The 71,789-nt window shown below is 46.4% G+C and overlaps 1 protein-coding gene and 1 long non-coding RNA gene across 8 annotated transcripts; one reads left to right on the forward strand and one right to left on the reverse strand.

The window, feature by feature from the left end:
- Nucleotides 1-1,116: 1,116 nt before the first annotated feature.
- On the reverse strand, nt 1,117-49,691 carry C7H14orf132 (chromosome 7 C14orf132 homolog). 7 transcript variants are annotated; one of them, XM_071099643.1, is made up of 4 exons: nt 47,819-48,228; nt 47,574-47,721; nt 24,144-24,207; nt 6,411-8,537 (listed from the first exon to the last, which is right to left on the reverse strand). In XM_071099643.1, the coding sequence occupies exon 4, from the start codon at nt 8,529-8,531 to the stop codon at nt 8,313-8,315; it is 219 nt and encodes a 72-aa protein (XP_070955744.1). In that variant the 5' UTR covers nt 8,532-8,537; nt 24,144-24,207; nt 47,574-47,721; nt 47,819-48,228; the 3' UTR covers nt 6,411-8,312. The 7 variants fall into 7 exon arrangements, with proteins under 7 accessions (XP_011715371.1, XP_070955744.1, XP_011715374.1 ...); XM_011717069.3 differs by lacking the exons at nt 24,144-24,207; nt 47,574-47,721; nt 47,819-48,228 and adding exons at nt 1,117-1,479; nt 49,508-49,691 and having other exon boundaries at nt 8,286-8,537; XM_011717072.3 differs by lacking the exons at nt 47,574-47,721; nt 47,819-48,228 and adding an exon at nt 49,508-49,647.
- A 425-nt stretch (nt 49,692-50,116) lies between these two features.
- On the forward strand, nt 50,117-60,715 carry LOC105467458 (uncharacterized). Its single transcript, XR_978899.2, has 3 exons — nt 50,117-50,391; nt 59,357-59,518; nt 59,765-60,715. It is a non-coding gene; the product is annotated as an uncharacterized lncRNA (long non-coding RNA).
- Nucleotides 60,716-71,789: the final 11,074 nt, after the last annotated feature.

Raw genomic sequence — 71,789 nt, forward strand, 5'->3', positions numbered from 1 at the left:
GGTTCGAGGGGAAAAATCAAGAGCCCTTTCCCAGTTCTCTTGCTGCCTCCCTGCTCCAGAAACTGCAGCGCTCTCTACTTGAGAACCAGCCCTGCTTCCCTATGGCCAATGGTGGCCTATGGCCCACCATGGCGCCCACCCTGACATTCAAGGCCCCTTCCCGCTGGCTGTATCCCTTCATCCTCAGCAGCCTCAGCTCCACTGCTGCCTTGACCTTCATCCAGCCTGGCCTTCTAGCCCGACCCCCATGCACCCTCTGCTGTGCACCTGCTTCTGCAGATTCCATGCCAAGTTAAGTCTTGCCTCCTCTAGGCAGCCCTCAGTGATCTCTTTAGTTGCTGCCTACAAAGTCCATGCACCTCTTGACATTATGGAACACCTTCTTGCTCTAATCCCTCCCTTGACTCAGTTATCTGTTGGGCTGTTGGCAGGCTGGGAATGGCCAGGCTGTAGTCTCTCCTCATCCAGCAGGCTAGCCTTGCTTGCATTCTCAGGGTTCCAAAGCCAGAACCAAAAAGAGGCTTCTTAAGGCCTAAGCCCAGGACTGACCCAGAATCAGGTTTCAGTCCTGGTTCACCAGTTACATGGCCTTGGGCAAGAAACCTCTGCATGCCTCAGACTCCTCATTTGTAAAATGAGGATTAAGCGAGTTAACATGTGTGGAAAGAGCTCAGAGCTACACCAAACATCTCATAAGTGCTATACAAATGTTTGTTACTGTCAGTGAACTAATAAAGAAAACGATATGGTCCATGTTCCTCGTAGTGTTGAAATGTACTGGGCTGGTCATTCAGGTATCATTCACTCATTCACAGAATAGCGGGTGTTTGCTAGGAGCCAGGCACTATGCTGGGTGGTGGGGATAACGTGTTGAATAAGATAAACTTTGCTCTTAGATGACTCAGATAGTTGGGAAAATTGAATGTAGCTTTGCGATTCGATTTGCTACAGGTGTGATGATGGAGTGGGATCAGGAGGGGATAGGGAACAGGGGACCTGTCCTGCCCCAGTGGGGCAGGAAAAGCATCAGAATGAAGGTGACACTGGGGCTGAGCCTTTTAAAGCTGAGTAGATTGTCTACTTTACATAAAGCACAGATGAGAACCAGACACAGTGTTCATGTTTTCTTCTTTTCTCTCTTCAATTATCATCATAGAAAACGACAACAGCAACAATGCTAACAAAGTGAGAAGATTTCACAGATACATTTTTACATCTTTTAAGGTTAGATATTTTTAATCAAAAGAGCACATCGAAATCCTACATTAGGAAAGAGTCTTCACTGTAGAAAAGCGAGTGATCGCATGGTGAAACCAGGTGCTTGGGTAGCAAAGGTCCAAGAATAGTTAAAATACCTTTTATGAAGTCAATTGCTTACAAGTTGATCATGAAAACATCAGTAAGACACAGAAACATTTCCGATGCTCTCGGCACGAAGAACTGGTATCCGGAGAGCAGCAAGTTACAATAATAAGGTTTCTGCAAAAGATTAAATAGTATAAAGAATATTAGTATGCCTTCAACTGGCGGACATAGGACTGAGCACGTGGAAAAAGGTCAGAAATAAGATGCAGATTTGCTCAAAGGTTGCTACCCAGCACTCCCACGCCCATCCCATTCCTAAGCTCTTCCCCAAGCATGCGCCTCAGAGGCACTGGTGAGGGGCCAGGTCCCTGGAGATCCCAGAGACACAAAGTTAGGGGTGGGGAAAAATCCAGCCCCACACTCCCATCCACTTTGTAGGGTTTTCTGCCTTCAGTCTGGGGGTCCCCACAAATGCCCAAGATGGTGGAAACAGTCACATGGATTTCTAAGAGACCCATATGACATGCTGGGAGTTCCAGATCACTGTCCTCCACTGGCATTATTTGAACTCATGGCAGTGACCATGATCACTGCTGCTGCTCAGAAGAGCTTTGATTTATTCAATGACTCACAAATGGGGAAAAGTGGAAAGCACGCATCGTTTTGGAATCAGAGATAGGATGGTCCAGGGCAGGGTTCCCTGACCTCGGCACTGTTGGCATTTTGGGGCTGGGTAATTCTTATTTGTGGGGGGCTGCCCTGTGCATTGTAGGATGTTCGGTGGCATCCCTGCCCTCCACCCATGAGATGCCAGCAGCAGTCCCCACCAAGCTGTGAGAATCAAAAAGGTCTCCAGACATTGCTGATGGCCCCTAGCCCTTCCTTGAGAACGACCGGCCTCATGAAAGTCACCACTAAGTCTCCTAGTGAAAACTCGATAGTTAGGTGTCCTGGGCTCAAGACCCCTGTCTTCTGAGAAGCTCCACCTGGCAACACTCCCAAGCCTCTCAGAGACTCAGTTTCCTCAGGTTAAAAGGTTGGAAGCTCCCTTCTGCCAGCGTATAGAGCCCTTGTCAGGACCATCTGCACTGTTGGGACAATGCTTCGAACGGCAAACGCGGTAATGGTGTGGTTCTTTAAGAAACTGGCAGAAAGCAAGCCAGTGAGACAGATACAGGGGACACAGGGGTGTTGCTCAGCCACATGGACGGGGCTCGGTGTGGAGTGGGCTCTGGTTCTCCCAATAACCAAGGCCTGCAAATTCCCTGCAAATATGCTGTGCACAACTGTCAGGATTTATTTCCAAGGCAGAATGGGGCTCAAATCTCCTCTTGGGGAGGCAGGGAACCAGCTTGAAAAAGGATCCAGGAGCAGATGACGACCTTACCAGATGTCTGGATGGAGCCATCTGGGCAGGGGTGAGGCGGCCGCCACAGTCAGAAGACCAGCATCCGGAACCCCCCGGGGACCGCACCGCCTGTGCAGCCTCTCCAAGGACCAATGGCCACGTCATTCTCTGCTTTTATTTTCTATCTTGATAATAAACGCATGGCTTCTACAGTGACTCAGAACACACCACACACTTTTATTTCAAAATTTATGGAGTCAATTTTGTGTACTTTTTGGCTCTTCCATTCTGCTTCTGGCAGTAACTGTTTTCTCGCTCCAGGGAGTCTTTTATCGTCTTCAGTCATGATGGGTTGCATTGCTTTGTCCTTTGTCACTTTCCCTCCTCCTCAAAAAGAAACCCAGTAAATGCTCAAGGTCTGATCTCAGAGGGACGCACTGGGAATGTGTGGATGCTGTGATAATTCTGGTTATCCAGATTTTTCAGAGAGGTCCCTTTTCCTGTTTGGAAGTTGTGGACTCTGTCCCTCTGGGTTCTCAGCACTCAGTTCAACCACCGTCTCCTCCATCCCTCTCAGGGAGTGACCATGGTCAGGGGCCTGTGGAATGGGCCAGGGTGGGAGGGGCTGGGGCAGGTGAACATAGAACATTCAGGCTCTGACTGTTCCCTTTGGCTCCCTGAGCAGAGCTCCCTGGGCCTCCCTGTCACAGCAGCTCAGCCCAACCCTGGGACTTGCTCAGGGACAATCACTGGGCATCTGCCAGGATGAAGCAAAGGGGGCCGGTGGCAGCTGCAGTGAGTACAAGCCACCTCGGGGCTCGGGCAGGCAATCCTGGGCAAGCCCTTTGCTTCCCACTGAATGCACAACATGCTGGACCACCGATCCCGGACCCCTGGGCCAGGCGCCCAGACTCTTGTCAGCTCTCCACTAATTCTCCATGTGGCCTCAGCTGCTCTCCCCCCAAAATTAAAGGTCTCGATTAGATGCTCTGTAAAGCCTCTTATCACTGCGAGGTTCTGAAACTGATAAATCCATGTGCACTGCTGCCTGCCCCTTTCCTGGACTTACACTTGAACATGGCAATCTGGCTACAAGCTCTTCAGGACCAAACCTCAACCCCAGTCTCCAAGGCCCCATATCCAGAGATGGTCCATCCCAGGGGGATCACCCTGGTGGGCACGGATGCAGGTGCCTCTAGAGCTGACAGAACTGGGTCTGAATCACAGCTCCTTAGCTGTGAGCAATCGGCTCTGGCCTCAGTTTTCTCCACAGAAAAATGCGACAGTAATTAATGTGCATCTCTCTGCATCCTCATTCCTGCCCCCAGGGGCAATTTGAAAAGTAAATGAGACACAAATAGAGCAACAAAAAGATATGCAAAACTGACACCAGCAAGAATAATAACTGGTAATAATATTACTGCTAATAACAAAGGCAGATCACGCTTCTGAAGAAGGAAAGTGCCATTTGTCTTGCAGGGATCAGGCAGCAGCGCTGACAACAGACAGACTCCACCGAGCCTCTTCAGTCTCCAGGGACCCACTCCAGGATATGCCAGAGTGCTCTGGCCGGCCTCCAAGCCTTCCAGCTGAACTGGGGCTGGAAAAGCGTCTGCTGCCTTTCCAGCGAAGTGCTGCTGCCCCTCCTCCCAGCCTTTCTCCCTCAGATCCTGGGGGATCTGAAAGGAGAGAGAATCATTTCTCTCTTGGGGGTAGAGTGGAGCAGGGAGTCTTATTTGCTTCTTGACCTTGACTTCATGGCAAAGGGGAAGGACAGCATTGTCTTGGAGTAGGAAGAGCTGCGCCATCATCCTGCCTGCCTGGGTCCCTGGAGGCACAAGTCCTCTTAAGACAGGCCTAGCTACAGTAGTGTCTGGCCACTTCTCAAAGACTTCCAGTGGTGGCCGCTCACAACCTCACAAAGCAGCAAGTTGCTCTTTTTTTTTTTTTTTTTTTTTGAGACAGAGTCTCGTTCTGTTGCCCAGACTGGAGTGCAGTGGCACGATCTCAGCTCACTGCAGCCTCTGCCTCCTGGTTCAAACAATTCTCCTGTCTCAGCCTCCTGAGTAACTGGGATTACAGGCATATGCCACCATGTCTGGTTAATTTTTGTATATTTTTTTTTTTTTGTAGAGACGGGGTTTCACCATGTTGGCCAGGCTGATCTTGAACTCCTGTCCCTGCCCGCCTCGGCCTCCCAAAGTGTTGGGATTACAGGCATGAGCCACTGCGCCCAGCCTAAGTTGCTCTTTTGAATCACCTAATTGCTTGTAGAGGAGCAATGGAGGGGCACACAGAAGGGCAAGCACAGAGAACATTCCAGAAAATGCAGGACACTTTCTCTGAGGCACAGCTATTTAACAGGCAACCCCATCAAAGGAGAAGCCAGTACAGAGGTCCCAGCTAGAGACTGAACAAGGGGTGATCCCTCTCCCCTGTCACCTTGCAGAACAAGATGGTCCCAGGACTCTGACTCTGCACTCCTGGCTGCTGTGAGCCTCTTTCTATGTGTGGGTGCTTCTGTTGGGGTCCTGGGTGTTGGCCAGGGAGGGTCCCCTTTCTGCCTGCATCCCAAGAAAACCAGTCTCTGGGAACTTCACCAGAGACTTCCAAGGAGACTTGAGCTCAGTCTTAAAGAAGCGGGCATGCCTTCGGGACTGGTACCCCTGAAATCTGGGCAGAGAGAGAGCACTGGGCAGGAGGTTGAGCATATTCCACTCTGAGGGCGGTCAGGGACCTGTGGAAGCCAGAGCTGGCCCAGGCCACACCATGACGGGCATCTTGAGAAGCAGCCTCTGCAGATTCAGGGCCTGGTGTAAATGTGCCCTGGAGGTGTCATCCAGTCACAGAAGGCAGTACTGTGTGGCAGAAAGAGCCTGGCTTTAGAGCCCAACTTCCCAGGTTCAAATCCTAGCTTGTCACTTTCATGCTGTGTGACCTCAGGAAGGCGACTTCATTCCTCTGAGCCTCTGGTTCCTCATCTGTGCACTGGGGCGATGATGCTGTGTGGTGATTGTAAGGAGTTAGTGTGCATGCAAGTCTAGCAGCACCTGGACACATAATTCAAGCAGTGAGGACCGGCATCTTTCTCCCCTTTCCGAACTACTAAGACGGACCCCCGCTGAGGCAGGAGGGAGAGTGCAGCTCGCTCTGGCCGGAAATCCATCCTTTGCTCCTTAATCAGACACTAACGGGCGCATCTATCTTCATTGTTGTTTGAGAGATGGTGGTAAACAAAGTTGATAAAGAAACCATAGGAGACCAAGATGGAGCAACCCCAAGGAAGTCACTGTAATCTGCAATACAGAGTGGTCGAGGTCTCCAATGCCCTGGACCATCTACCGCTCTGATACTGAAAAGCGAGAGAAGCTTGAAAACTGAATTTAACTGACATTTATGTTAAGGGCTGGAGGCTGAGGGGCCTCCATAGGGAAAACTCCTGCAGCCGGAAGCGCCCAGTTCCTGGGATGCTGGAGTCCTCTTCAGGGCTAGAAGCCATCCTTTTCTCCTGCCATTGCCTTCTCCTCCCGTTGCCGCAGCAAACACAGAACCTCCTCTCTCGACTGCCATCTCCACGGGCCATTTGGAAGCCAGGCAGCTGCCTCCTGCATCTTTACAGGGGTCAGGCCCTCCTGGGGATGTGGGGCCAGAAGGGAAGATCTGAGCGTGTGAGGCAGAGTGACTCCATGAGGACATCACGCAACCCCGCCTTGGCTCTGGGCTTCTCGCCTTGGGTTTTCTCATGGAGACATCCATCTTTTAAAGATCTTGCTTATGGAGCAGACCTGGGGTTTGAGGGAGAGAGACTTGCTGGAGACACAGCCACCCACGCACGCCGTGGCTAACTCCCCAGCCCAGCCTCCACCCTGTCAGTGATTCCAGGAATTCCAGGCAGGTGGTCTGTGTCCCTTCTCCCTTAATGCCAAAGTCAGGTTCTTTGCACTCGTGACCTCCCCTTAAGCTGACGCACTGGCAGATGATAAACGGCGGCAGTGACGGATGTGATCAGTAGGAACTGGCAGCCATGAGCAGGCACTGTCTGGAGCCAAGCTAGGAATCCTATTACCATGGCGGCTTCCAGGGAAGAATGCTGCTTCTGGACACCTAAGATGTCCCTTTGCCTGTCGTCAAGAACGCTCATTTCTCCTGAGACCAGAGTGAAAAGTCCAGCTTTCTTGTAATTGTCCCTAAACCTACACGCGAGCTTCCTAACCAGCTTTTAAAGTTTCTCTACCACAGAGGGTGTTATTGACACAATTTTTCTCTCTTTTTTTTTTTTTTTTTTTTTGCAGTGTACAAAGTGAGGAGAAAGCCTCTCTGGGCCTAGAGGTGAGTGAGCCCCCTTCTGGGACCTTTCTCACTCTATCTGCACAGGGAGGCTGCCTTGGGAAGGTGTGGGGCTGGGGGTCGGTCCTGTGCAATAAGATTTCCTAAGGAAGAAAGAAAAGTGTGCCCTTCTTTCTGGTTTTTACTTGGAAGCTTCCTTGTTTGCCAGGACCCCAGATGCTGATTTTTGAGAATTTAAGGAAGTGGCTTGGGCAGAAGCACTTTCACGCTGCAGGAGAATGCATGGTATCCACACTGAGTGTAAAGGACGGGTGACTGAGCAGCCTGCCAATCTTGCATCCACCTTCAAGACGCCTGGACATTCTCCCCAGGGCAGCTTCTCGGCAACCTCCTCAGGGAAGTGCTTAGTTGGGGCAGAGAGAGCAGTGAGCTGAGCAGTGAGAGAGAGCAGTGAGCTGAAACAGAGAGGACACATCTTCCTGTCCCGACTCCTCCACGAATGTGCCTGGTGACCACAGGCAAATCACCCCCCTCTCTGACCCATGCATTGAATAATTCAGTGGACATGAATCTTGTTCATCTTTAAAATTCCACGATTCCTCAGAGAAGAAAGAGTATCCTCACGTGGGTGGCCTGAAGAGTCCACTGCCTGGCAGATCTAGCTGTTAAAGACATCCTCTCCCATCCTCTCCCCTCCTCTTCTTAAAAAGAAGAGAAAGTCCAGCCAGGAGATAAAAACCACTAACAACACTCCCAGAAACCCCACCCTATGACCAGTAACCTCCCATCCCTGGGTCTCCGGATGCACTTGGGTCTTGGAAGGGACCGGGTGTCTCGTGACAAAGGTGCCATTTCAAAGTCAAATTAGGAACATCCAATGGCCCTACTAGGTGGCCAAGGTACTGAATGTTAAACCAGAATTGGGTCGGGAACACTGAAGTCCTGAGGGTCGCTCCTGCCCCAGCACCCCACACCCTAGGTTCGATAAGTTTGCATAAAAACAAGACACACGAGTGATTATTTACCACCAGCAAGCGACCATCAAACTGTGCCTATGTTTTAAACCTAACTAGCTGTTCCATCTAGTCTCCTGTTCCTGGAATGTAGTTTCAAGGATCCCCAATCTGCCCTCTGAAGGCCTTGCCCCATCATGCCTCTAGGGGTGGGAGGCCCATACTTCCATGTCTTCTGACTCAGCTTGACCACAACGTGGGATATTTGAAATCAGGGCTGCTGGGGGGAAATTCCAGAAGGATGGCTGCTGCCTCTGGTCAAAACTCCTGGTTCTAGAACATGAGAGCAGCCAAAGGCCAACAGCAAGTCAGAGCTACGTGCCAAGCCTCACCCCATGGTGGTGGAGGGTGCGCCGTCCTCAGAAGGTGAAGGCGTACACCACACCCACCACCACGATGTTCCCCAGCGTGGCTATGATGGCAATCCATAGCAAGACGGCGTCGTTGGAGGACCGAGGAGGATCTTCCGGCTGGCCCTGGCCATTGGCAGCTGCGTGGACATTGGCAGAGGAGTTAAACAGGGAGTACTCGGTGCTGAAGTCCTCATTGGGCGAGTCCATGAAAGCTCCTCCCATCATGGGCAGCTGCAAAGAAGGAGAGAGAGAGACAATTATCCAGGGCCATGGGAGCTTGGGTAGATGTGCCCTCCGAAAGGGAAGTGGCCTGGCCAAACAGCCCCACATGAAGCTACAACTTCTACTGCACCTGCAAAACAGGGCTTTGCTTTCATGGTTTTATAATTGATGGTGCATATGGTAATCTATAAAAAATTAGTGTTCACAGCAGCCTGTTGAGGCAGACGTTGTCATGCCCACGCTACTATGAAAGCATCAAGGAACTCACCCAACAGCTAGCTGGTGACTCACTAGGACTCACAGCAACCCCTCCAGCCATTCCCCTCCCCCAATGCCAGGCTCCTCCATGACAATATGGGTTGTAAAATACCTTCATTCCTCTTCTAATTTTAAAAATAATATATGCTTAGCATAGAACACTAAGAAAACACAAAACAGGATAAAAAAACGAGAATCATGATCCCACCACATGATCACTGCTAACATTTTGATGGTTTTTATTTCCAATCTTTTTTCCTCTGTGTGTGTGTGTATGTGTGTGTGTGTGTATGTGAGAGAGAGAGAGAGAGAGAGAGAGAGAGAGAGAGGGTGAGCGAAAACACATTTAAATGTGTTTTTTAATCCATGTTTCAAAATGACCATCAAAATTCCATTTTAACAGTTGTGTATTATTCTATCACGAACATAAGCCAAAATGTAACCACTGCCCTAGAGTTGGAGATTTAGCAATTTCCACTTTTCCTATGAAAAATAATACACTGATCAACATCCTTGTACATCCTTTAGCATGTACATGCATCCTTGTACACACATTGTTATTTATTAGGGCAGACTCCCAGACACACAATTTCTGAGTCGATGAGTATGAACACTGTATACCTTCTGGTGGATAGGAACAAATACCCCAGAAGAGTGACTCTAATTCCCACCGCTTGCGCCGCACACCACTGCACACGGGACGCCAGAATGTTTGTATTCATGGATCAGAACTTCCCATCTCTGTTTTTAAAGGTTCTCTGCTGCTCAGACTTCAGGTGGGAGGTGAGGTGCTCCAAGGGAGGGGGTGATCCTGGACACAGCAGTGAAGAGGAGGTCCCTCCCTGCCCCAGTCCAGGAGGCCCACATCCAGGCTTCCCAGGCCCTCTCCAGAGGCAGAATGTGCATCTGCATTCCCGGGCTGGCACTGACACCTATTTGGCCCATAATCAATGTTTCTTTTGAAGGGAACCTGAGTGAATGAACACGACACAGTGATGCCTGCGTTGGATGCACAGTTACCAAGCACTGCATGAGACAGTATTCTGCGTGGAGCTCCTGCTATGGTCAGGGGCTGTGCTAGAGATATTAAAATACTCTCAATCATTCAACCATCCTGGCGGAGGCTACTACTGCAACCCCATTTTACAGATGGATAAGCAGAGGTCGAGGACATAGCACTAATCTGTGGTGGTGTCAGGGCTGAGCGCCAGGAGTGTCCGACTATGAGCCCAGGCACTCTCTGCTCCGCATGCAGCCCCATGGGCTTCAGGGTCAGGCTCCTGGAACATGAGAGGCACACGGGTGCCTGGGCAGCTGCTGCTCAGAAGCTCTCTGGCCTGCCTTGAGTCTCAGTGGCCTCTTCTTAAAGGATGACCATTACCAGGTCACCAGGTGGCCCTTGAGCGTCTGCTTCTGATGGGCTCCTGCCAGGAGGCACTCGGCACCTATATTCCTAACATGGTGCTGTCCTTGAGGGGATGGAGCAAGGCAGTTGTTGACCTTGACAGTGCAGTGACTAGAAGGGACTGTTATGGGGCTCAGGGCAGGCCAGGCGCAATTTCCGAGTGGGGGCTGCAGGTTACCATGCTGTGTTCACCCCTCGAGGGGTACATTTTTATATAAGTACTTCTTATATGTATAACATATTCTATTAATATATTTAAATTAAATATGATGACCAATGCAGACAAGAATATTACAATAGTTTTTTTAGGCTAAAAATACAATTTTAAGTGGAAATAAAAGAATTGCAGGTCAGATGGGGTGCGGGTGAATCAGACACATGCCAGCCTAATGGGCGGCTTCCCCTTCCCCAGGTGACATCATCAGTGCCTTTGCCCAGCCTGTCCACAACAGAAGGCCTCCCAGGCTAAGGTAAAGTCACCAACATTTGCTGGTGGCCTCTTGGAAAGCAGGCTCAGTGTGGGAAGCTGTGCTTTCTTCCTCTTGGGTGTGACAAGGGGGTTTGTTCTGCCCCCACATCCCCCCATGACCCCTGCCAGATTCCCCGGAATTAACCAGAGTTCCCGTCCCTTCCCACTCATTGCTTCTTGTCTCTCCTCCCTCACCAGGCCCATGCTGCTGGGTGTTTAGACAGATGGCTCCCTGGATTCCACGCATGGGATCTGATCCACTCTTCCACCCCATGGAGCTCTCTGGGCATATATCCCATCTCTCTCCTCTCTTTAGAGCAAATGTGAATGAGATGAGTATTTTCATCCAAATCACTGGGGAAAGAGGGAGGGAATCTGGACAGATCCTTTTGTAGGACTCCCGCCAACCGGGTCATCAGGTGGCCCTTGAGCACCTGCTTCCGATGAGCTCCTGCCAGGCGGCACACGGCACCTGTATTCCAAACACTCCTGCCAAACAGGTCAGGGTGATGCCCTCCAGCCTCTGCACCCCTCACTTCTCTGCCTCCCTGCAGGTATTTATTTAATACCTTTGCATGTCAGTTTCCTGTTGCTGCTGTGACTAATTACCACAAGCACAGTGGCTGAAAACAGCACTAATTTATCATACAGTTTCAGAGACCTCACTAGACTAAAATCGAAGCGTTGGCAGAGCTGCACTCCTTCTGGAGGCACTAGGGGACAATCTGTTTTCTCCTCTTTCCCAGCTTCTAGAGGCCGCCCACATTCCTGGGCTCATGACTGGGCTCATGGCCCCTTCCTCCATCTTCAAAGCCAGCAGTGTAGCATCTTCCAATCTCTCTCTCTCATCTTCCAATCTCTCTTTCTCATCTTCCAGCCTCACTCTTATAAGGGCCCTTGTGATGACACTGAGCTCCCCTGGCTAATCCAGGCCACTCCTACCATCTCAAAATCCTTAACTTAATCACACCTGCAAAGTCCCTTTGGCCATGAACGGTAACCCGTCCACAGGTTCTAGGGGTTAGGATGTGGACATCCTTGGTGGGGGCATCATTCTGCCGACCACACCCCGGACTTCTGTTCCAGAAAGGAGTCAGGATGGTGTGCATAACTGGATGTCCACTTCCCATTAGACAGAGAACTCTTGAAGGCAAGGATATGGTCTACTCATCACAAACTCCCTCAGCCCCATCCTTAACATACAAAAAAAGTGACAAGTAAAAGCATGCGGAATTAATGAATATGAAATCAGCAGGAGGGTTCCCCACAGGCGGTACTTCATAAACCCCAATCCTGGAGCTCCCAGACGTGGGACAGGCCTCATGGGGAGTCCCCTTTGCCCTGCACCTGTGGTGGGAGCTCAGAACTGCCAGAGAGGATGGTCAGTGTTGGATGGATTCTGCTGTCTCGGAGCGTGGGAAACGAGGGTGGGTTCTGGTGTCAGAAAGGCTCGGGGTGAATCCACATACAGTGGGGCTTGGGTGAGTGACTCACCGACTTGCCTCAATTTCCCTTCTGTAAATGATGAAGAGAATGCAGTCCAACCAGCGAGATTGTTGCAAGCAGTGAATAAGATCATGTATAAGAAAGCATGGCCCCAAACAGTTACACAACAATTACCAACCAGTATTCCTTCCCTCTGTCGTCCTTGTAGGAGAGTATTACATGCATCTCTTATCCAGCTGCTTAAGCTGAAGTGAGGAAATCAGGAACACGGCATTTCTAGTCATGTGCTTTTTGTGTGATCAATAACTAGATACTCATTTTTAGTTGTCAGCAGATGGCCGCCCGTGCCCCCACCGTATGCTGAGACAGGCGGCTGAGAGGTGCTCCAAAGCCGGTCAGCCCTGTTGCTCCATCCGTCTCAAGTTTGTTGGTTTTATTTTGTTTTGATATTTTTTTCTTTGTAAAACAGGTTCTAAATGGAAAGTGCTGAGTTAGACATAAAAACAACTTCAACCATCCTGGCTAACACAGTGAAACCCCACCTCTACTAAAAATACAAAAAATTAACCAGGCGTGGTGGTGGGCGCCTGTAGTCCCAGCTACTTTGGAGGCTGAGGCAGGAGAATGGCGTAAACCCAGGAGGCGGAACTTGCAGTGAGCTGAGATCGTGCCACTGCACTCCAGCCTGACTCCAGAGCGAGACTCTGTCTCAAAAAAATAAAAATAAAAATACAAAAATAACTTCAAACAGCAGAATTCCATGACTCGAAAACAAAAAGTCAGTCTCAATTCCAACATTTGGAAGTTACGAAAATTTGATGAGGATCTGGCTTGTGGTCAGCACAAGGGGTGTTGGCTGAGGTCATCCTGGAAGCAGGTGGTGAGAGAATGTCACTCTCAAAGCCTGCCCGACCAGCTCCAGTCTACTTTTAGCCACTTTTAAAGATGGCCTTTTGGTGGCACGCCACTGCTGGAAACGAGCAGCTGGGCTTTCTCACACCAGTGGGCAGGGGTGGCCACCGGCCTTCAGAGAATGGGACTCTTGGATGAGGTTTTGACTCAGATTTGGGGGGTGTGATCCTAACCTTAAACCCTAGAAAAGCTACTGTGCAGAAGAGAGAGTGGCTTAAGGGGGCAGAACTAGAAAACTAGTCTCCTGTTGCTGAGTTAGACGCTGGCAACCAGGACAACACGAGGTGACCTGGGGGGCGATGGTGGCCTTGATTCCCTATCGGAGGAGATGTTCATGTCAAGATTAAAAACAAACAAACAACAACAACAAACAAACATTTGTTGGCCGGGTGCGGTGACTCATGCCTGCAATCCCAGCACTTTGGGAGGCCAAGGTGGGAGGATTGCTTGAGGCTACGAGTTCAAGATCAGTCTGGCTAATGTAGTGAGACTCCATCTCTACAAAATATAAAAAAAATTAGCGGGGTGTGGTGGTGTACACTTATGGTCCCAGCTACTAGGGAGGTTGATGTGGGAGGATCACCTGAGCCCAGGACATCGTGGCTGTAGTGAGGTATGATGGCACCACTGCACTCCAGTCTGGGCACCAGCGAGACCCTGTCTCAAAAAAAGAAAAAGAAAACAGAAACACTTGTTGGCTTGTCGAAGAAAGAAGGCTGTATTTTTCTGCCTACACTTTTCAGAAGGCAGGGATCTTCCACAGTATCACAGTATCCCCAATGCCTAGACTAGAGCAGACACTCAAAAAATATTTGGTGAATGAATGAATCCTAGGACCATCAGTCAAGAATCCTGAGGGCATGTTAAGGTTTAGCCCCAGGGCCAACATTGCCTCCTGGTGTGATCTAGGCCCGCTTCTTAACCTCTCTGAGGCAGAGGGTTCTCAGTTAAAAACAGGGAAAATAATAAAGACAGCTCATAGAAGGGGGCTGCTGGGAGGTTCTTAACACTGGATGAAAAATGCTTTCTAGGGGAAAAAGGCAAGTCACAAAATAAATTCATTCTTGAAATCAAAAACATGCATGCATAATATTACCATGTACTATGCATGGATTTATACAAATGTTAGTAAAAGTACCAACGTGGATTGAGAAGCCAGACTTGCGATCGTGGCTGCCTCTGGGAAAGGGGAAGATGGAACAAAGGAGACCGATTTCATCTGCAGTCGTTTCTTATAAGGAAAGACAAGGCAGACATGATGAAATATTATAAATGGCCTATTCTGGTCAGTGGGTATATGAGTGTCTGCTATAGTTTGGTATTTTTGAACTTCCTAAAATTAAGAGCAGTGCTTCGAGCGTTGGAGTGCACCGCGCGTGATGGTTACAATCGATCGTGGCTGTGGGATTAAGCACTCTCTGAATTCAGAAGGGTGCCCCAGGCTCGGAGTCCCTGCCCTGCAGTGTTGGGGCACCATGTGGCATGTGGTGGCTGAGTGTGATGTGGGGTGTTCCAGGTGGTCCGGGCCATTGTGGACAATGGGATGACACCCCCCCAGGGGCCTCAGAGGGCCTTGCCTTCCCGACAGTCTCCATCCTGCTCCCAGAGCAGAGCTGCTCTAAGGAGTGGGGTGGCCTTTAGGTCTCCACCTGTTCCTGCTAAGGAGGTGACTGTTATATAAATCTCCCCTAAGCGCCACCTCTACAGAGAAAGGAATGGAAAATGCTTTCAGAAGGAAATCTTCAAAGCATGGTTATCAGAGGTGACCTTGGCAGGCCTTTCAGAGGACGGGTAAACACAAAACAACAGAAGTGTAATTGTGATGGCTTGTGATACGGGGGCCACCAGACCCTCCTCCCTTAGATGCAGTCTCAGTGCCCGGCTTGGCCTCGCCGGTCCTGTGGCATCCTGGCCCAGAACAGTTAGAATCTGATGCTCCTGGGCTGTGAATTTTAAAGTTAAATTTGTAGGGCGGTAAAGACAGCCATGTCCCCAGTGGGCTGTGCTGCTCCCATGCTGCTCTGGGTCTGGAGAGCCGAGATCTGGCCCTGCTCCAGCCCTGCCCTGTCTTGGAGCTTTACATACTAGGGAGCAGCTTGGATGGGGTGATATCTAAGGTCAGAAGTCCCTGCCCAATACTAAGAAGGCTGAAATCAGTTATAGACAGGCCTAAAGTGACAGCCTGTGTGGCAAATATTGCCACACAAAGCCTTCAATAAAATTCTCAAACAAAATGTAAGATGCCCAGTTAAATTTGAATTTCAAATAAACAACAACACAATTTTTAGCATAAGTATATCCCACATATTAGCATAAGTGTATCCCACATATTGCATGGCATATACTTATCCTAAATAATTATTTGTTGTTTATCTGACAATGAAATTTAGCTGTGCATCTTTTATTTGCTACATCTGACAACTCAATATGTGGCTAATCTAAAAAATAGCAGCAATTTCAGAATTTGTACAAGAGACCACGCCTTCAGTTTTGTCTCTTCAGAACACACCATCTGTGGCCCAGGCTCTCTGGAGGACCTAGCACATCAGAAAATTCCAGAGAAGCCTCCAGTTAGTGTACAAACATTATAAAGATAATTTCTCTCATCGCTAAATTCTCGCAGGCTCTCTGTGGTCTAAACATAAAGCCCGGATAGATTTGAATACCATCCATCCATCCTTTCGTCATTCATTCAACAAATACCGAAGGCCCACTGGCACCAGGAAGTGATAGACAGACATTAGGCACACCAAGGGTTACTCATGACCTCTGAAGGGCTCAACATTTTAAAAGAATATAGACTTAAACACACAGTCACAAAATAGTGTCGTGTGCACTTTCACAGAGAGAGGAAAAAGGCGATGGGATTTTGATGGGGTGAAGACATTTCGGCTAGAAAGAAGCAACACAGGCCGGGATTCTTTACAAGAGCTGCAGAATCAGGCATGAGACTGAGCTCCCGCGTGATTCCTTTTTAGCTGTATGATGAGGGCAAATGACTAACCATCCCATGCCTCAGCTTCCTTATCTGTAAAATGAAGATAAGAGCAGGAACCACCTCCTAAGGTGCTGTGGGGTGACAGAAACTCACAGCACCTGGCTGTGTGTGTTCCATGCTCGTGAGCTGTCATTGTAAGTTTCATCCTTGCCGTGTGGCCCCGTGACTTCCAAGGCAAAGAGCTGGACCTGCTGTCTCAGGCTCTCTCTAGAGTGGGGTCTCTTTTGATTTTCTCCATTTTCCACTTTTGGGTCTGGTTTACTTTATGTGGATTCCACTGGGAACGTAAGAGAAGAAATGAAAGGCGCATGGCGAGGTACACGCTGATCTCCTCATAATGTCCTCTGATGGGGAGGGCTGAAGCCCCACAGAGCAGGAGGGTCAGCAAAGGATGGAAAGGCGACTGAGTTTTCATTGCCCACTCATGGGCTTTTACAAATCAGCAGGAACTGCTGGGAGGCTGGGCTCTGAATGGCACAGTGGTCTCCTGACCTGGGACGGGCAGGACCGCAGGACTGTGAACAGGCAGTCAGGTCCTCCTGAAGGAATGGGTGGTACCTGAAGGGGCCCCAAGGGAGATGTAAGATCCTGGTGCCAGCCCAGTCTGCCTGCTGGACTAGGCCACTTCTATTGCTGGATCTGTTCCCTGTCTCAACACAAGAACTCCTGCCTGGGATCCACGGGACCATTATGAAACTAGGAGAATATGATAAAATGCTTGCAGTGCCGGCGCAGATAGAGTAAGCCCACTGCAGATTACAACTAAGAACCCCAGGCAGGCTCCAACAAGCAACGGCGAGGCCCCTGACAAGAAAGCCGCAGCAGCTGGCTCGGGGAGGGAAAATAAACCTGGAGAAAGACAGGTGTCATGAGCTTACTGGGGTTTTTGCCTTTTTTATCTCCGAGGATTGAGCACAAAAGCTCTAGAAGAAACCCCCTCTCTCTAGACAGAAGACTGAGAAGCCAGGCTCCTGTGAGCTGGCAGTTTGAGGGAAATCCCTGATTTTTGCTTGTTTTCTCTTTTTTATCTCCTGGCCCTGCCTCACAAGGCAGTGTCAGTTGCTGAGCTGTGTTGCCACGGTCGCGACAGCAGCAGTGACAGTGACCTAAACACAAGAGAAAACCTTCCCACCGGCCAGAGGAACCCGGGGAAGGGCCTCATGTTCTGAAGAGTGTGGGGGGCTCCCTTGATCTCTTCCATTTTCTCTCACTGCTTTGCCTACAGGGTGCCCCGGCGGTGCAGACCGGTGTAGCAGCACAGGAGGATGCAGCGGGCAGAAACACCGGCTTTGCAGCCAGAGGTTTAGACAGAAAGGCTCCTGGGAGCTAGACAGTGTCAGGGGAACCCAGAGGGAGGAAGTTGGAGAACGGAATGCCCTAAGTTTGTTGTGTGAACCTGTACGCATTTTGGGCTCACCCCAAACTGCATGCACAAAAGAGATTCAAAAGAGCACTGTAAAGGCTCTGATAACTACGGTGCAAACCCCTGCCATGTCGAGACTAACCCTTGAGGGGTGCACTTGCAAGACACACCCAAGCGACATGCAACCACTGCTTATAGAAGGTGACAGAGAATTTTCAGACCAGACCCAACCTGCTAAAACAAAGCAATGCTCTAAAACTTTTAACAAGACATAGTATACTAGTTTGCTCTGGCTGCCATACAAAGTACTGCAGACACTGGGTGGCTTAAACAACAGAGATTTACATCCTCACAGTCCTGGAGGTTGGATGTCCAAGATCGAGGCGTAGGTAGGGCTTGTTTATTCTGAGGCCTCTCTCCTTGGCTTGCAGGTGGCCGCCTTCTCCCTGTGTCTTCCCATGGTCTTCCCTCTGTGCATGTCTGTGTCCTAATTTCCCATTCTTATAAGGACTCCAATCATACTGAACTAGGGCATACCCTAGTGACCTCATTTTAACTTTTAAAGACCCTATCTCCAAATACACTCACGTCTAAGGTATTGGGAGTTAGGGCTTCAGCATGGGAATTGCAGGGTTGGGGGAGGGGGCAACAACCCATAGCCGCCAGCATCTCACAACATAATATTCAAAACACCCAGAATCCAATCCAAATTATCACACCTCAGCACTTCTCTCTTGGTATAGGAAGAAATAGGAAATCAACAAGGACACAGAAGACCTGAATGCCACCATCAACCAACAGGATCTAACTGAAGTGTATTGAACCTTCCACCTGATAACAGAATGCACATTCTTCTCATGGGCACGTGAAATAGTCACCAGGACAGATCATATCCTGGGTCACAAAGCAAACCTTCACAAGTTTAAAGGAATCAAAATCCTATGAAATATGTCCTCTGATCATAATGGAATTAAACTAGGAGTCAATAACAGAAAGATATTGGGGAAATCTCCCAAAACTTGGAAGCTAAACCACACACTTCTAAATAATCCATGGGTCAAGAGGGAAGTCTCAAGGGAAACTCGCAAATATTCTGAACTGAATAAAAGTGAAAATACAAGTTATCAGCATGCATTGATGCAACTAAAGCAGTGCTTAGAGAAAAAATTATAGTACTAATTGTTTATATGAGAAAAGAAGAAAGGTCTCAATTCAATAATCTAAACCAATCTTGTCCAACCCACAGCCTACGGGCTGCATGCAGCCTAGGACAGAATGTGGCCCAATACAAATCCATAAACTTTCTTAAAACATTACTAGATTTTCTTGCGTTTTTTTTTTTTCTTTCTCATCAGCTATCACTAGTGCATCAGCTATCACTAGTGTTAGTGTATTTTATGTGTGGACCAAGGCAATTCTTCTTCCAATGTGGCCCAGAGAAGCCAAAATGTTGGACACCCCCGATCTAAACTATACCTTAAGAAATTAGGACGAGGGGAAAGTTGAATTAAACCCAAAGCATACAGAAGGCAGGCAACAATAGAGATAAGAACAAAACTCAATAAAATTGAAAACAGAAACAATAGAGAAAAATCAATGACTCTACAAACAGGTTCTTTTAAAAGATCTATAACAATGATAAATACCTCTCGCCAGGCTGAACAAGAAGGGAGAACACACAAATTATCGATATCAGAAATGGAAAAGGGATATTGCCACAGACATTACTGACAGCAAAAGGACAGACAATAAGGAATTACTGAGATGATTAAAAACAACTACATACCCATAGGTTTGACAATGTAGGTGAGATGAACCAATTCCTTAAAAAACACAAACTACCAAAACTTACTCAAGGAAAAAAGATAAACCACACAGTCCTTTTAGCTATTAAATAAATTAAAATTTTAGTTTAAAATCTCCTGGGAAAAATCATCAAATGATTTTATTGAATAATTTACCAAAAATATGAAGAAGAAAAATACCAGTTGTAGACATTCTGTTCCAAAAAATAAGAGGAGGGAACATTTACCAACTCATTTTATGGAACACTTCCCAAATCGTCTTAATGAGGCAGCATTACTCTGCTAACAAAATCAAAGACATTACAAAAGCAGAAAACTGTGGATCAATATCTCAATTGAACACAGACAAAAAGCAGTCGACGAGATATTGGCAAATTAAATCCAGCAATATATAAACGAGATAATGCAAAGCATTCAAATATTCAGCATTCAAAAAAGATCAATCCATATAATTTATGCCACACTGACAGAACTACGAAGAAACAAAACAGTCATATCAGTAGATGCAGAAAAAACATTTGACAAAAGTAAACATCCACTCATGATTTAAAACCCTTAGTAAAATAGAAATAGAAGGGAACTTCCTGGATCTGACAAAGAACATCTAGAAAACAAAACCAAACAACCTATAGCTAACATCATACCTAATGGTGAAAGAGTGAAAGCTTCCTTCTACGATCTAGGGAATACGAGAGGACGTCTACCCTCACCACTCCCATTCAAAATCACACTGAAAGTTTTTGCTAGTACAATAAAGCAAGAAAAAGAAATAAAAGTCATATATACATAGATGCCTTATATATAAAGAAGACATAAAACTGTCTCTAATTGCAGAAGACATGATTGTCTATACAGAAAATCTCAAGGAATTTCCAAAACATCATATAACTAATAACTGAATTTTGAAAGGTCATAGAACACAAGGTCAATATTAAAAGATCAATTGTATTTCCACACTCAAGCAACAAACAATATGAACTTTAGCCAAAAAGCACTATTTACAACACCACCAAAAAATAAAATATTTAGCCTAGATCTAACAAATACGTGCAGGATCCGAATGCTTCATGAAAGCAGCATACTGATGAAACAGCAAAGAAGATCTAAATAAATGGAGAGAAATACTATGGTCATGAAATCAAAGACTCCATATTGTTAAGATGTGAATTCTCCTCAAATTGATGTAGAACCTCAATGCCATCCCAATGAAGATCCCAGCAGGAATGTTTGTTGATGCCAACAAGCTGATTCAAACATTTATTTGCAAAGGCAAAGGACTAAGCATAATCAAAACAATTTTGAGAAAGAAAACAAATTTGGTGAGCTCATGCTACCGTATTTCAAGACTTATAATAAAGCTACAGTTATCAAGACAGTGTAGTGTTAGCAAAAGGATGGATACATACATTAAATAGAAGCTCCAGAAATGAGATGCACATAATATGGCCAATTAATTTTTGAAAAAATTGCAAAGGCAATTCAATGGAAAAAGGATAGTCTTTTCAACAAATGATACTGGAACAAGTGGACATCAATATGCAACAATATATAGAGAGATAGATATGTGAACTTGGAACCCAATCTTGTACACAAAAATTACAAAACAGCTGCAGCAATAAACAAAACTCATGCCTCATACCAAAAACTCAAAATGAATCTTAGACCTAAATGAAATCATAAAACTATAACACCTTTAGGAAAATAAGTAAGAGAAAAATGCCTGTAACCTTGTGTTAGGCAGAGTTATTAGCTCCAACATCAAAAGCAAAATCCATACAAGAAAACACTGCAAACTGGATCTTATTAAAATTATAAAAGTTTTCTCCATGAAAAACACCATCAAGAGAATGAAAAGACAAGCCACAGGCTGGAAGAAAATATTTACAAATCATCTATCTGACAAAAAAAACCTTGTAAGTAGAAATATATAAAGAACACTGAAACCAGTGTCCCCACATGTGTCCATGTGTTTTCATCGTTCGGCTCCCACTTATAAGTGAGAACATTCAGTGCCTGGTTTTCTGTTTCTGTGTTAGTTTGCTGAGGATAACAGCTTCCAGCTCCAACCTTGTTCCTGCAAAGGACACGATCTCATTCCTTTTTATGCCTGTGTAGTATTCCATGGCATATATGTACCACATTTTCTTTGTCTAGTCTATCATCAATGGGCATTTGGATTGATTGCATGTCTTTGCTATTGTGAATAGTGCTGCAATGAACATATGCATGCATGTATCTTTACAATAGAATAATTTATTATATATTCCTTTGGGTATAGCCCCAACAATGGGATTGCTGGGTTGAATGGTATTTCTGCTTCTAGATCTTTGAGGAAGTGCCACACTGTCTTCCACAATGGTTGAGCTAATTTACACTCCCACCAACAGTATAAAAACATTATTTTTCTTTACAAACTTCCCAGCATCTGTTGTTTCTTGACTTTTTAATAATCACCGTTCTGACTGGTGTGAGATGGTATCTCATTGTGGTTTTTATTTGCATTTCTCTAATGATCAGTGATGTTGAATTTTTTTTCATAGGTTTCTTGGCCACATGAATGTCTTCTTTTGAGAAGTACCTGTTCATGTCCTTTGCCCACTTTTTAATGGGGTTGGAAAACAACCCACTTTTAAAAACAGGTAAAAGATCTGAACAGCTAAATAGGAAATATATCCCTGAACAAGAGATACATACACAGAGGGCAAATAAACACTTGAAAAGGTGCTCATCATCATTAATTAGGGAAATGTAAATTAAAACTACCATGAGATAACACTACACATCTACCACAATGGCTAAACTTAAAAAAAAAAACCAAAAAACCCTCGTGTTACTAATTTCTGATGAGAAAGTAGGGCAACCGGAACTCTTGTACCTTGCTATGGGAAGCAATTACGCAGCCATTTAAAGAAAACAGTTAAGCCAGTTCTTACAAAGTTAAACATATGTTTATCATATGACCCAGAAATCCCACTTCTACGTATTTACCCAAGAGGAATAAAAACTGATGTTCACCAAAAACCTGTGTGCAAATGTTTACAATAGCTTTATTCATAACTGCCCCACACTGGAAACAATGCAAGTGTCTTTCAACTGGTAAATGGGTGAACTGTCTACATTCACCCAATAGAATTCCACTCGACAATAAAAATGAAGAAGTTATTGATGTCCACAATGACATGGGTGAATCTCAAATGCATTAGGTTACCTGAATGAAGCTATATGGGAAAAGCCATTTAGATGGTATCCTGGATGATGCAAAAAACAATGGGGTGGACAACAGCAGAGACAAGGGTGTGTGCAGTAGGGGGTGGTTGGCTGCAAGAGACAGCAGGAGGAGACATTTTGGGGCGATAGAAAGTTCTAAATTTTGATTGTGGTCATGGTCACAGGGTTCTGTGCATCTGTTACCAGTTAGAGAACCATATCATCCCCTCCACCAAAACAATCTTCTGGTATGCATATTAGCAAGTAAATCAAAAGCACACCTGGGAAGGAGACTGCGGCATTTGCTCTTAGCCAGGCGCTGTGGCAAGCCCAGCGTTCGCCATTCCATGCAGTCCTCAGGGCCCCTGGGAGGTGGTGGTGGCCTTCCAACTGCACAGTCTCTCAGCTGAGGCCCCAGCGCCCAGGGTCAGTCTGGACCCCAAACCACATCTGCCTCCATGTCCCAAGCTCTTTCTACAGCGCCAAGATTTTACTGCATGTATGACAAAGGTGCTTGGCAAATCGAGACTCAGTGGACCTCGGCCCACAGCCGAGATCACTGTGGTGTTTCGACAGGCCTGCAGAGGGCCTGCAGAACATGTGACAGCTTTCCTGAGGAAGTGCTCAGAAGGAAGTCTCCAGCAGCGTGGCACGGCTCCCCAGGTCCCAGGCCTTTCCATTCACATCTCCCACCTTAACCCTGATGTCCATTCCGACCTGGGGGCTCTCTTGAGCCCTGCATGATCAGTGTGGAGTCTGAGTCAGAGGCAACTGCAAAGAGAGCTTCTCCCTTCACACCAGGTCTCCCTTCACCTCTCTGTGAGGCCACATTCACATGGCTCTCCCAGGCATGCCCTGGAGCTGAGGCTCAAGGTGGTTGATTTCAGCAAAAGTCCTTTGTGATGAAGGCCCAGGGCTGGACAGGCACAAGGAGACGTCCACCAGCCCTGGCAGAGCACCCTGTGTGCCCCACCTCCCTGCAGCTCTCCACACTCCCCATGGGGCTGGTCTCCTGCTGAGACATCTGGGGCTCTCACTCACCACAAACCAGGGCCCAGCTTCCCAAGGTTGAGTGGCACCATCCCTCAGGGTGGCAACAGGCTGGGTCCACAGGCTGCCACCTGAACCCCTTCAGGAGAGAGGGCTGGGACTATGGCAAGCTGGTCAAAGACTGGGGATCCCCAGGGAGAAGTGTGTGTGTTCATGGCTTAATTGGGGTGACGGTAGTAGCAATGATGGCAATCAGAACACTTGAGTTTATGCCACCAAATCCAGGGAAGGTAGAGAAGAGACAGGGGCTTGCTTGCATTTCACTATAGGAGAAAGACAGCTGGTGATGAAGCCCTGAAGGGAGACATGGGCCACAGAGGGAGAGTGAAAAGACTGTGTCCCCACCCAAATCTCATCTTGAATCGTAGCTCCCCAAATCCCCATGTGTTGTGGAAGGGACCTGGTGGGAGGTAATCGGATTACTGGGAAAGTTACCCCCATGCTGCTGTTCTCGTGATAGTGAGTGAGTTCTCACACAATCTGATGGCTTTATAAAGGGGCTTTCCCTCTTTTGCTCAGCACTTCTCCTTCTCGCCATCATGTGAAGAAAAATGTGTTTGCTTCCCCTTCCGCCATGACTGTAAGTTTCCTGAGGCCTCCCCAGCCATGTGGAACTATGAGTCAATTAAATCTCTTTCCTTTATAAATTATCCAGTCTCAGGTATGTCTTTATTAGCATCATGATAATGGACTAATACAAACCTCATTGGATGTTGCTTCCCCTTCTCAGCACATCACCGAAGGCTCAGAGTGAGCTCAGCTGTCTCTGCAAATGGCAGACAATGATCAATGACCTTCACAGTGCGGCAGTCATTAACTCACAGTGGTTTAGCTGCCTTTCAGAGACCCTACCACCCTAGGGATGAAGAAACTAAGGTGATATGGGTGCACCCCATGAGGATGCAGGGCATGCAGCTACTCCCCTGCACACCTTCCATCGGAATCTTCAGAACTGCCAGTGACTCTGGTGGGGTAATTTCTATCCATGCCTTTAACAAAAGGGGATGCAGAAACTGCCCCTAGAAAGGGTTAAGTGATTTGCCCAAGGTTAGTCCCTCAGCTAGCAAGGAGTAGAAGGGGTCAGTGCAGTGTGTGTGTGTGTGTGTGTGTGTGAGAGAGAGAGAGACAGAGAGAGAGAGAGAGAGAGAGAGAGACTCATGTACACTGGTGAATGAACCTTTGCAATCCAGTTCAAATCAGAATCTGGGTTTCCTGGGACATGCCTCAAGTATCTCCTCCTCCCTGAGGACTTGCATTTCTACAAACCTGACTTCAGTTTTATCTGTCGTGGGCTTCCTCAAGGAGAGAGAAAAGGAGAGATCTTTAGATGGTGCAGAAGAAGAATGAGGCAGCGATAGGTAACCGGCTCCAGAAAAGGCAGGCTAGGCTGAGGTCAGCTCCAGTGATCCAAGGGAAGGATGGCTACCTGGCTCATGACACACTGAGGTAGGCAATCAATTATTTAAAAAGTAAACAACCAGGTAAAGAACGTAGGACTCTAGGCACCTAGACTTAATTACCAAGGAAAAGGGACAATTCCAAGGGGCACAACTTGAGTGCCCTCCACAGTGGAAAACCCTCATTTGTCCACAGAGTTCCTACCTCACAGGCTCTTGGTTTAGCCCTGGCTACAAGTGGAGGTGAGGTCTGGGGGTGCATTTCAGTAAATCTGCCTGGCTTAGTACAAAAGTCAACCCCTCTTCCTGGGGCAGGGCTCTCCGCTGTGGAATATTAAGTGGAAGCAGGACAACAGCATGCTCTGTGAATCTCCTCCCAGGGGTCTTTGGAAGGCCCTGGAAGAAATGCTAACGAGCACAGGTTTGAAGACTTCTCCTTAGTGAGATGTCTGTGCCAAGAGCATCAAAATAAACTTCCAGGCTGTAAAAATAAAGGTTGATTGGTGTTTGCTGGGAAGAAGGGATCTCAAAGTAGAAAGCCATCCTCTCTAAAATAATACATATTGAGGTCCTTTAAAACTTAATAAAAAAGCAGGATTTTGTGGCGTGCAATTCCACATCATCAAGGCCCTCAACACCATTACATGAGTAACTCATGGAGGTCCCTGGTCAGATGTCAGCCTCTGAGTCCTGGGCCCTTGAAGCCAGTGCAGGAGGCTGAAGCCTTCGAAAGCTGCCTGTCTGCCCAGGATGACTGTGCCAGCTCCAGACTGGGCTGCCTGTTGTACAGCTTCATGCACACCCCGTGCCTGCCCTGGCTAATCATGGTGTGTCTCACAGTGAGGTGGAGGTGGTGTCTTCCCACCACACAGGTATTATAACTGAGACTTTGACAGTTTAAATATTTCCAGAGAACCAGAAACTAAATTCAAACTGCCCGAGTATCATGGTATACTCTGCAATATTCCAGGATTATAGAAATCAATAGTCTCTATCAAACCTGTATTAGACCAGGTTCTCCAGAGAAACAGAACCAATATGTATATATATGAACAGAAACAGAACTAATAACATATATATACACACACACACATACATACATATATGAAGAGATTATGAGGAATTGGCTTATGCAATTATGGAGACTGAGAAACCCCACCATCTGTCACCAGCAAGTTGGAGACCCAGGGAAGCTGGTGGCATAATTCAGTCTTAAGTCCAAAGGCCTGAGAACCAGTGGAGCTAGGGTGGTAAAACCCAGTCCAAGAGCAGACCAATGTCTCAGCTGAAGCAGGCAGGCAGGAGACAAAAGGGGCAAATTCCTCTTTCCTTCTCCCTCAGTGGACTGGTTGATGCCACCCACATTGGGGAGGATCATCTGCTTTACTGGGTCCACGGATTCAAACGCTAACCTCAGCCAGAAACACTGTCATGGACACACTCAATCTGGGCATCCCAGGGTGCAGCCAAGTTGACACCTTAAATAAACCATCACAGTCCCCTGGTGCTCAGCACAGTGCCTGGAGCACAGCACGTGCTAAAGGTGACAAGAGCTAATGGGCAGAATTTTCACAGAAGCCAGGTACATAGGCTTTTGCTGATGAATGTGGCCAAGCTTTTCTCCCGGGGGTACTAAGCGGCTGCTGCTCTCTATGTGGTCCGTGTGCTCATCCTGATGGAGGTGGAAATAGAGAGCTCCAAAGAGTCCCTGCTTTGGTCACATCTGGAAGTGAGAAATTCTTTTCTACTCCCTGTAGAGGTTATCAGTAGGTGGGGTCTGCCTCTTTCTACAGACAGGGGGCTGAAGGCTGGAATCAGTGCCCACGCATCTACAGTGAGTGCCTGCTGGACGGGGCACGGAGCACCCCGCCTAAGATCACTCACATCACACACCTGGGAATGGCGTCCAGGCCTCCTCCGATCCCCAAATCCCAAAGGCTTTCTCGTTAACTTGCCCAGCCCTGCAACACGTTGGGGTGACATCCTGCAGAGAATTGGCCTCCAAATCTGGCTGTTTTGCTGAAAAAACATAATCTGCCCTTTCATTAAGCTTTCCAATGCACAGGGAGCTACCAAGCTTTTCTGTGCTGCTCGCCCATGCAGGCTGCAGTTAAGGGCAAGATTTGCTACTGGATATCAGTACTTGCCACTCTCCTTGGCTAATGTTTCCATGCTGGAGAGTCTTCAATTTACAATCAGGTGGATGAAATAAAAATGAAAGCTAATATTTATTGAGAGCCTGCTCTATGCCCGGTATGGGCTAAGCACATTACAGGCATGATTGGGTTTTATTATCGCAACCCTATGAGGTGGGTACTATTGTCACCCTTGTTTGACAGGCGAGGACGCAGGCACACATGGCAAAGAAGACATCACCCTCTCTGGAACCCCTGTAAGTGGCCACCTGCATGTCCTTACATTGCGCAGGACAAAGAGGGCTGCTTTCTTCCCTCAAAGAGCATCTAAGCTGGTGGAAGGTAGAGGGCACACCTACGGCACTCCAAATGTGACCAGGCATAATGACACTGGGATCTTCGCTGAGTGCATGCTAATTTTTTTTTTTTTTTTTTTAATACAGAGTTTCACTCTTGTTGCCCAGGCTGGAATGCAATGGTCTGATCTCCACTCACAGCAACCTCCGCCTCCTCAGTTCAAGCGATTCTCCTGCCTCAGCCTCCCAAGTAACTGGGATTACAGGCACCCACCACCACGCCCAGCTAATTTTGTATTTTTAGTAGAGATAGGGTTTCTCCATGTTGGTCAGGCTGGACTCAAACGCCCGACCTGAGGTGATCGGCCCGCCTCGGCCTCCCAAAGTGCATGCTAATTTTTAGAGCAGTGTTCATGTTTGTTGTGATGACTCCCTTGTAAGCACTTTACTGCTGTGCTATCTTTCTGGTTCAGCGGAAGCTTTCAAAAGGGGTCCCACCCAGAGCCCAAGGATGGCAATGGGTTCAGATCCAGTTCCCCGCGCTGGCCACACTGGCTGTCCTATCTCCCCCCAAACTGATGTGTCAGGTGTGCTCACGTGGCCGCCTTGCTGCTGGCGCGACTGCCTTTGACGGAAGTGCTGGCCTGCCTCTTCGCTGCCTGCGGGTCCCTCTGTCTATGCTCACGTCCTCTCCTGAGCCCCTTCTGGGCGCCCCGGCACCTGGGCAGGGAGGAGCAGTATCTTTCAAGTAACAGTTGCTCTGGGACTGGCTGTTGTAACTTTGTGGTGTCCCCTCATTTTCACAACAGCTCAGGATGAGATGGAGGATTGGAGCTCAGAGAGGGATGTTCATTTCCCTGAGCTGGCACAGCTCATATGTAAGTGATCAGGAATCAAACTCCAGATCTACCGACTCCTAACCCTCCTCACTCCAGGCTGAATTAACAGCTTTCTCTACTGGGGTCCTATGCTAATTTATTCCTAGAACTGACAAAATATTCATTATATTACATTATATTTATTATACTGCGTGTATTATAGTACATTATATTATATTACTTTACAATATATTATGTTATGTTACATTACCTTATAGTTAGATGTGTACTTATGTTACATTATAGTTAGCTATGTACTTATGTTACATTATAGTTAGCTGTGTATTTATCTATTTTTCTTAGGGACTGTGAGCACTTATAGGATATGAGTTGAGTCTAACTTCTCTTTGAATCCCAGTGCCTAGCACATCTACTGACACAGAGCAGATGCTAAAAATATTTTTTATGAAAAAAAAGTGTACCCAATCAATAGCTGTGCATTGAGCTACTTGGTATAATATATACATGGCGGAGGAGATGGCTGTATTTTCTGTGTGTCCGACATGTAGGACCCAAGGAAATAAGGATATTTTTGGAAAGCCTGAGAGCATTTCAGAATTAAGAGGAAAAGCAAATTCACCTCTTCTGAAAGTGTTGCCATAGTAACTCAGCACAACGCAGGGGGAGAAAACGCTGTTTCATCAGAGTACATCATTTCAGATTAGCAATAATGGAGGAAGCACTTGCCCTGGGGGGACAGAAAGGCTCAGATGGTGTGGTCCAGGGCCCTGGGAACCTTGTCCTCCATATGCATCCCATGGTCCATGGTAAGAACTCAGGGGACTGGGACAAGCCCCAGAGCCACAGCTTGCATTCAGAGGAGGCTGGCTAAGAACCTGAAGAAGAAGCAGCCAAGGCCAGTTTGAGATGCCTCACCTCCCTGGCTGTACCTGAGGAGCTCCTCCACCTGGCTGTGGCTTCCTGAGGTGGGGATAGGGGGGAGGAGTCTGTGCCTCTGTTTGTTCAGCTATGAGAAGTTCAGGCCACTCTCACTGGATCTCAGCAGTCAAGCAAAGCAAGAGGATGGGGAGTTTAAAAATTTTCCCTTAGGGAATAGCTGGCAAAGATTGCTATAAATTAGTATTTATTCTACCCCAATTAACTCGATAGCATCTTTCAAGTGATTCAGCAGTGTCATTGGAACCAAATGGATGTCCCCTGTGTGGGCCAGCAGCCTCCTAATCAGATTAAATTCCTTTCCGCTGTGGAGAATAAAGTATCAGGGCCTTAGGAGGATGGGTGGGGAATTTGTTTGTTCCATTGTTATCTCGTTCATTGGCTAAACATACATTTTACTGGGCACCTACGACATGCCAGGGAGTCAGGTTGGAAGCCAGAGGTACCAAGAGAAAAACTATGTAATCCCTATTTTGGAGGAAGAGAGAGAGAACGGGAAAGTGGTGGTGGGTGATGAAGGCTGAGAAGAGAAGACAAAAGGAATGAAAGTGAAATTGAGCATCATTCTCCATCAGTGAGCACATGTATCCTGGAGTGAAGCGGGGGCTGGGGCAATGGCAAGTCCAGCTTGTTTACCTCCCTGAGTGGATCCTTTTGGTTTATTTTTAAACATCTTCTCCTCTATATGGCAAAATTGTCTTCAGTCGTAATCACAGCATGAAACAACAGCAACAAAAGGCCAGATTCTCCACTGGAGGTGCACATCGGAATCTCCAGGAGAACATTCTAAAATGCTACAGTCTCCTCCAACCAATGGAGCTCTCAGGGGAACGCACTGCACCCTCCTCTCCAGGGGCACCTGTATGAGCAGAAGAGGAAGGCACAGAGGTGGCCATCCTGTGCCAACACAATCCGGCTCAGGACTCTGCAGCCTCAAAGTTATTTCAGTACACCCAGCTGGGTCAGAAGCCAGAGAAAACTCCCCCCACCACTACACATGATGTTCAGGAAGTCACGTCAAAACCCCCGACCTGTGTATGGGAGGAAGAGTGCACACTGGGTTAGGAAGAAAACAGGGCCAGAAAAGCTAAGGGAGGTGGCACCATGTGTGTGCATAATCCCTGCCAACCAGCAAGCCTGTTCAACAGAGCTGGCCTGAACAGAATCCCAGCATGGAAAATGCAAAATGCCAGGAAAGCAAATTAAGACTAGGATGTGACTTTTTTCTTTTTTAATTTTTTTAAATTTGATTTTTCCATAAGTTATTGGGGTACAGGTGGTTTATGGTTACATGGGTAAGTTCTTTAGTGGTGATTTGTGAGATTCTGGTGCACTCATCACCTGAGTCGTATACACTGCACCACATTTGTAGTCTTTTATGCCCCCTTCTACTCTTCCCCCAAGTCCCCAAAGTCCATTGTGTCATTCTTATGCCTTTGCACCCTCATGGCTTAGCTCCCACATATCAGTGAGAACATAGGATGTTTGGTTTTCCATTCCTGAGTTACTTCATTTAGAATAATAGTCTCCAGTCTCATCCAGGTCATTGCAAATGCTATTAATTCATTCTTTTTTAATGGCTTCCTAGTATTCCATCTCATATATATATATATATATATATATATATATATATATATATATGTATACCATAGTTTCTTTATCCACTTGATAATTGGTGGGCCTTTGGGTCGGTTCCATGATTTTGCAATTGCAAATTGTGCTGCTATAAACATGTGTGTGCAAGTATCTTTTTCTCATATGACTTCTTTTCCTCTGGGTAGTTACCCAGTAGAGGGACTGCTGGATCAAATGGTAGTTCTACTTTTATTTCTTTAAGGAATCTCCACACTGTTTTCCACAGCGGCTGTACTAGTTCACATTCCCATCAGCAGTGTAGAAGTGGTCCCTGTTCACCGTGTCCATGCCAACATCTACTATTTTTGATTTTTTGGTTATGGCCATTCTTGCAGGAATAAGGTGGTATCGCATTGTGGTTGTGATTTGCATTTCCCTGATCATTAGTGATGTTGAGCATTTTTTCATATGTTTGTTGGTCATTTGTATGTCTTCTTTTGAGAACTGTCTATTCATGTCCTTAGCTCACTTTTTGATGGGATTGTTTTTTTCTTACTGATTTGTTTGAGTTCGTTGTAGATTCTGTGTATTAGTCCTTTGTCAGATGTGTAGATTGTGAAGATTTTCTTCCCCTTTGAGGGTTGTCCGTTTACTCTGCTGACGGTTCCTTTTGCCGTGCAAAAGCTCATTAGTTTAATTAGGTCCCAGCTATTTATCTTCATTTTTACAGCATTTGCTTTTGGGTTCTTGGTCATGAAATCCTTGCCTAAGCCAATGTAGGGATGTGACTTTTGTTGTTCCTCAAAAGGACGCCACATGGCTGGGCGTGGTGGCTCACCCCTGTAATTCCAGCATTTTGGGAGGCTGAGGCAGGTGGATCACCTGAGGTCAGGAGTTCAAGACCAACGTGGCCAACATGGTGAAAACCTGTCTTTATTAAAAATACATAAATTAGCCAAGAGTGGTGGTGTTTACCTGTAGTCTCAACTACTAGGGAGGCTGAGGCAGGCGAATCACTTGAACCCAGGAGGCAGACGTAACAGTGAGTCAAGATTGTACCACTGCACTCCAGCCTGGGTGACAGAAGAGACTCCGTCTCAAAAAAACAAAACAAACAAATAAACAAAAAGGATGCCGATGCCACAGTACTGTTCCTTGGGTGGACAGCACTTTTTGAGAGGTCAGTTCTTATAAGGAACCTCCTTCCTATTCACCCTCTGTTTCTGAGGGGACGGCAGCTTGGACAGGAGCAAGGAGGTCTGAGACTCACCCCAGCTGCAAGTCAATGGCTGCTTCACAGCTCCCTGGCCTCTGCTTACCCAGCTTTCAAACAGACACGATGATCCCTGCCTCATCCACCTCCCAAACTCTTTAAAAGCATCAGATGAAAATAAACATTTTCTGTGATAAAGGTACTGATACCCACTCTTTTTGTGACTCTGGGCAGAAAGGGTCTGTGGTATCTCTTCGATCCTCAGTGTTTTGCACATAGCAGGCACTCAATAAATGCTCAGTGGCTTGTTTGGGCAACATCAAGTCTATATTATGCTCCATAAGTAACCTGTCTGTTGGAGAGAAAATCATCTCAGAAACAAGATTGGATTCGTCCTGAGAGTATGTAAGGGCGCTCCGAAGGCCGAGAAAGAATGTACCTGGCAGGCCAGGAGAGAAGACAGCACTTTAATCCGCTGTTGAAAAACCTGAGTCCAGTTGCCGAAATGTTTGGCAAAGGGATCTGGGCCACTCTCTAGGGGTTCTGATACGGACGCAGCTCAGAGTGGTGGAATTGAGGGGGTTGTAGGCGTTAGCATCCGTGAGAAGGGAGCTAGGCAGGAGGACTTTTTCTTAAGAGCCAGAAAATGCCTCCTTTCCAATTGAAACAGACAGTGCTGGTGTTTCAAATTATTAACATAAAGACACATGTGGAGGGCTGCGATCCCCATGTCAGCTTTTGCAAAAGGCAAGGGAGATATAAAGTAGATTAATGAAAGGAAAACATGAAGATCCATTGGTCCTTTTTGCTTTCTTTCTTGATTAATGGGGAACATTTAGAGCTGGTGATGCTCATCTCATGGTTGAGGGTGAAAGAGGACTGGGGGTTCAGGCCAGGGTGCATAGTCAGGCTCTGTCTCCAACTGGTAGTATAGCCACATGTCCACTCCTTCACTCCAAGCCCATTTCACTCCAGTGGGCAGACTGTGGAAGGTTCAGAGATGACATATGTACATAGCAGGGACTCAATCCATGGAGCGACTTGCTGGAGAAAAGCCATGAGCAGATAAGAAAAGCTGCCTGCAAGGGCTTTTGACTTCAACCTGTGCCAAAGGACCAGACCAGCTGGATACAGGGTTTATCCTCAGGAAGTTTGATTAACTCCTCGTTAAGGGGGAATGTGGTGACTTAGATAGAGACAAAGTATTAGAATAATGGTTCTGTTGAGCATTTGTAAGAAAGTTGTGGAATTATGCTGAGATGTTTGTTTATTTATTTATTTATTTATTTATCGATTTATTTATTTTTAGAAAGAGGGTCTTACTCTACCACCCAGGCTGTATGCAGTTGTGTGATCTTGGCTCACTGTAGCCTCGAAATCCTGGGCTCAAGCAATCCTCCCGCCTCAGCCTCTCAAGTAGCTGACACTACAGGCATGCACCACCACACCCAGCTAACTTTATTTTTTGTAGAGACCAGCCCTGGCTGGTCTCCGACTCCTGGCCTCAAGCCATCCTCCTGCCTCAGCTTCTAAAAGTTTTGAGATTACAGGTGTGAGCCACTGCGCCCACCCTGAGATGTTTATTTCTTTAAATATTGCCCACCCAAAAGCACATGATGGCTAGTTAGTGCTACTTAAAAGAAAACACAGTAAGTTAAATCCACACACAATCAGAACCCCCGTGAATCATATCTGCCACTACAGACGTTCATCACACACAGCTCTAGCTCTGGCAGTGGGCTCTCCAGGCAGCCACATTTGCTGTTTGTCACACACACAGGTAGCTCCTTAAATGAACCTATGAACTAAAATGAGGGGTGTGACTACACATGCCCAATGGCAACAGATAACACCAACCCCAGCTACTCCAACAGGGAGAAGGTGCAGGAACAAAGAGCTGGGCCGTCCGCACCCCTGTTTGACTTGGCTACCATGGAGCTGTGTGACTGTGGACTAATCCCTCACCCTCTCTGGGCCTTATCGTTCTTATTTCTAAATGTGGGTAATGAAAATATTTCCCTCCTTGAGGTGCTGTGAGGGCTTCTTGAGCTGACAGAAGAAAAGCCCTGAGAATGAGACCCAGTGCATGGTTCTAGGCACAGAGCCTAGCACCAGGGAAATGGTAATTTAATAAGCTGCCGTTGTGTTTAGTTTTGGTAGCACTAGTAGTAGGTGATGGTCATGGCACTGTCTTTGTTTTTACTATTTTAAGATGGTGCATGTTCTGGGAAGAACTTTTTCAAACTTGAGAATTATGAGCTTACTGTTTCAGTTCCTATTCAAAGGTCTACAGCAAATACACAATGGGCTATGGAAATGCGCAGGCGTGTGTCTCGGGGCCTAGGAAACCCTTTACCCAGACCCTTCCCATCTCAGCTCCTTGGAAGTCTGGCATGAGAGATGTGGGACTTATTCCTCTTTAGACAGATGTGTTTGCTGGATTTGCTGATGCTGGGCTGCGTCCCTGGCACTGGGCACGGGTGGGAGGGAAGAGGCCTCTGGCCAAAGCATAGAGGTGAAGTTCCCGCCTCTTTCAGGCACGCAGCCTGGGAATTGGGGTGGCTAAGGAGGAAATCAAGTGAATGGGTGAGGCAAGGGAGGAAGACAGAGTGAGGAGGGACATTGCTCTGTCAGGAAGCTGAGCCCTGAGTCCCCAGATGGTAGCACAAGAATGAGGGTGCAGGGGATAAAAAAAAAATCTGCTGAATAAACTCAACATTCTGTTTAGCCACTCAAGCAACAAACATGCAGGGCGCTGGAACTCTCTACATGTCACAAAGCACATCGCAGCTCCCTTGGCTGGTCAGTGCTCGCTGTGACAATAGAATGGCTGTCATTCCACTTTTACTGTTGCAGAGACGGTGATTGTAGGGGGTCACCTTTGCAAAGATCCCACAGCCATTGTAGGGGCCAGCAGAGACCTGGGCCTGTGACACCAATCCCACCTCCTTCATCTTCTGTGTAGAATCGACTTCATACCAGCCCTATGTCCTGTGCTAGGGGGAGCCACACAAGAACCAGCCAATCATCTCCACAAATGACAATCTAGCGGATAGGGAGGGAGAAGTCCCCGGGAATGCTACAGAAGAGCACTGGCCACTCAGAAGGACAGCATCTTAGCGTGTGGGATCCAGGCACCTGGTTTTGTGGGAAGGGGATTCTGAATCCAGCACTGAAGGAGGGGAGGGGGGCATCCCAGGGACAAGGCACGGAAAATTTGGCACACCACTATGGAGAGCTGCATGTGTCTCAGCCTGGCTGGTGTGGGCACCAGGAAGATGCATTTGGGCCCAGGCCTAGAGATGGGGTCTGTTCATGGGAACAAGGGTTGGACCAAGGCCTTGGCACTGTATCCCATGGATTGAGGAAGCCACAGAAGACCCTCAGCAGGAGGAAGCTCCCTCTGGCAAGGGTGAAGAAAGGAAACAGATCAGGAAGCAAGTGGAGACACCCCCCAGGTGAGAAGCACCTGCAGTGGTCCAGGGAGGAGGAGAGGCGGGGCCGAGGGCTGCAGCAGTGGCATGGCGATTTGGACGGATGTTACTGGGTCAAGAAATACCCAGCCCATCTAGGACCCCCTCAGCAGAGACTGCTGCCAGGTTAAAGAATATCCTACGAGCTATGCTGCCATGTGACAGGTGAGCACAGCACAGTGGCTGACAGCAAGGATGCCCAAACATGACCGGCAAATCCCCCTCTGCCACTTCCTCCCTGTGTGGCTTGGTGCCATAACCCTGGAGCCTCAGTTTTCTCATCTATAGAATGGGAACGATGAGAAGTGCTGAGAGCAGAGCCTAGCCTTTCATGAGTGCTCAATACATGTCAAGCTGTGTCATTACTATCTGTTATATTTACAAAGCTATTTGCACAAATTACCCCCTCCAACGTTCAAAATAAACCCATGGAGCAGGTTTTTTGTTTTGTTTTGTTTTCTGAGTGTCTCATTCTGTCACCTAGGCTGGAGTGCAGTGCTGCAATCATGGCTCCCTGCAGCTTCGACCTCCTGGGCTCAAGCCATCCTTCCTCTTCAGCCTCCTGAGTAGCTGGGACTATAGGTGTGCACCTGGCTAGGCTAATTTTTTAACACCACGCCTGGCTAACTTTTTTGTAGTTTTTGTAGAGACAGAATCTCACTCCATTGTCCAGGCTGATCTTGAACTCCTGACCTCAAGCAATCCGCCTGCTTCAGCCTCCCAAAGTGCTGGGATTATAGGTGTGAGCCACTGCGCCCAGCCTGGGAATGTAATCTTGAGCCCCTCTTCAAATATGCAAACAGGCTCAGTCATGACTTTCTGGGGACATGCAATCAGGCTCACTGGGGAATTGAAGCCCCTTGGGCAACCTGTGGCTACCCTGCACAGAAGATAGCCCCCAGCTGTTCCCAGCCCTGCCAGTGGCAGCCCTACTGCCACAATGCTTCGGGAGGCACCTGAGTGGGCTGGGCCAGGTAGGGGAATCTATGGAGGCCCATCCTTCTCATTCCCTGTTTGAGATGCATCCTGTCTGATCCATGAGCCCAGGTGGCTGCTGCTTTCTGCTTGAGGGCACAGACTCGTGGATACATTCTCCGACATCACTTTTAATCTCCCCAACATGCCTCAGTGTCTGGCTGTGTGGGAAAAGCCACAATAGTAACTTCAATTAAAAACTGTTCTCGTGCATCTTGCTTTGCTTGAAATCTTCTCAGCACGGGTGAGGGATTGGAGTCTTTCAAGATGTCTCCAGCAAGAAGGGAGATGATTAAAAGCTGCCCCGGGAGGCCTGAGATGGTGCATAAGTATAAATAAGCCAATGTTCACAAGATTCTTAAAAGAAGGGGAAGGTGAGTTGAGAGTGGAAGTCAGGGAAGAGGGGAGGTAGAAATGGTGTCATTAAGGATCTTTATTCCGGTGGAATAAAATAGCACTGGGTCACAGAGGGCAGTTATTTCCAGGAGCCACAAGTTGTGTTTGTGAGTAAGTCGGACACAGACAGAGGTGTAGAGTGACCGAGTGAGGAGGATCTGCCCCATGAAGTGTGGGCAAGGAGGAGAGTAGAGACCCTGAGCTAAGGGAGTGAGCCATGAGACACAGCACGTGGGAGCCAGGTGGCTGGTTCAAATCTGCGCCTCAGTTGCTTCACCTGAAAATTGGGCTTAATTGTAATCCTGACTTCAGAGCATGGTGGTGAGGCTTAGCTGTGCTGCTCCGTGTAACACAGAGAGCCTGGCACACAGCAAGGCAGGCGTTAGCATGGTCGGTATGGTCAGTTCTGGTTATAGGAATCAAGCGACCAATGGCACCTGAAGGTTAGCTTCTCCAACCTTCATGATAGGAGCCAAGAGAAGGAAAAAGCTTCAGTGCCTTCACGTTGTTCTCCACAAAGGATTCAGGGGTGGAGGCGAGCTTCCTTCCAGATAGACTGCAGGCCAGGATGTCTGCTAGCACCATGTGATTTTCCTGACCAAAAGTATAAAAAATGGACTCCACTTCCAAGGGCCGATAGACATCATTCATCAGCAGGAGGCCAAACAGATTCCCCTTTTGCAGAAGACATCACTCCTGCAATGTTGGGCAGAAAGGAGTCTGCTGCTGGGCCCTCAAGGGAACCTCAGAAGGGAGGGATGCCCTGATGGCGAGCTGCTTGGAGCTGCAGGGGCAGAGGAGAGGCATGGCCCCTCCCCGGGGGAGCAAGCTTCCTGTCCTCCAATGCCCCTCTCAGTTCTTTCAGCCTCCTGTGGGGTCCTCACCTCCACCTCTGGCACTAGCCCGTCTGAATCGTGGGACACCTGTCTTCAGCCACAATCCACTCTGCCCGGACAGGCTGCAGAGACAGCCAGGCTGGAAGGGGTTGTGACAGAGAACCACACTCTCTGGGGTTCAGATCTGCTTCCATCTCACCCCAACACTCTACAGTCCATCAGCTGTGACTCAGACCTAGCCTTGTGCTCAGATCTAGCCTTGACCCCAGCGTAGCCTCTTCTCACCTGGATGACTTTAGGCAAGGCCCCAAAGCTCTCTAAGCCTCAGAATCCTCTTCTCTAAAATGGGCATGCTGAATGTGTTGCCTTCATAGGCTGCCCGTGCAGCACAGAACCTGGCTGTTAGCAGGTGCTCAAGATTCACCTACACCATCTGTCCTCTTCTTCCACCAGAGGGTGGGGCTCCTGCCTCACCGGTCTTCGTGCCTAGGAATGATGTTCTGTATGCAATGTGTGCTCTCACGCTGTTGGTAAGGATGACAAAGACGATGAAGGCTGGCAATCACTTCTTTCTGGCTTTCCACATTCCCCAACACAGCCTGCCTGCAAGGCTGGCCCTGCCTGATTGATTTGATTATTGGGATATGCAGCAGGGCCCAGATGGAACCTCCTCAGGGAGAGAAGAAGGATTGGCAGGAGGTCAGAGAGAAAGCAGGAGATGCAGGAAGGGCTGCTAGGACTCGGTGCAGAGTGACGGGGGTGCAGGGTGCCTGGGAGAGCACATTAGTCACTCCCCCTCAGGTGTCCCTCAAAGCTGCTGGAAATCAAGTCTTAATTCATTTCTAATCAGCTTCCAGAGCTTCATGCTGAGGATATGGATGCGGGGTCTTCACGAGGGCTGGAGGAAATAAGCAATATTCCACCTCTTGGCTAAATGGTAGGCTGGCAAACTGCATGGGCCTCAGGCTGGAGCAATCTGCTTCCACCATTTCCCTTCACTTTCATCCTTCTGGGGAACCAGACTTCCTAGGGCCCAGGTATTTGGAATGGAGGCCTAAATAACCCATCCCTGTTCACTGAACTACCCAATTCTGGCTCCCGGTATGCAGACCCCACACCTGAATTACAGACTGGCTCCCTCAATGTCTCGTGGAACATCCTGTCACAGGATACCCGGAAGAACTCCAAGTGGCAATGGCAGGATGGAAAGGAGTTAGGCTGGTCCATGCATGATTTGGTTTTCTCACTGTTGTTCCCCATGCTCACTTGACCTGTAGAGTATGTATGTATGTTACTCACATTCTGTGGCATTTGGGAGACAGGGAGAAAGAGAAGTGCTGGCTGGACCAGGGTCCATAGCTGGGAGGTAGGGGTGATGGTCTAGATTTAGATTCAAGTGTTAACATTCCTTTTCCCACAATTGGAGAAAAGGAAGAAGGGTGGAAATATAGCTGTTAAAAACACAGGCTTAAGAAAATTCCACTTCCAGTCAAAGTGGAGTAATAGGGACTAGATTTACTCTCCCAACTGAAACAACTGAAAACCAGATAAAATACTTGAAAATGATTTTCAAGACACTGTACATCAGACAATGAAGGACAGTGACCCTTGAGAGATGGGAAATTAGCAAGGTGAGCTCCAGGTTACTGCCAGTGGAAAGTTTCCAGGCCATGGAGCAGGAAACTCAGGCAGGGCTCAATGGACTCCCTGAGTTGAAGAATGGAAATGAGTCTGGGGAGAGTGAGGCAGCTGGAGACCACAGGGCAGAGTACAGAGAGAAGACAGCTGCCCAGAGAGAGAACCCTGGGCTTTGAGAGAGGGACCACTCAAATATTCAACAGTGCATGTTTGTGCAGAAGCTGCCTGAGGCAGGGAAAGAATCACCCAAAAAATTGCAGGAACAGTGCCTGGCACCCATACAGGGCCAAAAATAGTGCCTGTTTCCCTCAGCCATTTTGAAAATCTCATCATTTATGGGGCACTGAGTAGGTAGAATACTCAGAACAGCATTGCCTTAGTGATGGGGAATAATTACTCTTAGATTAAATATGGCTTGATCCTGCCTAACAAATCTTAAAAACAGTACTTACAAAAATCAAACTGTTCTCAAGCATCTGAACCGCATCCCAGAACAAAGCACAAGAATATTTATGGGAATATAAAAATATCTAGCATACACCACAGTAAAATTCACAATGTTTGGCATCCAACCAAGAATCATCAGGCATGTAAAGCAGCAGGAAAATATGAACCATATGTGGAGAAAAGGCAATCAATCAAAAGCAATCCAGAATTGACATATTCATAATTAATAAGTGAGGACATTAAAACAGTTGTTATAAGCATATTCCATATGTTCAAAAAGCTACAGGAAACAATAAACATCTTAAGAAGAGAATGGAAGAGATATGTTTTATGTAAAAGATCTAAATTAGCTTCTAGAGATGAAAACTATAACATCTAGTATCAAAAGTACACTGGGTGGTGCTATTATTAATAGCAGATTGGATATTCAGAAGAAAACCTTGTTAACTTGAAGGCATATCAATAACAACTATCCAAATAAAACACAAACAGAAACAAAGACCAAAAAAAAGAGAAGAGAGCATCAGTAAGCAGTGAGACAACTTCAGGTGACCTAATATATGCGTATTAGTGGCAAAAGAAGAGGAGAAAGAAGACAGAACTATAAATATATATACACACACACACGTATACATATATATATCCATATGTATATCCATATACATACATGAAGGACAGTGACCCTTGAGAGATGGGAAATTAGCAAGGTGAGCCATACAGGTGCTCCAGTTTACTGCTTGTGGAAAGTTTCCAGGCCATGGAGCAGGAAACTCAGTCAGGGCTCAATGGACTCCCTGAGTTGATGGAGATATATATATATCTCTCCATATATAGACGTATGTGTGTATATATATCTCCAAAGAAATAATAGCAGAAAAATTCCAAAAGTGATGCAAACTATAAATCCACAAGTGCAAGAAACTCTCCAAACTCCAAGCACAAGAAACATGAAGAAAATGACACTAAAGTACATCATAATCAAATTGCCCAAAAAAAATGATAAGGAAAAAAAATCTTAGACGCAGCCAGATGTCAAAAAGATGCATTACGTTCAGAGAAACAAAATAAGGATGGCAGCAGATTTTGCACTAAAAATAATGTAAACTAGAAGATGATGGAACAATATCTTTAAACAAACTGTCAACTTAGAATTCTATACCCAGGAAAAAACAAACAAACAAACAAACTTTAAAAAAACAAAGCCCTTTCCCCCCACACACATACAAAAGATATAAGAATGAATTCATCAGCACTTCTGCATTACTAAAAAAGTCTTTCAGGCAGAAGGGAAATGATACCATATAGAAACATGGATCTGCACAAAGGAAGGGCGGGCACTGGCTATAATAACAACATGGGAAAATAAATGAAAATTGTTCTTACTATTTAAACCATTTAAGAGAAAACTGACTTTCAACAAATAATAACAATGTAGTTTGAGGTTTATAACATATGTACAAGTAAAACAACAATAGCACAAAAACTAAGAAGGGAGAAATAGAGTTTTACTGTTTTAAAGTTCTTTCTGTATGTACAGTGGCATACTATTACTTGCAGATCCAATCTGACAATCTCTGCTTTTTTAATGGGAGTGTTTAAACTGTTTACATTTAATGTGATTATTGATATGGTTGGGTTTAAATCTATTATTTACTGTATTTGTTTTCTATTTTTTCATCTGTTCTTTCCTTTGTTTTTCTTCTTTTTCTGCCTTCTTTTAATAGGTTGTAATAAGTTAAAGATCTATCCTATAAATACAAAAGCAACCATAAATTAACAAAACAAAGAGTTGTGTTTAATAAGCCAGCAGAGGAGATAACATGGAAACATTTAAATTTCCCAACCCAAAAGAAGGCAGAAAAAGAAGAAAAACAGAGCAAAGGAAGGATGAAAAAGTAGAAAATAAATACAATAAATGGTAGATTTAAACCCAATCATATCAGTAATCACATTAAATATAAAAAGTTTTGGCCAGGAGCGGTGGGTCATGCCTGTAATCCCAGCACTTTGGGAGGCCAAGGAGGACGGATCACAAGGTCAGGAGATCGAGACCATCCTGGCTAACATGGTGAAACTCCATCTCTACTAAAAAATACAAAAAAAAAAAATTAGCTGGGCATGGTGGTGGGCACCTGTAGTCCCAGCTACTTGGGAGGTTGAGGCAGGAGAATGGTGTGAACCTGGGAGGCGGAGCTTGCAGTGAGCTGAGATCATATCACTGCACTCCAGCCTGGGTGACAGAGTGAGACTCCATCTCAACAAAATAAATAAAATAAAATAAAATAAAAGTTTCAACACTCCAATTAAAAAGCAGAGATTGTTAGATTGGATTTTAAAATAGGCTCTTAAAAATTTATGTCCACAGAAAAACCTAAACAGAGATGTTTATGGCAGCTTTATTAATAATTGCCAAAACTTCAGGTGATCTGCCTGCCTCAGCCTCCCAAAGTGCTGGGATTATAGGCGTGAGCCACCACGCCCAGCCCAACACGGCGAAACCCTGTCTCTACCATAAATACAAAAAATTATCTGGACGTAGTGGCAGGCACCTGAAATCCCAGCTACTCGGGAGGCTGAGGCAGGAGAATTGCTTGAACCCAGGAGGTGGAGGTTGCATTGAGCTGAGATCATACCACTGTACTCCAGCCCGGATGACAGAACAAGACTCCATCTCAAAAAGCAAAGCAAAAACTTGGAAGCAACCAAGATGTTCTTCAATAGGTGAACTGATAAACAAACTGTGGTACATCCAGACAATGGAATATTATTCAGTACTAAAATGGAAAAAGCAGGCTGGGCACAGTGGCTCACACCTGTAATCCCAGCACTTTGGGAGGCCAAGGCAGGCAGACCACCTGAGGTCAGGAGTTTGAGACTAGCCTGGCCAACATGGTGAAACCCCATCTCCAGTAAAAACACAAAAATTACCTGGGCATGGTGGCATGCACCTGTAATCCCAGCTACTCGGGAGGCTGAGGCAGGTGAATCACTTGAACCCGGGGAGCAGAGACTGCAATGAGCTGAGATCATGCCACTGCACTCCAGCCAGGGCAACAGAGTGAAACTGCATCTCAAAAATATAAAAAATAAATAAAAATAAAAAATAAAATAGAAAAAGCTATCAAGCCTTAAGTGCATATTACTAAGTGAAAGCAGCCAATCTGAAAAGCTACATACTGAATGATTCCAACTGTGATACCCTGGAAAAGGTGAAACTGTGAAGACAGTAGAAAGATCAGTGATTGCTAGGGGTTGAGGGGAGGAAGAGGTAAATACATGCAGTCCAGAGGACTCTTAGGCCAGTGAAAATACTGTCTATAACGTGGATGCACGTCATTATACATTTGTCCAAGCCCACGGAATGTACACCACCAAGAGAGAACCCTCATGTAAACTATGGACTTTGGAGTGTTTTGTTTTTGTTTTTCTTTTTGTTTTTTGAGATGGAGTCTCACTCTGTTGCCCAGGCTGGAGTGCAATGGCACAATCTCAGCTCACTGCAACCTCCACCTTCCGGGTTCAAGCAATTCTCCTGCCTCAGCCTCCCAAGTAGCTGGGATTACAGGTGCCCACCACCACGCCCAGCTAATTTTTGTATTTTTAGTAGAGACAGGGTTTCATCATGTTGGTCAGGCTGGTCTTGAACTCCTGACATCAAGTGATCCTCCTGCCTCGGCCTCCCAAAGTGCTGGGATTACAGGCATGAGCCACCATGCCCAGCGACTATGGAGGATTCTGATGTGTCAATGTAGGTTCATCAGTTGTGGCAAATGCACAGCTCCAGTGGGGATGCTGATGGTGGAAAAGGCTGTGCATAAACAGGGGCAGAGGGGCATCTGAGAAATCTCTATGCCCTCCTCTCAATTTTTCTGTGAACCTAAAACATCTCTTAAAAAAAGTTCTTAAAAATAATAGGCTGATGTGATGCAGAGGCCTTTGTTTGATCCCCAGCTATGTGCCCTCCAAGTCTCAGTTTCCTCGCCTATAAAATGGATCTGAATGTGCCTATTCCACGGGGCCGCTGCAAGGATTCAGTGAGATTCTGTGTATTGCTCAGCACAGGGTTTGTCTGCTACCTCAAAGGCATCGTTGAATGGTAGCTGTGATGGGAAGGTACAGGGACGTCTTGAGGGGACACAGTGAGGAGGGAGTGAACACAGATGGGTCTCCATCACCTCAGTGTAGAAAGAGCTGGGGTACAGGACCTCAGCAGAACAGAGCACACAGCAAGTGCTCCCTAAACACTCAAGCGTTTCATTGGAGACTTGCCGTCCACCCGCATATGTCCCAGTTCTCTTAGCTTTGTGAGATTCCATTGTTCAAGTCAAATGTCTGAAATCTTAAAACACTAGAAAATTAGTCTACAAAAATCACTGGAATGTTTACTTCTTGAACTGCTCATTACACCTCTGCATAAAATGTAGCCTTGTACTCTCTCCTGAAGCGGGTCTAATTGGAAGGATAAAATATTTAAATCTTTGCAATGGAAACCTGAAGGACAACAAGACAAGCCCTAAGATAACAGACAATTTGTATTTTAATGATAATTCTTGCTCGAAGGAAAAGAAGCACTCATTGGCTGAAGAAAATATTCTCCAAGAAGCAGACTGCCGGATTCCCTGGAATTCTATTTTTCTGGACAGTGATATGTTCCTCTGGGGATGGACAATTTCTGCTAGTCTCTTGCGGAATTCTATTTTTCTGGACAGTAATATGTTCCTCTGGGGATGGACAATTTCTGCTAGTCTCTTGCGGAATTCTATTTTTCTGGACAGTAATATGTTCCTCTGGGGATGGACAATTTCTGCTAGTCTCTTGCGTATCTGTCAGAATGAGGCCCTTCCCCATAGCTAAGAGAGTTTCAGGAGATAAAAAAATCACCTCTCCAATTCGAAGAGATGTCTTTTGTGTCTTTTTCCTCCTGAAAAATGATAGAAATGCAAATTAACTGAGCCTCTCAAGGTCCTGGGGGTAAAGAGAAGGGGAATTAGCAGGGGATATGCCAGCATCTCAGCTGTGATTAGATACACATGTGGTGTCTCCCAGAAGGACAGGCCCAGTGTTAATATGATGTAAATATGTAGGTGAGACTGAATCCTCCCACCTAGCAAGGGCCAGATTCCAAGAGACAGGCGGAAGAGAGAGGTGGGGGAATTCCCAGCTCCTCAAGCGCAGGAAGCCTACTTGGATCTCTGCAGTATGAATTTGAACCAAATAAAATGGTCATTTGATAGGTCAAAAATGGTCAGATGTCAGCAGTTTCACATGGTTCAGCCTAATAAGGTCATGGCCTACCTCCTCAGGAATAAATAAGTGACTTTTCTACTGGGCCTGGCAGTGTTTTAAGGTTTTGCCAAGCTCTACACACCGTTATTTAGTCTAGAGATAATACACTGGCAGCCCCAGGATGAATCCAGCCCACATACCTGTTTTGTTTGGTCCAGGTAGTAGCCAGTCCCCAAGGACAATGACCATCCATTCTGTCCCTCTCTCCTAGACACACACGCTACATCAAGAGCTGGAATCCGACTCTCCTTCCTTTAAATCTGGGCTGGCCTGGAGACTTTCTTGACTGAAAGAATGTAGTGTTAATGACATTCTGGGACTTCCAGGCAGGTCCTAGTAAGCCTGCAGCTTCTACCTAGAACTGCTGGAATACTCTTCGGGGAGCCAGCACCATGCAAGAAGAGCAACAACCCCGGGACCTCCATACTGGGAGGAAGCCCAAGCCACCTGAACAAGCCATTGCAGGATGAAATCCCAAGAGGAGAGAGTGACCAAGTTGCCTGGAGGCACCAGACAAGTTCGGAGGAAGCTACAGGCTAGAAGCCTGGACTCCAGCCCCTGCTGTTCCAGCTGATGCCACTGGGGCAAAAACAGGACTCTTGAAAGCTCCCAGGTGATTCTAATGGCAACAACATTTGAGAACCACTGGGTTGCAACCACTCACTACAGGGACGAGACAGTGCAAGACAAAAATAAGGTTGAGCTCTTACGCCCGAGGCATGCTTTCACAGGAGAGTTACACCGTAAGAACAAGCAAAGGAGTCCTCCTGTCTCTGTTGTCCATGCCAATCCCCCGTAACGCGTGCTGGCTTAACCTGCAGAACGTTCCTGAAATGCTCGCTCCCTTCCCCCAGCACCATGGCCTCTGTGTCACTGCACTTCTTGGATGATGTGGGCTTCCCCTGGAGCAAGTGAGCGTCCCAACAGGCCCAAGTGGAAGCTAAGGCTTTTTAGGACTTAACCACAGAATGTCACCAATACTGCATTCTCTTCACCAAGAAAGCCATTACACTTTCTCTTCACCAAGGATAGTCCCAGATTTAAGGGGAGAAGAATCAGATTCCAGCTCTTGAAGTGGTGGGCAGCAAGCGTGTCCAGGAGGGAGAGAGGAAATGCACAGCAGCTGTCTTCGAACATGGGTGACCCCACCAATGACACAGGGATTTTGGACTCAGTCCTAAAAGACTGATTCTCCCCTTATCCCCAGTCCACTGGGCGCCCAGGTGACCCTGTCCTCTTGGCCACGCCTGGTCAAAGAGAAATGGACGCCCCTTTTCACTGTTTACATCCTCCAGACTCTCCAGAGACTCAGGGACTGTGTGGAGTGGGGCGGGGGTGTTTCCAGGGTGGGGGAGAGGGCAACCAGGAGCCTCCAGGGCTCAGAAGCAAGATGGGGCCCATGAGCACACCCTCAGTGCCTGCAGCCTCTCTTACGCTGTCACACAGCCACGTATACCGCACCAAGGAGGGTGTCTCTGCATAAGAGGATTTGCCAGATAACTGGTGTCTACTCTGTACACCCAAAGAGGATATCTATTTAATGCTTAGCTTCCGAGTGGAAAATCTTTCTAAAATGGCTTATGTGTTCTGGGTCTTCTTCAGCCAAAAACGAATCACATTTAACAACATGGGTAAGAAGAAACGTGGGCTTGGAGTCACGTGGATCTGGCTTCACTGACTTAGTTAATCACACAAGTGTGCACGCCCAGCCCCAGGCATCCCTCCAGCTTCTCTCCTCTACAGGGGCTGAGGTTTTCCCAAGGAACTGCTCCAACTCTATGCCATTCCCCTGCTCAATAACTTGCAATGGCTCCTACTGCCTACCAATTAGATGCAAACTTCTCACCCCAGCAATCAGCACCTTCTATAATCTGGCCCTGGCCTCTCTCTCTCAGCCCTCCTGCACCCCTATCTTCTAACTTTCTGAAGGACTCTATGAATATTTCCTGGGCTTACCTATCTTGATACCTCTCCACCTAGAACAGTCTTAAAGCCCAGGCCCACCAGGAGATATATGCCTATAGTTCTAATCCATCTACAGCCCCCATTCTCAAAGTCCTGATGATGACAGCTGTTCAGTGGCATTGGCATTTGACACTTTGAATTCACCGTCTTTTCCTGTTAATGCCTCTTCGTGAACATACATCTGGTCCTCATCCAATCCTCTAACAAATACTTGTGGACCTACTTTGTGCTGGGCACCTTCTTCAATCCAGCACTTTAGCCATTCCCCTCTTTGGGTCTTGACTGGGCCCATCATTTCTCCAAGATTTGATAAGCATGCAGAAAGAAAATCTACGTTCCATTCAAGTTTGTCCCACAGGATCCCTGTCCCAGTGCCTGACACGGAGCTTATTACAAGGCAGGTACTAGACATTTGCTGAGCAAGTGGATGGATGCACCAACATTTCTCTGCAAACTGCTCCCTGCTGAGGGAAAGACTGCACAGGGAGACCGTGACTGTCACCCTCACCTGGTGGCCACAGGACACACCAGGGGCAGGGTCTGAGCACTTACTCCAGCCAAGCACTGCGAAGTGTTGCAGGTAGTGAAGTAACAGTTCCCATCCTTATGGGCGTAATGGGATGAATCAACAACAGAAAGCAATCCACTAGAAAGGCACAATAGTAAGACCACTTCCCAGAGGGAGGAGAAGAGAGAAATCACTCTGAAATAGATCTGTACTATACCTTACATCAAATCTTTCTCAGGCTGCAGCAATAAGGTGGAAACCCCAGTGGCTTTGCAGACACTCAGACTCAGATTTGAAATCCAGTTCTCCTCCTTACAAACGGCATGTCCTTGGGCAAATTATTTAATCTCGTTTAGTGTCCTGACCTGTAAAATGGGGCCTCCGTCATGGACTTGTAAGGGTTTGCTGTGATAAAATATGCCAAGTACCCAGCATCTGGCACTTAGTAGGTGCCCAACAAACCTTAGGGTCTGTTCTCACGTGTGTAGCACTTCATGTTTCTGTCCCTTGTAGCTAGCACAGTACTGCGCATGTAATCAGTGTCAAAAATGTGTCAAGGAGAATACGTTGACCAAGTGGAATGTGAATTGTAAACAAAAAAGGAAAACTAGGAACCTGGTCTCTGGGCAGACTCTGCCTAAAGACGTTGAAAAGCCCTGTGTTTATTTTGTCAAGTTGCCATGGCAGCACTGATGCTCCAGCCAGCTCCAGGGTTAGCAAGGATCAATTTATCTTGTAACCATGGAAATTCCGGAGGTTAGGTGGGATCCAGAGGGGAAGGCAGACACAGTTCCTCTCCACTCTAGAAATAAATCCGGGAAAGCCTCCTTAGATTTCCTGCAGCTAAAACCATCATTATCTAAAATGATGTTTACATGACAATATAAGTATGAATTTAGGCACAGGAGATGTAAAATCAGGCAAAAAAAAAAAAAGGGGGGGGCAGCAATACTCAGAAGGGCAATTAGCATCATGGAACACTTAAGAGGCTGCCAGAGAGCCAGGATCTAGACCCCCAGAGCTAACTTGGGGCTTCTGCACCTTTTTTGCTTCCATTTGCAGACTCGCTGCCAACACACAGCCTGGATTTTGCTGTCACTTTTCAAACAGGCTTCCACTACAGGTGAAGCTTGGGGAAAAAGAAAGCGTCCCCTCAAATGTCATTCCCTGTAAAAGAAAACAGCAGCAGATGGGGTCCCTGCCACACACCATGGAGACAGAAGGAAGCCTGGGTGGCCTCCCGACCTCTCTGCTCCCACCATAACCAACCAACACAACCAGAGAAGTTGCAAGACGTGGCTTTGGTAGATTGGGACTTACTCTCCCAAGCCAAATGCAGCCCTTCCCTGGAGCCAGCTCTGGGTCTTCTCTAGTGCCCCAGACGGATGGAGAAATCCGGGATTTGTCTTTGTTCTGGCTCAAGAGAGTTAAGGCACAGAAACAGAATCATCACCCAAGCTCAGAACTCCAGGGGATTCCGCTGGAGGAAAATTCAAGCTGTGAGAGATTTGTTTTTCCAGCCATTGGGAGCCTGTTTGTGTCGGGGGAGGGTTCCGGCCGCGCTGGGCACTGGTGGCTCCATTAGACTCTACACAAAGCAAAAGAGGACAAATGACCGCGGCGCGTCGACGCTTGACGGGTCACGGTCACAAAGCGGGTCTCAGCGGCTTCCTCGGGCGGCGGCAGAGGGGGCGCTCGAGGTCACCGGCAAGAGACAGATTACCGGCGCCTCGGCAAAACAGAGCGGGGAAGAGCCAGACTGTGCGCCCATCCGCGTTCGCGCGGGTCTGAGCCGCCCCGGTCTTGGAGGGCTCCAGGACCCCAGAAGGGGGACAGCAGTGGGGGATGGGCAGGAAGGGGGCGACTCGGGTTGCCCAGGCTCCTCGCAGCCTCCCTGCCAGAGAGAGGGGCCCGAGTGGGAACAGCTCGAGCCACGGGGGTGCGGGGCGCGCAGCCCGCCGCACCCCGGGAGAGCCGCGATCGCCGCCCCCGACGCGTGCACCAGGTGGGGGTGCCCGGCTCGGGACAAAGGACCGGAACGCGGATCGCGGGAGGGCGCCACTGCCCAGTCCCAACGTGGAGGGCGAGACCGTGGCCCCGAACCTCCCCAAACTTGGTGGCCAGGGGCGCCTGGGGAGGGCGCCCCGTTACCTGCGCGGCCATAAAGGAGAGATCCATGGTGTCGCTTTCGCCGCGGCTGTTGCTGCCGCCCGCGCTCGAGTCCTCGATGCTGCAGCTGCCGCTGCGGGTCAGCAGCCTGCACAGTTGGCGGGGATCGGGCGGAGCAGCTAGCGTCCGGAGCCCGCACGGCGCCCTCGGCTGTCTCTGGGCTTCTGGCTCCAGACAGCTACTGGGCGGAGGGCTCCGAGCGCGGGGGAGGGCGGGGCGGGGCGGGGCTCGGGGGACTGGGCGCCCCTTCACGTGACCACTCCCGGCCCCACCCCCGGGGCGGGGTCGGTCAGAAACCCCAAGCGCTCACAATCGCCTCCCTTCGTGCGCGGGATGGGGAAACTGAGGCCCGAGGCCGCCCCGCTGATTGGTGCAAAAACCAGCCTGGAACCCAAGTCCTGAGCTGTTGGCGCCCCGCCCCGTGCAGTTGAGCCCAACCCACCCGGGGCTGTGGGCAGCTCTTCTCTTGGGGCTGACACTTTATCCAGTGCCTGAGGACCAAGATCGGAGTGACCTGGCTTTCCACGCCAACGCTCCTCCCAGAGTCCAGTGTGCTCCCGGCTCGGCATCTGAGCAGAACGAGGTTTAATCCTAGCTCTGTTTTGTTGTGCAGCTTGAACAAGATAGTGTCTTTGAGCCTAGATTTCCTCATCTGTGAAAAGACAATACAGAACCGAATAATTAAATGAGATAGGGAATACAGCACGCGGTGTCCTCAATAAATGAGAGCCCTAACATGGCTAATCATGCAATAGAGATGAGGCTGCGAGTGGTGTCTTCGAGGACTGCACGGTGCTCAAGTTGCACAGCGGGTACTCTATGGCTCTCTGCTCAAACAAGTATCGAAACTCATGCAGCTGCCACAAGTAAGGGGAACTGTGTGTGTGTGTGTGTGTGTGTGTGTGTGTGTGTGTGTGTAGAGTACCACTGGTCCCTTCGGGTGGTATCTCTTCCAGGTACTTCACACTCATGGTCATCATGAGCCTCTCTGAGGGGCAGCCTGGGACTCCCAGACTTTGTCACAGGCAAGGAAGCTGTGGCACAGGGAGATGGAGGGGTTTGTTCAAGGTCCCGCAGCAGCTAAGGGCCCAGCAGGGACTGTGGCTGTGGGAATGGGACCAGAACCTCACTGACTTATAGAAGGCTCTCAGTGTCATCTTTCCTATAACTTTCCTTTCTTTCCCTTCCCTTCCTTTCTCTCTCCTTTTCTACCTCCTCTTCCTTCTCTCCTTCTCCCCCACCCGCCCCCCACCACTTTTCTCTTTCTTCTCTCTCTTCACTTTTCCCGTCATGCTTGCCTCCTCCCTTCCTCCTCTGGTCTCTAAACCTTCCAATTCCCTGGCCCTCCCTTCCCTCCCTGTTTTTAGTCAGTACTGTGCTCGCCACACCCATCATTCCTGCCACTCCCAGCGTCATCCACACGGGGCATGCCCAAACAGTCCATGCCAACAGCCGTCCACCTCCTTCCATCCTTCCTGTGGCCAATAGCAGAGCAGCTTGCCCAGGACTGTCCAGGGCTCCCTATCTGCTGTAAGAAATATGTACATTTATTGTGAAGTGTCATACTTCACAATCAAAGGGCATGTATGTTGTGTGTGTGCAATTTGAAATATAATATAGCCTTGCATAGGTTAAAAAAATGGAACAATAAAAAACAGTCTTCAAATCCTACTGTGTATCTCTCCTAAGGCATCTCCTACCTGCCCCGTTTCCAGGGTCACCTCCATCCTATTTAGTATTCATTCATGTCAATTCTCTTGCTTTCCTTTATAGTTTTACCTTTATAGTTTGCCTGCTTTAACCCTTTGTAGAAAAATTAAATTGCTCTAAATTTGTTCTTCCATGTCTTCTCTGTTCCTTTCTCAGCATTATTTGTGTAGTTGATGTCCATTGTTTTTCAGTGCTACACAATGTCCCATTTGTATGTCTTTATCACAGTTTTTATTGATGCACTAGCCCTTTGATGGATATTTTGGTCATCTCCAGGTTTTCTGATAATGCCAAAAAAAAAAATGCTGCTATGAACACTCTCGATCTTGTCTTCGGATGCACAGGTGCAAGCGGTCCTCAGGAATGGAACAGTTGGATCTTGTGGTCAGCTCCTCTGTGCTTTTACTAATAGATGCCCATTGTTTTCCAGTTTCTGATTTCCAAGGCGGTTTCACCCATTTTATTATCCTACCTATAGCAGGCATGGGTTCTTATTGCTCCACATTGACCAACACTTTGTATTGTTAGGATTTTTTTTTTAATTTTGCAAATATGATATGATGAACTAGTGTTTCATTTGGATTTGATCCTCATTTCTCTGACTACTAATGACACTAAGCATCTTTTACACACCTATTGATCAGTTTCATTTCCTTTGATGAGAAATGCCTTTCATCAGGTCTTTTGTGCGTGTTTTAAAATTTTGCTTATTGTTTTTTTATTGACTCAGGAAAAGTATGTATATGTTTTAGATACTAGTCTTGTTAGTTATAGGTTTTTAAGTATCATCTTTCATGTTTACATTTCTTTTCACTCTATTATATATTTTCATGAACAGAAGTAAATAATTTTAATTTGGTCAAAATTTATTAACATTTTCTTTTATAGTTAGCCCTTGTTTAATAAATTATTTGCCAATTTGAGACCATAAAGATATTGTCCTGTAGTATTTTAGTAAAAATTTAAATACCTTTTCTCATATTTCAGCCTTGTATAACTGATATATTGTGTGTGAGGCGGGAGTAAGGAAGCAATTTTATTTTTCTCATATTAATGTTCAATTATTCCAGCCCCATATTGACTAGATCGGCTCTTTTCTGTTGATCTGCAACACCAAATTTGTCAGGTGTCCATCTAGCCATGAGTCTGTTTCTAGGCTGTTCTGTTCCATTGGTTGTTCATCTGTCTAATACTAATGCTATTCTGATTTAGTTACTCTAGTTTCATGCTAATCCATGTATGGGAGAGCAGGTTTTCTCACTGCGTTCTTTGTTTCCTTACTACCTGTGGCTCTTTGCTCTTTGGATACATTTTAGGGTGACCTCGTCAGCTCCCCCAAGTAACCTGGGCTTGAACACAATTCTATTAACTCTTTTTGGGTATCATTGACATATTACAGATAACAAATATTTCTCTTCAAGAACATGCCATATCTCTTTATATGCTTAATTTTTCTTTAGTATTTCTATATAAAGATCTTGCAAATCTTTTGCTGAAATCATTTCATGGTGCCTTTCTTAAAAATTTTTATTTTGAGATGATTATAGGCTCATGTGCAGTTGTAGGAAATAATACAGAGATCTCATGTACCCTTTACCCAGTTTCTCCCAATGATAACATCTTGCAAAATTAGAGCACAATATCGGCCCAAGGATACTGACATTGATATGGTGAAGATACAGAACATTTCTACCACCACAAGCATTTCTCACTTTGCTCTTTTACGGGGAGACCTACTTCCTCCCTGCTCCACCCACTCTTTAACCCGGGGCAACCACTCATCTGTCCTTCCTTTCTATAATTTTGTGATTGCAAGAATATTATAAAAGAATCATACAGTTTATACTCTTTTGAGATCAGCAGTTTTCACACAGCATAGTTCCCTGGAGGTCCATCTAGATTGTTGCCTGTATCAATAGTTTGTTCCTTTGCATTGCTGGGTATTATTCTATGTTATGGGTGTATCATAGTTTGTTTAACCATTCACCTGTCAAAGGACATCCTGGTCATTTCTAGCTTTTGGCTGTTATGAATGACACTGCTATAGACATGGTGTATGGCTTTTTGTATAAACATGTCTTCACTTCTCTGGGATAAGGGCCCAGGATCATGTGGTAGTTACAGTTTTCATTTCAAAGAAACTGCCAAACTGTTTTTCACAGTGGCTGTAACATTTTACATTCCTACCAGCAACGTAGGAGTGGGTTTTCCATATCCTTGCCAGTATTTGGTGTTGTGATAGTTAATTTTATGAATCAGTTTCTATCAGGTGCCCAGATAAAACATTATTTATGGGTGTGTCCCTGAAGGTGCTTCTGGATAAGGTAAGCATTTGAATCAGTGGACTCAGTACAGTAAATTGGCCTCTCCAAGGAGGGTGGGCATCTGTATTAGTCTGTTCTCATGCTGCTAATAAAGACATACCTGAAACTGGGTAATTTATAAAGGAAAGAGGTTTAATGAACTCACAGTCCCACAGGACTGAGGAGGCCTCAGAATCATGGCAGAAGGCAAAGGAGAAGCAAAGTCACGTCTTACAAGGCAGCAGGCAAGAGCTTGTGCAGGGGAACTTCCCATTTGGAAAATCATCAGATCTCGTGAGACTTAATCACTTACTAGAACAGTATGGGGGAACCACCCCCATGATTCAATTATCTCCATCTGGCCCTACCCTTGACACGTGGGGACTATTACAACTCATAGTGAGATTTGGGTGGGGACACAGCCAAACCATATGAATGTCATTCGTTTATTGAGGTCCTGCATAGAACAAAAAGCTGGAAGAAGAAGGCATTTGCTTTTTTTTTTTTTTTTTTTTCCCTACTTTACTACCTGAGCTGGGGACATCTCATCTCATCTTGTCCTGCTCTCAGACTGGGATATAGATATGCATCATATCTGTATCCTCTGATTGTCAGGCCTTCCGATTTGGACTGAATTACACCACCAGCTCTCCTGGTCTCCAGCTTGTGGATGGTAGATTCTGGGACTTCTCCAACTCTTCATAATAAACCTCCTCTTATTTATCTCTAGGAATGTCCTACTTGTTCTTTTTCTCTGGAGAAATTTGACTAATATGAGCATCGTCCTTTTTTTTTTTTCTTTATTTTAGCCATATTATTTTCTTTATTTAGCATGACATGATATCTCATTGTGGTTTTACTTTATGGTTTCCTAAGAAAAGGCTAACAATGTTGGACATCTTTTCAGATGCTTATTTGCCAGTGGCATATCCTTTTTTTGTAGAATGTCTATAGATGCAGTCATACAACTGTACTCTTCTCTTCGTTTGACTCTTTTGTTTGGCATGATATTTTTGAGAATCACCCATGTTGTTGCCTGTGTCAGTAGTTCCATTTTTACAGCTGAATAATTTCTGATGTGTGGATATAGCACAACTTGTTTATCAATTCTCCTGTGGACGGGCATTTGGGTTGTTTCCAAGTATTTGGCTATTATGAACAAAACGCTGATGAACATTTGTGTGTCAGAATTTGTGTAGATATTTTGTTTGCTTAGTTGCTTGTTTGTAAGAAGCTGCCAAACTGTTTCACAAAGGGTTTGTACATTTTACATTCCCACCAGCCGTGTATGAGAATTCTAATTGCCCTACATTCCCTGCCACACTTGGTATTTTCGTTGCTTTTAATTTAGCCATTCTAATGGGTGTAAGCCAGTATTTTATTATGGCTTACATTTGTGTTTCTCTGATGACGGATGATGCTGAGCATCAAATCATGTGCTTATTGGCCATTCTTTTATTTTCTTATCTTTCACCTATTTTTTAAAAAATTGGATCACTTGTCTTTTTCTTATTTTTTATTATTGAGTTGTTCTTTATGTATTTTGGGTACAAGTTCTGTGTCAAATACATATGCTGCAATAATCCATGGTATTTTTTCATTTAAAAATTTTTTATTTATTATTTAATTTTATTGTTTCTGGTCTTTTAATTGTATATATTTAAGTGTACAACATGCTGTTTTGATATATTTATCTTCTTATACACATATATAGTGAAATGGTTACTGCAGTCAAGCAAATTCGCACTCATCATCGCATAGTTACCTTTTCTTTTCTTTCTTTCTGTTGTTCTTTCTTTATAGTAAAAGTAACTAAAATGTACTCTTTTGGCAAATGTCCAGCATACAATATGATATGATGAGCCACAGTCCTCTTGCCGTCAGATCTCTAGACTTCCTCATGCTGCGTAAGTGCAACTTTGCACCCTTTGATCTACAGGTTCCCATTTCCCAGCTCTGTACCTGGTAACCATTGTTCTATTAGGTTTCTATGTGCTTATTTAAAAGTTTACATACGTAAGAGAGATCATACAGTATTTTTCTTTCTGTGTCTGGCTTATTTCACTTAGCATAGTGTCTTTTAGTTTTGTCCATGCTGTCGCAAATAGTAGGGTTTCTTTCTTTTTTAAAGTGGAATAATATTCCACTATATATGTGCACACATACACACACAATGTCTTTATCCATTTATTTGTAGTTTGTTTCTATATCTTGGCTATATAAATGGTGCTGTAATGAATGTGGGCATGCAGGTATCTTTGCGATGTGGTGATTTCATTTCCTTTCTATATATACCTAGAAGACAGATTGCTGGGTTATGTGGCAGTTCTATTTTTAATTTTTAAAAGAATCTCTATATTTTTTCCATAATGGCTTTGGCAGTCAACATTCCCACTAATAGCATGCAAGGGTTTCTTTTTCATCACATCCTCGTCAACACTTAAGCTATGTCAATCCGTGGCTTTTTTTCTTCATTTTCTTAGCAGTGTTTCTCAAAGTTCTTAGTTTTGATAAAAATCCTATTGATTTATTTTTTATCTTTCAAGGATAAAAAATATACAAAAACACACTCTTTGTGTCCTATTTAAGAAATCTTTGCCTGCCTCAAGGTCACGAAGATGCTTCTCCTTTTTTCCCTAAAAGTTTTATAGTTGTAGCCTTTATGCTTAGGGTTCTAATCTATTTTTGTTTTTATGTATGGTCTGAATGAAAGGTTAAGGTTCTTTTTTTCCCTAAAGGGATGTGCAATTATACCAGCACCATTTGTTGTAAGCACCATCCTATCTGCTCAGTTACCCAGGACTGGGGCTAGACTTAAGGAGACACAAAATTTAAGGTTGCACTCACTCTCAGGCACCAACCCTACATTGGCAGGAGCCTGGCAGTGAGTGCCTCCTTAAATTTTGATTCATTGGCTCCTTGCTGGCCTCACCCACTATCTGGTAAGCACCTCCCAGGCAGATATACACATTAGAAAGATCACCCTACATGATCTGCATGAGTGACCTCATCCAGGCCTGTAAAATGACCCATTGAGGACACCCAGACCTCTGTTGTCAGCTTCAGGGGCACATTCCACTGTCTCCTCAGCACTGTCTCCTGAGTGGCTGATGGCATCTCACATTTAGCCTGGCCAGCACTGAGCTGATTTCCCTGCCCACCTGGCTCCATCACAGGCAAGTAATGAATGGAACTACCCAAGTCCTCCATGTATGATTCTGAAGGTTGTGCACTACACAAGGGCACCTGGTGGAGAGGCAGGGAGGGCCTAAAATTCATAGAAGCGTCTTTTGCGGGAATTAACAAAGTCATCCTCATCTCCTCTGTTTCTTATACCCATTCTCAGCCCACCAACCCTTGAGTTCACTGCGCTCCAGCATAGGAGGCTGTCCTATTCTGTCCCAGGAGCACACCATGCAAGCTGTGTTTCTCCCTAGGGAATTAGTCTTTGCTATTCCTTCTACTTGGGACTCCCTCTAGATCCTTCTTCTGATGGTTCAGATTTCATTTCAAAAGCCACTTCCTCCAGGAGGCCCTCCCTGATCACCCTAGCTTAAGTAATTGGCCACTCTCTATCATAGCACATTGTTTTGTGTTTTCCATAGCATTTCTCCACTTTAAAATTATTTACTTGTTGGGAGAAGCAACCTGCCATGGGCCCTGAGCATCCCCTGTAGGGTCTTAACAGGGGATGGCAGGAAGGCAAAGTTCTGGTGACTCTTTTCCTGGGCTACTTTTCAGGGTTGCATTTTTTTTTTCTTGAATTTTTATTTTAGATACAGGGGTACACATGCAGGTTTGTTACATGGGAACATTGCAAAATGCTGAGGTTTGGAGTACAAATCCCATCCCCCAGGTAGTGACCACAGTACTGGAGAGATAGTTTATTTGGTTTTGATTTTTGTTTTTTTAAGATAGTCTCACTCTAATGCTCAGGATGGAGTGCAGTGGCACAATCTCAGCTCACTGCAACCTCCATATCCCAAGTTCAAGTGATTCTCTTACCTCAGCCTCCCGAGTAGCTGGAATTACAGGTGGCTGCCACCAGGCCCAGCTAATTTTTGTATTTTAAGTAGAGACAGGGTTTCACCCTGTTGGCCAGGCTGGTGTCGAATTTCTGGCCTCAGGTGATCCGCCCGCCTTGGCCTCCCAAAGTGCTGGGATTACAGGTGTGAACAACCACGGCCCAGCCTAGAGAGGTGGTTTTTTTTAACCATCCCCACTCAACCCTCTAATAGGTCTGTTGTTCCCATATTTATGTCTATGTGTACTCAATGTTTAGCTCCCACTTATAAGTAAGGATTCTGTTTTTAGTGAACACCTAGAGACAGTGGGGTCAGGTCTCCCCGTGGACACAGAGCAGACTCACTCACTGCTCACCTTCAAAGCACTGAATCCTCGAGGCTCTGTGTTGCCCTCCTGTAACACAGCCCAATGCGTGAGAGACACTGATCGTGAGACAAGTGTCAACTCCCTGGGGACATGGAGGCGTGGGGAGAACCTTCAAGAGTAACTGGGAAAACAGCACCAGCTTTTGTGTTGGCAGCCCTTGATCTGCACGAGGAGCTGAACCGGAGGGCTTCCTCCATGTCCTCTCCTCCCATGCTCGCAGCAGTCAGGCAAGAACACCGAATTATCCCGTCTGAGGCCAGGAGCAGCAAGGTGATTTAACCCAGCCACACAGAGCTGGTGACGGCTGGAGGTGAGAGGAAGGGGACCTGGAGTCGAGTCTCGGGCCGGGCCACCTGCACGCTCTTGGGCAGTGTGGCGCAGGGATGGAGTCAGGGACTGCACCTTGGGATCTTGGAATACTCTCCAGAGTGCTGTTACGCCAAGTGCTAGATACATAATTCATGTGTGCAGAGAACTTGGAATCTGTGAGAAGGAACATTCTGTTCCTTAAAAGGCTCTTGGCCTTAAGGCCATAGCAGGGGGGCATGACCTTGTCACTATGCCTCATCTGGGATCCAGATGGAGAAGGCAGGGGTCCACAGAGGCCTTGGGGTGGATGACTACCTCCCTGGGAAGCCCTTAAAAGGGTTTAAGCATTCATGAGCTTCTCACTGAGTGACCTCATACATTATTCAATGCACATCGCAGTGGGTGGACCTAGCCCATGACCCACCCTTTTTTAACAGGCAGAAGCAGTTGAGGCCAGCAGGGGCAGCAACATGCACAGGAAATCCTGCTGTCCTTCAAGGCCTGGCCCCAGCACTCCCTCCTGTGTCCGCTCACTCAGTAAGACACATTTTTTTTCCCTGACCACTCTCTACAGGGGGTCCCTCCCCCCTGCACTTTGGAAAAGGTGACCCCTGGACCCTAGTATCTGGATATCTGGGTCACCAGGGGACCTTGTTAAAACACAGATTTCTCCTGAACCAGGTTCTCTGGAAGGGGGGCTCTGTAATGTGGATCTTACAGCTTTTCCAGGTGAGTCTGATGCCCACTCATTTTTCTTCCAATCCAAATTAAGCCTTCTCTTTTCTAGGGCTCCCTAGGACTCTGCTATGAAATTGCAGTTCAACTCAATTTGATTCAATTTAAATCAATTCAAATTTAATAAGAATTTACTGAGCATATCACACTATGCCACACATGAGTAAACTACAAAAGACAGAGGCTCAGAAAGGTTAACTTGCTCAGGTTATTGAGCAAATATGGGCAAATCCAGGATTTCAGTCCAGACCCAGATGAGTCTAAAGTCCCCATGTCTTCCATGCTATTGTATCTATATTTCAGTCAGATCAATGCAAAAACAGAAATAATTAAAGTGAGGAAGAATTAATCTGTTCCTTCACCTATTCATTCTTTTATTCAGCAGGTGTTCCATTCATCTATCCAATACGTGTTTCCTGAGCACCTACTATGTGCTGAGCACTGTATGCCTGGAAAGGGTGGCCAGAGTGGCAGAGTTTCAACAGCAGTGACAAGGAGCTGAAGTATGGCCAAAAGTTGCCTATTTGGGAGGCTGAAGAATCAGGTTTGCATCTTGACTCTGACCCTGCTAGCTGATGACACCGGGCAAGCGACTTAGCCTTTCTGAGCCAAACATTTTCGTCTGTAAAAGTGGAGGGCTGAATGAAATGGTGGTAAGAGTGCCTAGCGCCATACCTGGCACATAGTAGGTACTCTGTCGGTGGAAGTATAGAAGGAAGGTTACAGACCGCAGGGGGAGGGAGGGGCCTGTTGTGTTCAGGGATTACTCGTGTGCTTATGTTTGTTCTAGTTTTAACAAATGTCCTGCTAGAACAAGTGCACCAGAGGATTACAGAGAAAGAGGCGGGAAGGCTTTTTGTTTATCCACGAAACATGCCAGCACCTGGAGACGTTGGGCTTGAATGGAGTGCTCTGAGAATGCTTCACGAATGAACAAACTAATGAGCTCATAAGCATCTATGGCTGGGTAAGGGGATGGATGAAAGTAAGAAGAAGAATGCGGAAAGTAAACGTCTCCCTATGCCCATCTCAATGGTCCCACTTGCTTTTCTTTGCCCATGCACACCCATCAAGGCTGAGAGTTATACTGAGTGATTTTCAGATGGACAGAAGCTCACCTGTTGGCCCCAGTTTCCTCATTGATGCCAGGTTTCTGCAGCTTGGGAAAGAAAAGGGCACTAGGAGCAGGATGCCCTCACCATTGCTACACCGGGAAAATTAAATGTCCACATTTTCTAGCATGATTTCTTAATGTGAGAGCAGAGGAACCCTCACATACAATCATTCCTTTACTCCAAAGCAATTACTAAGCTCCTACAAGAGCTAGGCATTGTGCCAGGGTCCCCGGGGGTGAATATACCTTCCTCGACCACAGTTCCACAGGAGGAAAATGAACCAAGTTGATAAATGGAAACAAGGCCACACCCAACATTAAAACACAGCACAGACTGCACTGTCCAGCATGGTGGCCACCAACCACATGCAGCTACTGAGCCCTTGAGACACGGCCAGTCCAATTTAAGATGTAAGTGTAAAATACATGACTTTCAAGACCTAGTCTAAAAGAATTAATGATTTTTAATATTAATCACATGTTGAAATGACAATATTTTGGATATACTGGACTAAAGGGAATATTATTAAAATTAATTTCACCCATTTCTTTTTCATGTTTTTAAAGTGGCAACTAGAACATTTTACATTGTCCAAGTGGCTTGCAGTCTGTTCCTGTTGACAAGCACTGGCCTTGTCCATTCGCAGTACAGCTCATCTATGAGACTGGGCTGGGATGCAGGAGGACTGGAGGGGGCTAGGCTGGCTTCGTGGCCCTCGAGGATGACTGGTTTGGGACACGTAAGCAGAAGGAACAGACAAAGTGCTCCAGCAAGGGAGCCAGGTACAGGCAATTCTAACCAGAATAAAGCCCCCGTTTCCCAAGCAGACAAAACAGAGCCATTTCAAATGCAGCCATGCTGTATTTGAAGACGACAGCCCCCTCTACCCTGGCATCCCAGGCCTGGACCCAACACCTTAACTGGGAGCTGGGATATGAATGCTCACTCTCAGGAAGCCCACATCCCTCTCAGTAATCCCAGTCCCAACCCACACTGCATGCCTGCCAGCTTCTCCCACATGCCAAGAGGAAAGTGTCTCCTCCCCAAAGCCCCAGCTAAATCCTTCCATGCCACCCACACTTGCTTTTCTTCACAGGAAACTTGCAAATCTCCAGGCACCATCCCCAGAAGGTAATTGCTGTTTTTGCTTCCTTTGTTGGCTGCACCTCCAAAGAGTCTGATGAACTCGCTTTAAGTAAAGTGCGGATTGCATTGGAAGGAAATGATGGGGGAACATGCAGCTCTGCTGGGGAGGGTGGCAGGGTGGTGATGCAGGAAGCAAATTGTAAGATACTTCTTCCTGCAGCTCTGCCTGCCCAGGGCAACCACATCCCATCATCTCGCAGAACAACAACAATTATGATGACAGTGATCACATGGTCTCCAGCCTGCTCCTGTCTCCCTGCATGTCGATTTTCCTAGCCCTTAGCACCCATCACATAGTCACTCCCCAGAGCAGCCCCACAAGGCAGCCCAGGCCAGGGCAAGGTGTCTGCATTTGGAGAGGAGGAGCAACTTTCCTAATGACACCCAGCTCATGAGTTGAAAGGCAGGCCTTGAACTCAGCATCTAGGCTGGTAATTGCCACTGCCTCATGCCCCACTGCTTCCTGGAGTAAGTTCAGTCCCCTGGGAACCTTGCAGGGTGAGAGCACGGTCCAGATTCTGCCTCTGCCCAGACCTAGCAACTTAATCTCGAGAGCCTCTGTTTCTTTCTACATTGTATAAAATGGAGCTAATACCACCAACCTCACAGGACAGCCAGGCTGAATTACAATCTCAGTGCCTCTGTTTGAGCCCCTCACTTGCCCTGCGATGCTCCTCACATCACCTAGGACCTGATGTCCTGATATCTTGATGTCTGAGCTCCTCAGCATGGCTGCCCCAGCCCTTCCAGTTCTGCCCTCCCTCCGGCCTCTTAACTCCTCTTTTTCATTTCACTCTCTGCCATCTCTTTGAACTGATTTGTCCTCTCCAAACAAGCCGTGCTCCCTCTGCACCCTCAGCCTTTGCCCCGGTGTTCCTTCCTCCTAGATCACACTCCTTCCCTCTCCTTCTCCTTCTGCTGCGTCCTCCTCCTCCTTCATGGCTCTGTGAAGACATCCCCTCCTTCAGAACCTGCTGGGTCTCAGTGGGTACTTGGTTTCTGTGACCACCCTCCTTGGAGCACTCATTGCTTACCATACCAGATACATCTGCCTACACCCTAAAAGTCCCTGGAAGATACACTCCTGGCTTCCTTGCCACTGGGACCCAGTGGCTATCTCTTAGACTGGGGCTAAAGGTGAGCAAAGACTCTGGAACCAGGCTGGCCTAGATGCTGTTATGCATGTCCCAAAAAGATACAGGTTCTAGGGGTTGAATTCCAAACCCCTAGAACCTGTTAAACGTGACTTTACTTGGAAGTAGGATCTTGCAGAGGTTACCAAGTTAACATAGATCATTAAGGTGTGTCCTAATCTCTTATGATTCATGTCCTTATAAGAAAAAGAGAAGAGACACAGAGACTCACAGGAAGAATAACGCATGATGATGAAAGCAGAGACGGACTGTTGTTGCTATAAGCCGAGGAATGCCAAGGCCTGCCGGCCACCACAAAAGCAGGGAAGAGGCAAGGAAGGGCTCCACCAGGATTCTTGAGGAAACACACCCCTGCTGACATCGTGATTAGGGACTTCAGGCCTTCAGAAGTGTGGAGAACAAATTTCTATTGTTTTCAGCCACCCAGTTTGTGATACTTGGTTGCAGTAGCCCTAGGAAATGAAAAGAGATGCTAAACTCTACAACTCATGGTGTCTAATCTTCAACAATTTGCTTATGCTGTGTACTTCAGTTTCCTGTGAAATGAGAATGATAATTATAGTCCTCACTTTGTGGATTTGTGAGGATTAAATGAATTAATAGTGTAAAGCCAAGTCAACAAAAAGGCTATGAATTAGCTGTTACTATTATTTGTAATAATAGGTGCTAAAAATTTTATGTTGAAAAAATAAGCAGAAGAAAGACACATAGTAGATATTCCAAAAGTGTTCTTTCCCTCTCTTTTTGTGCTGTCCAAGTACAGCTGCCTTGTGTGTCTGGCACCTTAAAGTGGATATGTGATGTTTGTGCCTGTCCAGTCTTCATTCTCCCTCCTCTGGTTACTGTGATCCAGTTTTCCCCATCAACAACTCTCTGTCCAAGGAGTTCAGATGGGCTGATCGTATCCTCCATCACCATGGGTGATTTTATTCAGGGGAGGACACATGGGTGGTCCAATGAGAGTGAGCCTTGGCATTTTGACTGGAAAGAGAAACTGTCAGTCTGAGAAGCTGCTAACCTGATAGGCTATAAACGGGAAACTGCTAGCTGCCATCTTCCTACCAAAGTCAACAGGTAGGGAAGCAGAGCTGAGAAATGAAGAGAGAGTTTCCAGTAACAGCATTTGAGCATCTGGATCCTTTGGGGCCTGAAGGCCTATCTACCCCTGGACTTTTCAGTTACCAGAAAAAATAATTTAGAGTTTTTGTCTCCTGCAACCAACAGCTCTTACTCAGTGTTAAAGTTCGTAGCAGAAATGGGACGTTGCAAGTGATAGAACCTGGAATGAAGGATCAGCTGAAAGGGACTAGTGTGAGAGTGACGAGGATTTCTCTAACCGCAGGTGAGAAGTTGGCCTTCCCTGTTACGCAGGAGCAAATCAGCTGCCTGAGAGTTGCTTGCTTGTCCTGGGACTGGGGCTGCGTGCCGACTGGTATTGAACTTTAAGAGACATGGCAGGAAAAAGGATCTTGGAGCACGCTGGCTGCTTCTTACAGACTTCAGTAAATCCTTACAAGAAAGAGATGAGCTTTGAAGGAAACTGCACACATCCAAGTGGTGAGAGAGAATAAAATCTGGCTTTCCTGCAAGAGGCTTTATTTGGTCTCTGGCCAATAATCCAAATTGACCGAGAGTCAGATAATCTTACTCCTTACAGAATTAGAAAAACCAGTTCTGTTCCTTAATCAGGTTAATTTGGGGGAAAGAAAGAGAGAGAGACATGTAGGATCCTGGAAAAGTGTGACATCCACCTCACACTCCACTCCCTCCAAATATCAATCTCATGTCCCATGTGTGCCAACCACCAGGGTGAGAGTTGCTCCAGGAAAAGACGTCACTAGGATTTAGCCTGGGCACAGAGCAGGTGAGTACGTTCACCTCTCCACACTTTGTTTGTTAGGTTGCCTAGCCAAGGTGGTGGCCACATTGTTGAGGGATGATTGGGGTTGAGAGAGAACAGAAGGAGGTCTGCTTCTAATCCGTAGAATTTCCCAAACTGTGCACAACCTGCATGCAAGCACTAGACTTTGAACAAACTTCTAGCTTTGGGTGCTGGTCCATGGAGTTGTCCAGACATAATAGACCAGAATCTTAATGAGTTTGCAAGTTACTGGACTTCTAGAGAAATCCCAATCATGGGAATTAAAAGCCTGAGTTACTCAACCCCCAAGACAATGGTGAAGTTTTGAGCCCACACCAACAAGAATTGGATTGCAAAAGACATGTAACTGTCAAAGGAGCATCCTTCATGATCCATCAGTAAAGATCAGCAGCTGAGGGGGATCTCCCCAGAGAGCAGAAACAGGGGCAGCCAAACATGGCTAAGCAAGGAACTCATCCATTGCCAGGAGGAACCCCAAGCGGCTATGCATAAGCTAAATAATGTGAAGTGACAGCCTTGTGCTGCTTCCTCTTTTCCAAAATGAATTTTTCTTGCAATTTTTCTTTTTTATTGTCTCTCCACTGTTGTACAAGAGATAGGCTGAGTGGGGGAGTTCAGCTGTAGGTTACTGGAACTCTAGAAACTACATTCAGATCTAATGGAGATTAGTGAAATTTACCCATTTGGGAACTGGATATGGATGTGAACATGACTTTAGGTTGTCTCTATTTGGGGTAGGGGAGAGGGCAGTGTTTGGTTGTACATGATTTGTTGCATTCTGTTAAGTGCAGGCATTTTTGAGGGTGTCGGAAGACTGGTATATGGAAGTTGGACAGTCAGAGGGCAGGATGTTGTTGACATCTATTGTTTTTGCCTGCCTCACACCCACCCTGGTCTTTTTTTGCTCTAAAAACTCTGCTTTTCTTCCAAAAACCTTGCCAACAGTCACACAGAGTGGTTAAACCAGGTTGACAACTTCTCCACCTTCCAGCTTCTCAGCCTTGGACATTACTTTATGACCCAAACTTGGACTATCAGTGATTACATCTCACAGTCTACCAGGGATAGACATATTCCAAGAAGAGTCTAGAAATACCCTCTCTGGACCAAGGGGGAAAAAAGAGGTTTCCTTTCCTATCTGTATGAACTCTTGGATTCTTATTTTATTCAATGAACTACGATCTTACTATTGTCTTAGTCTGCTAGCAATGCCATGACACAATACCATAGAGTGGGCGGCTTAAACATCAGAAATTAATTTTCTCACAGTTCTAGAGACTGAAAGTTCAATATCAAGGCGCTAGCATGGTTGGGTTGCAGGTGACGCCATCCACTGTGTCTTGATGTGGTGGAGAAAGAGGTAGCAAGCTCTCTCGTGTGTCTGTTCTTCAAGGGCACTAACCCCATCATCATGGTCCTACCCTCATGACCTCATCTAAACCAAATCACTTCCCAAAAGCCCCATCTCCAAATGCTATCACCTTGGGGATTAGGGCTTCAACATAACGATTTGGGGACACAATTGAGTTCATAACAAGAATCATTATTCTAATGCTCACATTGTGAAATCTGGCCATTCAAATTGATTCAGGTCGCTTTCTGTGTCCTTTTTATATGTTCCAATCATTTTTCTTTTTGAGCACTTACTTACTTTTCAGAAACAATTAGATGTTATAGGCCCGTGTCATACTTTTTCTGTCTCAGCCTGGGGACCAGTCATTCTTCCAAGGAGCCTTGGTTTCTTTTAGTGGAATTGACATTAAGAAACCAATATGTAGTAACTGTTGAGCTTTTGAGCCTAGAATCTGGCAACACTTGGGACTGATGAGCTTCTCTGGTAGCTCAGAGACCTTGAGAGTAATTCTTCACCTCTGACTCTCATCTGTAAGATGCAAACAGTGGGCCCCAGTTTCAACTATTTTATTTTTTGCTGTGACATACTTTGTTCAAAGAAGCTCAGTGGGTAAGACAGATGTGACTGAGTGAGTGTTTGAGAAATTAATTGATGTCTGGCTTCTTTGACTGTTGAGGACTCTTCAGGAAAAGTGAAAAGGAATTTGTCCATCCTTACACCAATAGGATGGGCAGCCAGGCTTTCTGTTCCAAGTTGGAGGCTCTCTTGCCTCAAAGAGATTTAATACTTTTGTGTTTTTCATGACTAAGCTGATTCTTCTCATAAAAGAGCCTATTTCTGAGCTTTGAGAAGGAGCATGGAGTGGTCTTGAGCTTGGAAAGGGGCTGATTTAGGGTGTCTTGGAGTGGAGTGTGGCTGGACTCTGTTCCCACAAACTGCCACTGTGGATGAGAATAGTGAACATAGGTACCACAGAGGAGAGTGCAGGTCTCTCTCCCAATTTTAGGGTCTGCGTAAGCTTTGGGGTTTCTGGTTTAACTGAAGGAGGTAGGAGGGAATCCTCCAGCATTAGATATTGGGCTTTTCAGAAACTTTTATGAGAGCAGCTCAGAACCAGATCTGATTTGATGTTTTAAAATTTTGTTTTCTAAGTGTGATATTTTGTGCTCATATGTGCATGTGGGAGGTGGGGGTGGTATTTATGCCTGGCATATAGATTTTTTTAAAAAAAGAATTCTCTGGTCGAAGAAGGATGTCCAAAGGCTTATGGAATTTTCCACATTTTATGAACACACAGTGCTGAGATTTGACGTGTGTGGCATGGCCATGCCTGCTCCCAGGTGTTGAAGAAGAAACATTTCAAGACCTGGACTTCGAAGAGGTTCCTCATTTGTAAAGTGAGCACAATGATGGTACATCATAGGGTTGTCATGAAATTAAATGGAAAGTGCCTGTTCCAGTACCTGCACATAGGCCATGCTCGAAAAAGGCTACTATTATTCTTAGTTTAACAGTTAATTGACTTACTTTTTTATTTATTCATAAGCTCCAAGTCCTGGATCTTTTCAGATCTTTTCAGTAACCTTAAGGCGTATAGCCTGCCTGATCCACTTCCCAGTCTTTGGCTCAGGGTGTCCTAAAGGCAGGTGCCCCAAGTAAATGTCCAGGCCACCACAAATCATCTTTGTCCTCAGCTCCTCCACAGGGAGCTCTTTGTCTTGTATTCCATGCATGTAAACCAATCTTGCCATCACCTGGTTGAAAAGGATGGGCATGAGCATGAGTGTTTGAGCCATTGGCATTGCCAGAGGGGCCCCACCTTGCATTGCCTTGGGAGGGGTGCCCTGCCACCTGACGGAGCACAGGCAGATTTCCTGGGCATCCTGCCTTCTCTCCAAAGAGAGGCTTGGCAGCAGGAGATAGGTTCCCTGGGTAATGACCTTGATTTCCAGTGATGGATTATTATGCTAATTAGCTAATTGTTTCCCAAGCTGAATATCATCACTTTGGGGAATCTACTGATGCATTCAATCCAAGTGAGCCTGTGTTATCATCATGAATACCTTCGTGGACCTACCAAATGGGGCAGCACATCTGTTCATTCCACACTCTGGAAAACTTGGTTTACTGAGCTCTACTCTGCAAAGTTGCTGGACTGCAGGCTTCTTCTGTCTAATTATTCCCTCACCCCTCAGTGTTGCCCTCAACCAATTGATCCAAGAGGCACCCCCACCACGTCTGTGCATAAGCCAGTGGGCAGCAGGAGTGGACACCTTTTAGTCTCAGAGACTCCCTATACCTGATATTCATCAGCCTCCCACTGCCATTTCAGTAAGTCCATTTGTATTTGAACTCACTTGAGTAGTTTTCTATTCCTTGCAGTTATATAACTCTAGCACATCCTGATTCTTAGGAAAAAAAATTAAATTTTATCAACTTTAAGTTTTTGTTCCATAACTGAAGACAGAATAAGAAATGGACCTGCTATTGTGATTACTCTCATCAGAACTGAATATCTTAGCCCATGCATCAGGCTTCCCTGTCCATTACGTGTGTGTGGAGCTCACATTATTATTATTAATTTTAGCCACTACACTTTTATTCACATTGTGTATTTTGGCATTTTCCAGAGAAGGACAAGGAAGAGACAGGGTAGCAGAAAGACTGAGATAGAAAGGCAAGGGGAGTCCCCATTTTCCTCATATCTCTTCATATTAGTCCGTGTTTACATTGCTATAAAGAACTTCCTGAGACTGGGTAATTTATAAAGAAAGGACGTTTAATTGACTCAGAGTTCCACATGGCTGGAGAGGCCTCAGGAAACTTATAATCATGGCAGAAGGGGAAGCAGGCAGGTCTTATATGGTGGCAGGAGAGAGAGAGAGAGAGTGAAGGGGGAAGAGCCCCTTATAAAGCCATCAGACCTTGTGAGAACTCACTCATTATCACGAGAACAGCATGGGGGAAACTACCCCCATGATCCAATCACCTCCCACCAGGTCCCTCCCATGACACATGGGGATTACAATTCAGATTACAGTTTGAGATGAGATTTGGGTGGGGACACAGCCAAACCATATCACCCTTCTCCTTTCTCAACCACACATGGGACAAACACAGAGCAGATGATCCCTCCCCTGGAAGAGGATGCACAAAGCTACACCCACACATGCACACAAGGAAGATCCCTTCCCTCCATGACAGGGTGCTCGGCAGGGTGATGGAGAGAAGTCGAGCACTGTGGATTCCGGGGGCAGGGGAAGCAAGAAAGTCTCCTTATGGATCAGTGGTTGGTCCCTCCTGTCCCCTTTCCTGCTCCATCCCCAGAGTCTAAAGAGTGCTTCTCTGCTTTGTCTGGTCATTCTCTCATGGCCTCCAGCTTCTTCCCTGCTGCTGGGGACAAATAGAAAAAGGTTATAGAGCAGGGGGGCTGAAGTCCATCCCTCAGGTCCTCTCCCTCATGCTAGGTGGTCTTCCCTTGCCCTCATGCTACATAGGGATAAGGACAGGCTCTTAGCTGGCCACTCTCTGGTAGAAGTAGATGTATTCCAGGTGGCTTCTTAGAGGCACTCACTTTCAGGTGGTTGTAGATCACCCATCTGCCCTCCTTCTTGATGTGGCAGATGTGGTGACCACACATGGCAGAGGTGCTCATGTGACTAATGAAGGCAAAGAACTGATACTGTCCAGGTGCTTCTCAGACTTTAGTCCCACAGGTCCAGACTCAGAGATGGAACTGGCCGCTGAGTGGCCCTCTGAGATGTCCATGGCAGCTTCAGCATTCAGGTTCCCAGTGTAGTTCATATCATTTATTCTTCTGCTCCCAAATAGGATGCGAAGAGAACATTTTTGAAATACTGACACATATATTGTTTAATTCTAGGTAATTCCTTTTTACCCACAATCATCCCAACACTAAAAGTGTACTAGGTGACTGAGGCTTACAGCCTCAGGGGAATGGCCAACCTTTGAGAGAACGAAGTTGTCAATTGTGTTTCTATGTACATTATTTTTATACTCTTAGCCAACACAACAGTTGCGAAAGATGAAGTTTCAATCAATTGTAAAAGCAAGTATTTTGTTGAAGTTACAAAATTTTGCCTTTGAACATTAAGGGTCAAAACCTGAAGGACTCAGTACACAAGAAGTATCACATAAACAACAAAATTTAGAGGAATGCAGGGTGATGTAAGAACTAGTTCCTGGACAAAAGCAGATAAAATTGATGGGCTAGGGAAAGAGGGGTCAGAGGGTATATAACAACAGGTGATTGGAGCTGGGGAAGCAGAGTTTTGCTATCTCAGATAAGTTTTGGAGGATTCAGAACCAAGAGACTGGCTTCCCAAGGATAACTTGGGCTGATGGCACCCCTTGGAAAGCCCTGGAGGGTGGAGCAGCAAAGGTGCTGGATTATGTACCATATAGAATTGCCTTATTCAGTCCTATGGTTGTATCATTATTATTCTCATTTACAGAAAAGATTTTGATTCCCAAAGGCTAACCACTTCTCTCAGACTCTGTATCAGTCAGGATAGGATGGGTTACACTGTAAGCAACTGGAAAGTCTCAATTGCTTAAAATATCAAATGGTGTTTCTCATTCATACTGTATATTCATAGCAAATTGGAAGGGGAGTTCTGCTTACTGTACTCAAGGAGGAAAAGGAGGAGAAAGAGAAGAAGGAGGAAAGGGCAGAATTCCAAGACCCAGGCTGATGGGAGCAACCACCATCTTGAGTATTGCCAGTTGCCATGTGAAAGAGAAAGAAGCATTAGAAGACCTCACACTTCTCTGGAACAAAAGTGATATAGGTCGTTTCTCACAACTCATTGACAATAAATAGCTACATGGCCCCATCTACCATATGGAGGCAGGAAGTGTGGTCTACCAGAGAGCCAGAGGAAGGAGAAAGCTCTGTATCCATAGGTGGCACCAAAGATCATCACATTCCAAAGATTAAGTGGCCAATCAGAGATTCAAAACCCAGAGCTGCCAGGCATCCATTAATCTATCCATCTACCCATCCACCCATCCATCTGCCCATCTATCCATCCATCCATCCATCCATCCATCCATCCATCCATCCATCCATCCATCCGTCCTTCCTTCCATCCATCCACTCACCCACCTATCCATTCATCCATCCATTCATCAATTTATCCATTCGCCCACTTACCCACCAGCCCATCTATCCTTCATTCAACAAATATTTTGAGCACCTTTTTCTCCCCATTCCCCTTCTCTCTCCCTCCTCCTTCTCTTCCCTCTTCTCCACTGCTGTCCTTTTCTCCCTCTTTCTCCTTGTCCTCTTTTTCCAATTACTATTTTATTATTACTTACACTGAGAGAAATTGTAGTCACTTCTGGAGGCCAAATGACTAAGAACACATTTATGCCTTCTTTCCTTACAGAGCTCATGATCACCATGTGGAATAACCAAATGACTAAATAGGTGATCACAATATGTTGCGAAAAGAGCTAGAATGTGCCAGAGATTACCGAGGCACAGAGGGCAGGCAAATAACCCAACTTAGGAGACAGCAAAGGCTTATGGGAGAAAGAAATACCTAATGGAGACCACAAAGATTATTAAATGAAGGTGAAGGAGAAGGAGGACAGGGGTGTGGAGTGAAGCTGGAGAGGTAGACAAGGGACAGGTCATGGCAGACTGGGATGCCACATGGAGTCGCGACTTTATTCCAAGGATGGTGTTGTGGGGTGTTAAGCAGGCTTCTTTCAAAAGATAACACTTCTGCTAATAGGAGAATGACATTAAGGAAGGCACCAGTTGAGAGATCAGCTGGGAAAAGCTTATAGTCCTTCTTGGGCACAGTCTGGATGTGGCTGTGATCATGGGATGGATAGCAGTCAGCAATTTCCAGAGACATTTATGAGAGAAAATTAAGTATACTCACTAGGACTGGGGATTGATTAGATGTGGGAAGTGACATAGAAGGAAAATGCCCAGGTTTCTGGTTTGGCCAAGCAAGTGGGCCATTTTGCCCACTCTTTCCCAAGGTGAGGATGCTGGAGGAGGAGCAGAGTGGGGAAGCCATGTCCAGTTTTAAGCACATGGTAATTGAGGTGTAGATGGGCCATCCCAGTGGAGAGGTCTAGTAGGCAACAGACATGCACCTCTAGGGCTCAGAAGAGAATGCTGGGGT

Source organism: Macaca nemestrina, chromosome 7 (assembly GCF_043159975.1).
Source record: "Macaca nemestrina isolate mMacNem1 chromosome 7, mMacNem.hap1, whole genome shotgun sequence".
Classification (NCBI taxonomy): domain Eukaryota; kingdom Metazoa; phylum Chordata; class Mammalia; order Primates; family Cercopithecidae; genus Macaca; species Macaca nemestrina.

What these genes read in the sequence shown, in the direction of transcription:
- C7H14orf132 (XM_011717073.3), bottom strand. Translation starts at nt 38,823, where the DNA reads ATGCCACAGAATGTGAGTAACATACATACATACTCTACAGGTCAAGTG. An exon ending in GCCACTTGGAGTTCTTCCGG is followed by an intron (nt 8,538 to 38,685) that starts GTATCCTGTGAC and finishes CCTTCTTTGCAG; the next exon opens with CTGCCCATGATGGGAGGAGC.